The 61983-nt window shown below is 36.8% G+C and overlaps 5 protein-coding genes, 1 long non-coding RNA gene and 1 pseudogene across 6 annotated transcripts in view; 5 read left to right on the top strand and 2 right to left on the bottom strand.

The window, feature by feature from the left end:
* Positions 1-3155: 3155 nt before the first annotated feature.
* On the top strand, positions 3156-6724 carry LOC126611381 (protein NSP-INTERACTING KINASE 1-like). The gene is made up of 11 exons (XM_050279618.1): positions 3156-3564; positions 3669-3801; positions 3921-3992; positions 4099-4242; positions 4331-4402; positions 4556-4615; positions 4739-4836; positions 4969-5115; positions 5203-5544; positions 5629-6008; positions 6217-6724. Exons 1-11 carry the CDS (start codon positions 3423-3425, stop codon positions 6535-6537), a joined length of 1911 nt encoding a protein of 636 aa, XP_050135575.1. The 5' UTR covers positions 3156-3422; the 3' UTR covers positions 6538-6724.
* A 128-nt stretch (positions 6725-6852) lies between these two features.
* On the bottom strand, positions 6853-8703 carry LOC126611382 (F-box/FBD/LRR-repeat protein At1g13570-like; annotated as a pseudogene).
* Positions 8704-14979: 6276 nt separating this feature from the next.
* On the top strand, positions 14980-17347 carry LOC126609565 (zinc finger protein CONSTANS-LIKE 2-like). The gene is made up of 2 exons (XM_050277410.1): positions 14980-15885; positions 16783-17347. The coding sequence occupies exons 1-2, from the start codon at positions 15064-15066 to the stop codon at positions 17140-17142; spliced, it is 1182 nt and encodes a 393-aa protein (XP_050133367.1). The 5' UTR covers positions 14980-15063; the 3' UTR covers positions 17143-17347.
* Positions 17348-27883: 10536 nt separating this feature from the next.
* Positions 27884-28613, top strand: LOC126609610 (uncharacterized). The gene is made up of 2 exons (XR_007618209.1): positions 27884-27928; positions 28316-28613. It is a non-coding gene; the product is annotated as an uncharacterized LOC126609610 (long non-coding RNA).
* Positions 28614-29854: 1241 nt separating this feature from the next.
* On the top strand, positions 29855-30386 carry LOC126611526 (protein GLUTAMINE DUMPER 1-like). The gene has a single exon (XM_050279830.1). It carries the CDS (start codon positions 29919-29921, stop codon positions 30255-30257), a length of 339 nt encoding a protein of 112 aa, XP_050135787.1. The 5' UTR covers positions 29855-29918; the 3' UTR covers positions 30258-30386.
* Positions 30387-57771: 27385 nt separating this feature from the next.
* Positions 57772-58490, top strand: LOC126612196 (protein SOB FIVE-LIKE 3-like). Its single transcript, XM_050280548.1, has one exon. The coding sequence runs from the start codon at positions 57936-57938 to the stop codon at positions 58308-58310; it is 375 nt and encodes a 124-aa protein (XP_050136505.1). The 5' UTR covers positions 57772-57935; the 3' UTR covers positions 58311-58490.
* A 1667-nt stretch (positions 58491-60157) lies between these two features.
* Positions 60158-61983, bottom strand: part of LOC126611037 (6-phosphogluconate dehydrogenase, decarboxylating 2) — a 3028-nt gene continuing 1202 nt past the window's right edge. The window contains exon 2 of the mRNA XM_050279213.1: positions 60158-61931. Coding sequence (XP_050135170.1) covers positions 60457-61923 — 1467 coding nt within the window. The 5' untranslated portion in view covers positions 61924-61931 and the 3' untranslated portion in view covers positions 60158-60456. The remainder of the gene's footprint in view (positions 61932-61983) is intronic.

Here is a 61983-nt window from a genome sequence, read left to right as displayed (position 1 = left end):
TTCTTTCGATCTACTCTTGATATAAGTGTTCACCTTATCGTAAGCAAGTACTAAGAAAGTAAACTACCTTGCTCGGTTAAAAATCTTCTGTAAAAACTTTCCTAAGTGAGTTTATGAAAAGGAATTATCCAGAGACATAAAAAAAATTGAAAACCTGGTGTTATTACTTTCTTTTCCCATAGAAAATGAAAGTTTAGAAACAGTAAACGATGAAAGAAGTGTTTTGTTTTTGGTTAGAGAAACAATGAATACATCATGTTATAATTCATTGTGCTTTACTGCTTTAAATTGATGGTTTTGAGAAAAATGGTGCCGCTGATAATTGTTCTTTGCTTAATCCAAGTATAATTTATAAACAAACCCTTTGCGGAGAGCCTAAGCAAACAACTCCACAGTTTGTCGCAATAAGACAACTTGCCCACTATTTAAAAGGATTCTACTGATCATCTGATAATTTTTTAATTAAAAGAATCTTGCTAAATCAATCATTTTACCTAATACAAATTCGTAAAGAAAATTGGTATTAGTACTTTAAAAATCTCATTCTACACTCCTCACGAGTGTATTTTTCTTTCTAATTATAGACACTTTGGAGTGCCAAATGAAAATTTTGGAGTGCTAATAACAATTCTTATTCATAAATCATAAATTACAAAGATTTAGGTATGGTACCATTCAGTCTCACTTTTATTGGAGAAGTTCATGATTTCCAATTGCATGGAGGATAATTTGATATTACATAGATACGACAAACACGATTCGATTGTTAAAAACCTAATTAAATCACAAACAAAAAGATGTACTAGCTAATTATCTTTGTACATACATCTCGTTCAATCAGCATCACAGACCTAAATGCTTGCTTACAGCATGCCCAAATTTATTCGAACTACGTCTGTGATCCTCATGAATATGTGCTTTCCTCTTTATGGAAGTGCATGCAGCTCCGTTTCATGCAAGCCAACCAGAAAATGGCACTGTAAAACTAACATCCCAATCACCTACTCTGTGCACTGTCATCTTCCCATAGGCATTACTTTCTTCAGCATCATGCAGCACCCACATTGTATCTTTTGCCTCGTTGTCAATCTTCTTGAAAGATAAAGGTGAAAGGGGCATGCAGTGGAGACAAAGGGTGGGTTAAAACTTTATCTTTGGGGCTTATCGGATTCAAAATCTAAGTGTATGGTTCTGAGTAGTGAGAATCTACTATAGGGAATGCCCTTTTTTGGAGGATTGAGGTGATGTGAAGAAAGGGACAACAATGCCTGAGCCCCCCATCCCATATTATTTATTTTCTCTGTTCTCTTCTTCTGTTTGGTCAATTTGCATTTTCTTGTTGGTCACAATATTTGGCTATTTGATGCATGAAGCACTTAACACATCAAAACCTATATTAGAAAAATGACACTACAAATAAAAACTCTAAATAAAAGGTTAGAGAAAATCTCAGGTATAATCGGTTGTATATTGTTGGAGGAAATTTTTGTTTCAATACGAAGGAGTTGTTTGACTTATAGCTTATTTAGTTTAGATTTTGTTATACCATTTTCTCTCGTAACAGAATTACTACATAACTACGAGAGTTGCATGCATGATGCAAGAATGACATCATTCAGAACCACAAAATGTCTAGTTGTACACAATTGGAAACAAGGAAAATCTTTCCTTGAATAGTTATTTTGCTTAGCTTATATGATATTAAACTTAGTTTGTATATTTGTATTAAGTTCTTCTTCAAGAGTTGCATGTGTATTGCAAGCATGGCATCATATATATATATTCTGGTGTAATGGATAATCCATGGGTACAAGAACAACAATTGCTTGCAGCTTGAAGCATGAGAACGAAATAGTATGATTTGGTCTTAAAATAATTTAGAGGGAAGTGTCCTGGAGAAAAGCGATTTTGGATGGCAGCTTTTGCTTTTCAAAGTTTCTCTTTTTGAACAAGTTTTGGGGAATGACTGTCTGCTGAAGCCTGAAGGTGAGAAGAGTGCGAGCATGTGTGAGATTGTTAGCAGATAGTGCTGTGTGGAATCTAAAAAAGTACTTCCAACATTTCCAGCACAAAAGCAACCAGAATTATGATTAAAAAAACTCCTTGGTAAAAATATATAATATTAACAACATATAATATAATATTCTGCATGATGTAAAAAAAATTTAAACAAAAATTCTAGCAAAGATCATCTCATGGTGCTCACTGTGGTAGGTGACCAAATCCGCCATTAGTTTCATGTCCTGCTCGAGATTCTCACATTCTCAAATTTCTTGAAAAAAGAAGACCATGTTTTTGTAACTTTATTGAATGGCCAAGCTCCGGGAATGTAGGACTCCTCATGGTCTAAAGCAAGGCATTTCCCAGTTCCACATACACACTGACCATTTTGTGTCCTAAATTTGAGAAAAAATCAATAAATATAATCAAGGATAAAATATGAAAATAACACCCATCTCTAGGTAAATGATATATATATATATATATATATATATATATATATATATGACTTATTATTGGCTAATAAGAAAGAACTTTGGTTCCATTAGTCGGAAAATGTACCAGATTATTCAGCATTTGATTTTCTATTTTCTAGACTACATGATTAAACGTTCTTAATTATTGAAAATAAAATTTGATTGGTTTATTTCTATTTCGTTAGATAACGATTTTCGCTTAATGGATATATCTTTACTATGCAGATATTATGCCATGTTACTATTCTACTATCATTTTTTTATCTATCGTTCTCATCACAGAAAGAGAGGAGGATAATTAAATAGTTATACAAAATATTTTACCTTTTACAATGGACTGAACGCTCTTACTCATCACTTGAGTTACAAGCTCCTAACTCATTTTTTTTTCTTTTTACGAGGAAACAAACATAATCACATAATGAAAAAATAGTTAAAAAGTAAGGGAAATTAGTTGTTACATTCAAGATCTTGCGAACTTACAAAAGATTAAATCCTTAAAATGAGTACTTGAACTACAAACTTATTGTTCGTCTTTTGTTTGGCGGGTACAATTCAAAGCATTGTTCAATAGCTTAACAAGTATTAACAAATTGGATTTCCAATTATCTCCTTGCCTTTCAAATTGTTCTTTTCCTTCAGGATTAGAGCCATTTATATATAATTTCCCCCACAGCCTCAGGACTCAACGACAGGCATGCTAGTTTCCTTTTTATACCCCCAAAAGAAGTGGCTTTTTCTTGGGTCCTCCTGAGTCCTGACACAGATTTTCGGTGAACGGGATTACCGCATGGAGAGAGAAGAGAGCAACAAGAAAAGTGGTTGCAATTTGAAGATCAAACAACTTAAACAAACCAAACCCACTTGAGATTTCGTCATCCCAAAAGCACTCTCGGTCACCATAAGCAGCTTTCAGCTTCTGGCTTCAGTTTCAGCTTCTGGTTTATGCTTGTGACGTTTGAATCAATGGGAATTGGGATTGGAATGGGAATGAGAGGAGCAAAAGCTGCTCTCTGTTTTATGGCATTTCTGTGGTCTTGGACATGTGGGAATGGGTTGCTTTCTCCTAAAGGAGTAAACTTTGAAGGTAAGTTCAAAAATTTTCTGCAAAAAAATGAATTGCTTTCCTCAGAAGCTCTAAACTTTGAAAGTAACTTGCAGAATCCTCATCTGTTTTTTTTTTCATCTCAGTGCAAGCTTTAATGGGCCTTAAGAATTCTCTGGTGGATCCTCATGGAGTTTTGGATAATTGGGATGATGATTCTGTTGATCCATGTAGTTGGACTATGGTCACTTGCTCTCCTGAAAGCTTAGTTATTGGCCTGTGAGTACTTTTTTTTTACGAAAATTTTAATTTTCTGAGAGCTACAAGATTAATTAGTAGAAAATTATAAGTTTAATGAATGTGTTAAGTAATTGAAATTTGAAATGGTGTTTTTGCAGGGGTACTCCAAGCCAAAGTTTATCAGGCACTCTTTCTCCAAGCATAGGCAACTTAACAAATCTTCAGATTGTGTAAGTTCCCAAAAAGGGCAGATTTCAATGCTTTTTTGTTCTCATTGAATTTAATGAGTTATGGTGTTTTGTTTTTTGAATTTCTAGTTTTCTACTTCTTTTACAGGTTATTACAGAACAACAATATAACCGGACCTATTCCTCGGGAGATTGAGAGGCTCTCAAAGCTTCGTACACTTGATATTTCCAATAACTTCTTCACTGGGGCAATTCCCTCCTCTTTAGGCCACCTGAGAAGTCTCCAATACTTGTAAGCATTTTGTGATCCATGCACATGAATTGAAGTATATTTTGTACTTGTTTTTAAGGCTAATGTAGATTATTTCAACTGGGTTTAGGAGGCTCAACAATAACAGTCTTATTGGAGCATTTCCGGTTTCGTTGGCTAACATGAGCCAGCTTTCCTTTCTGTAAATCTCTCCCCCCCTTTTTATCTTACTGTTATATGTGTGTGTGTGTGTGTGTGTGTGTGTGTGTGTGTGTGTGTGTGTGTGTGTGTGAATCTTTCTAAATTGTGTTTCTGAAGTAAAATTTTTGTTATTCTATGATCTTGTGCAAGCCAGAGACTTGTCCTACAATAACCTGAGTGGCCCTGTACCTAGATTTGCTGCTAAAACATTCAAGTAATCTTCCTCTCCCTCCCTCTCTCTCTCTCTCTCTCTCTCTCTCTCTCTCTCACACACACACATACAACGTAGACTTGATTACTAAATCCTCTCCACCCCCTCTCTTTTTTGTTGTTTCAGCATAGTTGGAAATCCTCTGATATGCGCAACGGGATCTGAAGCTCAGTGCAATGGGACGACACTGATGCCAATGTTGATGAATTTGACTACTACACAAGGTATGGACTTTGAATCAATTCATTGTTCTGAGATTTCTTGCACAAACTAGTTCCAACTTCCACAAAGATCACAAATTCAACTGATCGTGTGATGCTTTGATCCTAACTTCAATTTCATTTTGTCTTCTCAAGCTGCTCTTCCCGGGAGATCTAAAAATCACAAAGTAGCACTCGCATTTGGTCTAAGCCTCGGATGCCTCTGCCTGATTGTTCTTGGATTTGGAGCAGTTATATGGTGGCGGCAAAGGCGCAACCAACAGGCATTCTTCGATGTTAAAGGTACTTTCTGAAAGAAAAAATTTGTGTTCTGAAAAAGTAATTGGATAACCAACTGTCTACTTAATGTCGTATATTTTGAAATCTCAGACCGGCATCATGAGGAAATTTCCCTTGGTAACCTGAAAAGATTCCACTTCAGAGAACTTCAGATTGCAACGCACAATTTCAGCAGCAAGAACATACTAGGAAAAGGCGGCTTTGGACATGTGTACAAAGGAACTCTCCAAGATGGCACTTTCGTAGCAGTTAAGCGGCTTAAAGATGGCAGTGCACTTGGTGGAGAGATTCAATTCCAGACTGAAGTTGAAATGATCAGCCTAGCAGTTCACCGCAACCTTCTCAGGCTATACGGCTTTTGCATCACACCAGCCGAAAGACTTCTAGTTTATCCATACATGTCCAATGGCAGCGTTGCTTCCCGTCTCAAAGGTAAAAATATCAAAATCTCAAACTGTAATTGTCCATTTAGAATTCCTATCATGTGTGTCTAAATTTGAATCAATCTTTTAACAGGGAAACCGGTCTTGGATTGGGGCACTAGGAAGCGGATTGCCTTAGGAGCCGGAAGAGGATTGTTGTACCTTCACGAGCAATGTGATCCGAAAATAATCCACAGGGATGTGAAGGCTGCAAATATACTTCTTGATGACTACTGTGAAGCTGTGGTGGGAGATTTCGGGTTGGCAAAGCTTCTGGATCACCAAGACTCGCATGTCACCACAGCTGTTAGGGGTACTGTGGGTCATATAGCCCCTGAGTACCTCTCCACCGGCCAGTCCTCTGAGAAAACTGATGTTTTCGGATTTGGAATCCTTCTACTTGAACTAATTACAGGCCAGAGAGCACTGGAATTTGGTAAGGCAGCTAACCAGAAAGGAGCTATACTTGATTGGGTGAGTACACAACTCCCATCTAGTTCTTACTATTCCATAACGCCCATTTGGTGGCTGGGACTGGAAATTATTTGATTCCATGCTAGTACTATAGAGTTGTACCGCTCTACATCGGACTTGGAAGACGCAATATGTTGGACTGTTGTCTAATTTAATAAGTCCAGTCCCGGGATTTTGTTTGATTTATCTGACGTTTATTTGATCACAGGTTAAAAAGATTCATCAGGAAAAGACGCTTGAGATGCTTGTGGACAAGGATCTGAAAACCAACTATGACAGGATTGAGCTGGAGGAAATGGTTCAAGTGGCACTCTTGTGCACACAGTACCTTCCCGGCCACAGACCGAAAATGTCAGAAGTGGTAAGGATGCTTGAAGGTGATGGACTTGTGGAAAGATGGGAAGCCTCTCAGAAAGTAGAATCAACAAAGTCCAAAGCCCCCGAGTTCTCATCCTCAGACCGATACTCCGATCTCACTGACGACTCTTCGCTACTAGTACAAGCAATGGAACTCTCTGGTCCACGGTGATTTCCGACTTGAATTTTTTCTGCTTCAAAAGAAAGCATTTCATAGCAAGAAGTTACAGTTGAAGCTATTAGGTTACGTTAAGATTAAACGTTTATGTTGTATATTAGCAGTCTGCCAGAGTTCCGAAAATTTTGATGTTTTCTGTCCAATTGTACAGATTCTTCTTCAATAAATTGACGTTCTTAGATTCATAGGTCTTCGAAATCTTGATTCCTGAAGTTGCAAAAACAATGTAATATGACCAGGTTCGGGAGACCATTTCAGCCGGTACCCGCTCTTTGATTGTTCTCTTTCTTTTTCGGTATGAAGAAAATCTTGTGCAAGAAATTCATTATTCAATAAACAAAAGATTAAAGAGGTTGTTATATGTCCCTCGTACCGTTGAGGTTTTCTTAAAAAAAAAATAATACAAGTGCAAGTTTCAAGTTCTAACCCTGATCTACATCTGTACAAAAAGAAAAAAAAAACACAGAAATGCCTCGAGGAGATGAGATTTATACGCATAAGTTGAAAATTTCGACATCTTTAGAAGCTGGCACGGATTGCTCCAGCACTTCTGTTGGAAGAATTCTGCTTCCATAATGTACAATGGTCATTCTTTTCAGCACGGGCGAATGAGCGAGTAAAAGCTGGATGAATATTGTCTCAGTTTGAACATTTTGTACCGCTCTTATCTTCGCTACTTTAAGTTGTTCGAAGTAGTGGTTTGACAACTTAGTGATGAGGAAGTCAGCAGCAGGTTTGTAATACTCAGTTGTACTAGCAACCTGTTAAGTCCAAAAACGAAAACAAAGCGAAAACCAAGGTCGTCTTGTAATTCAAAGTCCTAGAGCAGATGAAAAATGCTTGAACTAAATTGCTAGTTGTTCAGAGGAACTAAACTTACTGAAAGGTGTAGTTCCTCTAAATTAGGAGCACTTCGAAAAATGCAGACGCAAACCAACACTTCTGTCAAAGAATCCAACTGTACGTCCCTGAGTTCGAGAACTGACAGATGTGGAAGCAGAGTAGGAAGTTTGTCCGGTACGCCATTATTGCCCAGAAACTAGAAAGTAAAAACAAATGCAAGCAACAATCATATCAGAATTTTTTTTGTTAAGCCAACCAAATAGCAATAGAGGCCAATACGAAACTTCGAAAAAAAGAGAGAAAAATTACCGCCAGGATGGCACTGGATAGGCTCAGTTTCTTGATAGCATGTAGACAGCCTATAACCCTGATTAGCTTCCCTCCTTCGGACCCAAAAAGTCGTGGTACGACCCTCGCCCTCAAGCCAATGTCAACACAAGCAAGAGATGGACTGTTTTCAAGATAAATATCGTCAAAGTTGGAATCTACTTTCAGATACTTGAGATTTGTGTTGCCAATTCTAAGAACAATTTGACGATCAATGTTCAACAGTGTCAATCTTTCAAGAACCGGAGAATTTATAACCAAACATTCTAGCGTGCCACCAGTTACATAAACTTCATTGAGATGGAGGTTCACGACGCTCTTGAATCCGATGGCTTCAGAAGATGGCTTGATTCTACAACCGAAAAGCTCCAAGCGATTCAAAAGTGGACACGAGAATAGACAAAAAGGCAAGTTAAAACGTTTTATAGTGTCAAACTCCTGTAGGATGAACTCCTTGAGACCTTTGTCAGCTAAAAAATGAATCCACTGGTCTAAATCAGAATGGTCAGGCCGGCAATAAGCAGCAAGCTTAAACTTTTCTATAGGACCGGTATGATGCAATTGAACTTGACAAAGAATTTCCATGATCGATTCCCATCTTGCAACTTTGTCTGATATCCGGCTTGGAATGCATTTGTCATCAATAACAAACTGTGAAATGCCAGTCCATTTATGCCTCCACCTGCGGGATAAGATACTAGTCCTCACAACTTCTTTCAAAGGCAAGCGAACAAGGATCCCGTCCAATACATCCCAAGGCAGACTGCTAATTCTATCCTCTTTCGTAACACTTGCCATCTCACTAATCTCATCACCAGAAGACTGATCAATTCTTTTCGTATTCCTCTTCAACACTTTCACAACCATAAGTGCAGTTGGAAGTTGGCATTTATCCGAATCCAATCTGTGACATCATTTCATGTAAATCCCGAAAATTGAAACCATCCGTTATGCAATTAAAACTGAAGATTCTCACCAAGGTATCGTGATCTGCAGCCGTGATGAATAAGCAATATAAGGTGTATAAACACAACTGCATACAATTTAGTGCTTGAAAACATCCCCAAGCAATCAAGGAGGGTTGGTTTGGTATTGCTGTGCTTTGAAAAAAAAGCTGCTTCTGCTGTGCTGTGAGAATAAGCGGGCTGTGAAATAATGCATCAGAGTGTTTGATAAACTTTTTTGTAAAAGTGCTTTTGAAAAAAAAAAGCAGTATTATAGTGTTTGGTAAACTTTTATGTAAAACAGATGTGAAAAAAAACCGGTTTTTCAAAGCTGGGTTTTGCAGCTTCTTGTTTTTGGCTTTTTTTCACTCAAAACTGTGAAAAAAAGTTGAAGCTGAATGTTTACCAAACACAAAAACAGCTCCCAGCTTTTTTTATACCAGCTTTTTGTCAGAATCACCTCAGTACCAAACCATGCTGAAATATGTCCAATGACACCACAAAGCAGACAGTTTTTTTATTGAAAAACAATCAAATACATTTTGTAAAATGTACATAAACCTAGCTCATATAGAAACAATAAATTTGTAAAATTTCCAGAGTTAATGCAATTATAGCCAAAACCCAGATACCGTAATTTTGAAAATTAAAAAAAAATAAAGAAAAATTTGAAAATTAAACACATGGGTCTCACTTCTCAAACATATCGTCCTAAAAATGGGAAGAAAAAAAAATCCATTTCTTTGTCATCAATTCTGACCAGACAAAAAAGATAGAAACTTTAAGGGACGATTTACAGTATATCATCGATATTTGAGCGATTCATCGTTATGTCGTCGATCACTTCAGCAATTGAAACTTGATTTCTGATAATTTTAGCCAAATTACCAAACTTTAACTTACCAACTAAGCAAATGAAGATGATCAAATCCAAAAAGCATACTAAGGAAAAACCCAACAGTATAAAAATTCTCAAACTTCCATATCAATCTTGGTATTCAATACAAAAAAACCCAACACACAGGTATTTCTTGTTTGTTCAAACAAACATACAAACAAATATACATAGATAAAGGAGGAAGAAGATTACCGGAGAAACAGAGTGATCGGCTGTGGCGGCAAAAAAGTAAGAGATTTTGAAAGCAGTTTGGGTTACGAAATGATCGACTCTTATGTGAATTCGAACTCCTATGAAACTGAAGATTCTGATCGCTGCACTGCACTGGCATCGGGTCTTTTCTCCTAAAGTAGCCGTTTTACTCCACGCTACCCAATAGTTGACTTTACCGTCCATTTTTACTTTGACAACTGAATCGTGGTAACCAAGAAATCCTTTACGCCTTAATTTTTTTTTTTTTGAAACTTTACCGAAAAGATTCTTCATTTAACGAAAAATTACATTTTTACATTAAAAAAAGTTAATGTCCTTATCGTTAAAATTCAAAGTTTTCAAACCCTTTTCATTAGTTTTTTTTTTAGCTTTTTCGCTTTTTTACTTCGTTTATTCTTGTCTTTTATTTTTTCTTTCGATTTATTTGATTTGAGAGCAAAAAATAGATAAAAGTGTGCAGGTAAAAAGACATAAATTTGATCAGTTTACAAACAAAAACAAGAAAATTTTGCAAAAAATAAAGATTACCAAAAAGAAAAGACAAATATGTAGGCTGAGATGTCAAAAATTTGTATTCAGAGAAGGGACAGTGTCCAAAGGTGGAGCTGCATGTCAAATAGAGAAAGACGAGAGCAGTCCTGAATTGGCTACTTGTTGGCAGCCTCATTTTCTTCTAAAAAAGGGACTAGTATAACACACAAAGATGTTCATCAAGACTCGATATTGTTTTTCTTGTCTTGTGTTTTTTAGCGGGATGGGAGTTCATTAGACTCAACCTTTAAGTTAAAGTGTCTTGTATTCTATGTTTCAACAAATTATAGTTGACACGTAACATAACGCATAACAATTGAGATTATACAACTATCAGTGTCAATTTCACATCATATATGCAATTACTTGGGAAAATATACACCACTGGAACCTTTGACAAATCTTCAATGAACGCTAGGCTATTTTCCCTTAAGGGACACTCAATATTCGATTGAAATTTTGAGGGATTTTAATGAGCTTTGATGGAGTTCAATTGATTTCTAGAGATCTTATATAAAATTTTGAGTGAATTCCCCCAAATTCTCACGAGAAGATATGAAATTTGAGAATGCTTAAAATATATTACGAAATTTCTCCAATCCCCTCAAATTCCTCAACATTTAAAAAAAAATTAAAATCAATTTCTAATTGAATACATCTTAAATGTTATAAACTCTTTTAAAATACTTATTGAATACGTCTAAATTTTTAGAGAATCACTTAAAATCTTAATTAAATACTCCTGAATTTATAAAAAGAATTAAAATCCCTCAAAATTCCAATTGAATACACCTCATTATATGTATTGAAACATGCTTCATTGTTTGTTTACTGCTCCTTTTTATAACTTAGGAAAACTAATGAGAATGGCTTGAAAACTTTGAGTTTTAACGATAAAGACAAAACAAAGGGTAAAGTATATAGTACCATCATTGACATTTTAGTATAAAAATGTAATTTTTCGTTAAAGTGAACAATACTGAGAGCTTTTCATTAAAGCTCTCTTTTAACTCATGGAAACACAACTTACCTAATATGCTAGAAATGAAGTTTCTCTTAAACTGAAATGAGAACCTACATGTTATTATCAAGGCCCATGGTCAGGACTGAAGGTCAAATGATGATTATCTAGACATTTTTCTAATTTTTCAAGGCCCTTGGGCCTAACCTTACAAAAAGGGCAGCTGGGCTTCACGATATCCATTCTTATTTAAGGACCATTAATTAAGTCGATTGGAAACAAGCACATGTGAGTTAAGAGTGTGTCCAACTTGTTGCGTGTGAGTTCGGAGTTCTTCTCACACAAAGTAGAGTAGTTTAGATTGTCGCCTTGTAGAAACAAGAATGGATACAAAAATAACAAGTTTGCAGTTTAGCTAGTTGACAACTTTATCTTGATCTTGTGTTGGGTTCTGCATTTTCCCAAGTGTAATGCTAGGTAGATCAAATTTTTAGACCAAATTTTGTAAATCAAATGATGTGGTTGTTAATGATTGGATTATTACTTAATTATTGCTTAATGCGTTTATTTCTTATTGGTGACACATCATTTAGTTTGTAAATTTTGTTTAAAAATTTGACCTACCAAGCATTACCTTTATCGCAATACGCTATTATATATTAAGAAAACTTTTGAAACAAAAGTACTGATTTTGAGCTTTAATAACATGTAGATGATCAAGACAAGAAGGTGTCGATGAGCAATTTGAATGCAAACACTACTTAAACAATAATCATGGAATGGTTAGAAAAAAGAACCGGCTGGGCAAATCAATATACATGTCCAGCTGAAAGTGATAGATACATACACACACACACACACACACACACACACACACACACACAACTTGTGGTAGAGGTGCATACTAACCTAGTCTCTTAACTGGCAGTATCCTATTGACTGCAGGAAAATTCCCCATATGGATGGTCTGAATCAGCATCTGCGCTGTTATAGATGTATGGTACTGAAGTTCTCAATTGGTTCCACGTCACCACTGAATTCTAGCCGGGGAGCGAGAGTGCTGCTGATGAAGTTATACAACTCAGCATCCAACTCAGTATTACACGTCTTCGATCCAGAACTGCCGACTCTCTCTCTCCCTCTTGATATATACTTAATATCTCCACGACTCAACGATTAATTGTAGTATCACAAATCAATAACGCACTTATAGTAAGTAGTAGATAAATCGTTCCAGAGACTCTCATCTCTTCAGACACTTCTTCATTACTTGTGAAATAATACACAGACTGTAAACCCACGCACTGTATATTTGTGCCTGTAGCGAGTCCCATGCATGCTCTCAATTTAGCAATATATTCGATATGCTGGTCTGTGTTTCCTTTTTTTGCAAGGTGGAGTACTTTAATCATATGTGGTTTCAAGTGTTTATATATTTCACCAATACAAAGTGATCAAGCACTACCTTTCATTAGTTATGAACTAGGGCCTTTTAGATTTTAGGGTTTTAATAAATTTAATTTAATTTCTTATTTTAAAAACTTACCATATATTTAAGTAATTATAGCACATTTCTTTTTTATAAATTACTTACCATCTGAAATTGATTCAAAATTCAAATTCTTATATTAAAAAAAAGTCAACAACAAAACAAAAACAATTTATATTTAAAAAAACTGATAGGTACAAAAGTATTGGTACGTAAGTTTAGGAACGAATGTAAACATAAGTTTTGGTACGAATGTATACATGAGTATTAGTATGAATGTACTGGTACATAAGTTTCAGAACATTCACGTACAATGAAAAGTAAATGGTAATATATAACCTACACGCAAAAAACACAAAAATATTACAACCTAATTTACTAAATGTGCCTAAGACTATAGTTAATTTTTCATCTTAGACAATGTTTTATTAAAAAAGTAATATTTTTCATGAATTAGAATATAAGTTTCTGTTATAATATCATGTAGTCACTTAGTATTAAGGTCAAGTTAGGGGTAAAGTGTAAGTCCCTCCCCTTTTCCTGTATTTTATTTTTCTTGTTTCATGAGGGGATAATGTTTATGTTTCCACTATGTACGTGTAACTTTTTTCTATATTATTAAATTGCCCACATACCGTTGAGGATATAAAAAAAAAAGGTTGAAATTAGGGTTTAATCAATCAACATTTATGTTTGACCTAAGTTCAAATTATCCCATTCAGCTGATAAAAAAACATATATCCAAATGATTAAAGTTCATGAACTTAAAACATTAGTGGGTTTTATATCAAAGAAAATCCTTCTTTTTAACATAACTTGGAATTAATTAATCCTATAAAGCAGTCAATGTTAAAAGGAGAAATCATGCAATTTGAAGCTTGTCAAATGCCAAATAGTAAGGGAAAACTCACCATATTCATTCCTTGTGGCCGGCAAATTGTAGTGAACTTTTTTCTTTCGTAATGTGACAACTACTGGAAATTTGCTTTAAAGTTTGTTTTAGGGCTTTGGTGCTTTTTTGGGGATTCATCTCTACCCTGTGATTGATCTTTTTATGTGATCTGTGATATGGTTGTATATGACAGGCTTAACAACTACAGACCAACCAAGCAAATTCGCATTATATAGATGCTTGTCTACATCATTCTTACTTTACTAATCATATATCAAACTACTATTAATTATCACCTCAAACCGTTGAGGTTTTTTTTTCTTAAGTAACATTATAATTCTCATATAACTTTACTCATGTAACACATCAATATTTAAATTATAAAAAATACATTGATATGTTATTTATTTATGCAACATTAATATTATACGAGAGTACTTGTTATCGATATAGACCATATCGACGAGAAAGACTTAAATAAATAAGAAATGTCAATGCTAATAGTATTTCAAATTTATTATGCGTTAAACATATTTCAAACATTACCATCTTAACATCCATATTTTACGTAAGTGGTTCTTCATATCAACGAAATGTTTTCGTGTCCACAGCATATCCAAATGATCACAATGTAGGTGAACTGTTTGCTACAAGAATACAAGTTTTTCCCTTTCTCCATTTTGCCCCGTTGTGGTCTAATGAATCCCAACCGTATGTGGTGTCATTTCTTTGTTACATTATCCAAGCAAGCGGAAAAACACGAAAAACACGAGTTTTTCCTTCGTCTTGGTAGTCAGATCGAACTACTGTTCGATCCAACAGGGGATAAACCCACCGAGCCTTCTCCACCACATCTTCGATTGCATGGCCACATGTACTCCCTGAATCTTAGATGCTCAGGGTGGGCCAGCGCCAAAGCTCTAGACTCTAGTGGCAAGCCATGGGCCCTACAAAAACCTCTGACTCGACAGGGGGACCCACATCCCACAAAGCATAGCCAACCACAAGATAACGTAACAACTTTTCTAGGCGAGTCCGGATACTCGTCGGATTTTTTTGGCTCAGATCTTAGATATCCGTTAATCGTGTCTATCATTATACATTGTACGATCAGAAATTATTTTAAATACTTTTATTTAAAAATAAACATAAATAATACTTTATAAAAACTAATCGCATGATGTATAATGAATGCACACAATTCACGAATCTTCAAAATCCTCTCAAAAGCATCCAGAGGATCTGGGTCTTTCGAGGCCACTTATATTTTCCACGTGTCGCTTCCTGGATTCCTTCCCGCCCCACTTGCCCTTTGGCGCTCTGCCTACAGTTAGACCCCCCAAACTAACTTCTTGCTCCACACTCACAAGTCACAACTCAATTATTACTCAAAATTTTCGAGTCTGAGAAATCACGAGAGAGATGTTGAAGGAAGATCAGAGCAATGGCACTGCTACCGCCAACAACTGGGCTCGTGTTTGTGATACGTGCCAGGCAGCAGCATGCACGGTGTACTGTCGTGCAGACTCCGCGTACCTCTGCTCGGGCTGCGATGCCACCATTCATGCTGCCAATCGCGTGGCGTCGCGCCATGAGCGCGTGTGGGTCTGTGAGGCCTGCGAGCGTGCTCCGGCCGCTTTCCTGTGCAAAGCGGATGCAGCCTCGCTCTGCACTGCCTGCGACGCGGACATCCATTCCGCCAATCCTCTAGCGAGGCGTCACCAGCGCGTCCCCATCCTGCCCATCTCCGGTTGCTTGTACAGCTCTCAGGCAACCGAACAAGGCGAGATGGGAGTGGCTGTGTCTGCTGGGGCGGAGACAGAAGATGGGTTCCTGAGCCAGGAAGGAGATGATACCATTTATGAGGAAGATGAGGATGAGGCAGCATCTTGGTTGTTGCTCAACCCGGTGAAAAACAACAACAACAATAACAACACAAACACTCAGAATAATGGGTTTTTCTTTGGAGCGGAAGTTGATGAGTATTTGGATCTTGTGGAGTACAACACATGTGCTGATCAGAATAATCAGTTCACTGATCATCATCAGCAGCATGACCAGCAGCAGCAACAACAATATGGGGTCCCATACAAGAACTATGGAGGAGATAGTGTTGTGCCAATTCATCAGCATGGAGAAGTAGGGAAAGCTCACCAGCCGCAGAAGCAAAGTTTTCATCAGTTGGGTTTGGAGTATGAGTCCTCAAAAGCTGCATACAGTTACAATGGTTCGCTAAGTCACAGTGTATGCTTTTTAGCTTTACTCTACTATGTAATCATGGTTACTGTTAATTAACTAACTACTCCATTTAATGTTAATAATTTGGTAAATTTTGGTTATCAGACGTCAAAACCCTGGATAATTTGAAATACAGGTTTTAATTAACATATCTGGTGGTTTATCTTGGAAACCCTAATTGGGCTCCTCCTAATCATCTAATCGAGTCTAATTTATGTGCTCCACTCCACTATCCACTTTTTTCTGTTTAATGTAACACCTTCTGTGCTTGATAGATTGCCATATGTAATTCTATCGGCATAAACTTTTCTTTCTACAATTATTAAATTTCAGATAAATACAATTATAGTGTGTGACTTGCTATGTAACATTGAGTGCCATGAGTTTTAGCAGTTAGATTTGATTTCCACAAGTATTAGATTTTTTATTTTTAATCTCAACCATTCATTTTTCGTATCAATCAAATGTAAAATAAACATGCTACTTACCAAAAAACCTGTCATATTGTGAGCACTTTTTTATGCTCTTTTGTCCCTCTTTTCTCATCTTTTTCTTTGCTTTTATTCTTTCAAAGGGCGGAATCGAACAGCAAGAATGCTTTCAGTCCCTTTTATGGCTTTCCCCTTTTTCACTCAAGTCAGAAAATGGTATCAGGGTCCAAAAATGCTGCACTACGTTGTCATGTTTTGCTTAGAAATTTGCCTTTTCAAGTTTATCCATAGATATAAATGTTACCTAAGAGGATTTATGCTCTCATTTTGCTGTGATAAACTCAATTTGATGTCATTGTGGATCTAAATATAACGAATGATCACCCCATAAAAAAAGTTTGGCTATAAAGAGGTACGTTTCACTTGAACTAGCAATTAAATATGCTGCTGTTTTCCTTTGGTCATGTAATAGGTTTCTGTTTCATCCATGGATGTTGGAGTTGTACCGGATTCAACAATGAGCGATATCTCAATTTCGCACCCGAGAACTCCCAAAGGAACTATTGACCTTTTCAGTGGACCTACCATTCAAATGCCAACCCAACTAAGTCCAATGGACAGGGAGGCCAGGGTCCTAAGGTACAGAGAGAAGAAAAAGACGAGGAAGTTTGAGAAAACAATCCGGTATGCCTCAAGGAAGGCCTACGCCGAGACCAGACCCCGAATCAAGGGCCGGTTTGCAAAGCGAACTGAAATGGAAGTTGAAGTCGACCAGATGTTCGCCACATCGCTGATGGCGGAAAATGGATATGGCATTGTTCCATCATTCTAATTACGACATCAGAAGATGAAAGATGACCCTCTCTCTTAACACTTGTGCTGGTTTTTAGTCTTATTAATTATTAAAAATCTGCTACTGATATATAGTGTATCTTTTTCCAGTTTATTGTCCTCAATCTCCTTGCAAATTCTGTGTTGCAACTACATTTACATATTTTTAACTTGAAATTTAACGTTCTTAGAAATTACAACTTCAATGTTCCGAAGTAATTATACATGAATTTAAAACTCTGCAGTAGTTTCTTGTTTTCTTGAAGCACAAGGAGCTTTCTTTGCTTTTGTTTCGGAGCTTGATTCTTTTAAAGTCTTGCTCTTTCCACACGGGATATCCATTTCAGTAGTGCCAACTTACTTGACTCACTTCTCTACACTCAAGAACTTTGCTAGATGAATATTTGCACTGCACCCAACTTATACTGCAAAAATGTCCACCACCCCGTACCTCAATTAGACTACTCTATTGACTACTCATTTTTTAAGTTTCGGAGGAACTCATATTAACATCTATTGGAGGCTCAAGGATACGTGGAAATGAAACTTAAGATAAAGAGACACATTGGCTCAATGATATGTGAAAGTGAAACCAATTAATTAAAGTTCAGCAGCTGAAAGTGGATTGATACATATGGAGCTATTGAAGATAAAGCTGGATGCGTGTTGGTTGCTCCGAATTTTGTCCAATCAAAGTCAAGAAAATACCACAATCTTTGATGTAATGGGTTGAGCATCTACATCTTTGATTTCTCTTCACTCCTTTAGGCCATCTACAACCGAAGAGTCCAGATGGCTAGAGGGCCAAAAATAGTCCAAAAACCGTCTCCAACCGAGGGCTAGGCCAGAGGGCTCGAGGACATGAATAATTTTTATTATTGAAATTGTGTGGGTTATAACCAACACGAATAGTAATTTGAATATAAATGGCATCGCAGGAATCAATTTGACTAGGCGGAATCGTGTCATTTATAACCGACACAAATATTTTAAAATTTTGAATACAACGGCTAACTGACTGCAACTAGCCGTTGCCTTACATTTTTTTTTGTTATGAATTTAAAACTTATTTTTTTTCTATAAATACTTAAGTCATTCCTACACCATTTCTCACATAATTTTCATCATTGCATACTATCTCACTTCATTATATTTCAAATTTAAGTTGTAGTTTTTAAATTTAAGTTGTTTTTTTTTAATCTAAGTTGTAGTTTTTAAATTTAAGTTGTTGTTTTTAAATTTAAATAATAAATTATGTTTGGCCCTCGGTTGGAGACAGTTTTTTGTGACAGGGCCAAAACGAGCCCCATGACCCTTTGACCCTCGGTTGGAGACGGAGGCAAATATGGTTATGTATTGTTCATTAAAATATTAATATCTTGAATGACCAAATGACTAAAACGAACCCTCTGGCCAACCCTTAGTTAGAGATGATCTTAGGCAGATTCTAACTTCATCATCACCTCCAAACACTCATAGCAACTAAAACGAATTTCCAGATGCATGCATTGTGCACCTTTTTTTAGAAAATGTATCGGTAACATGTTACATTGTGTTAGAAATAATAAAACTGACATATTATCGATTGCACATGGACAATACGTGAAGTCCTTTACATAGTTTGACCATGCTAAAAGCCTAAAACACTCCAAGTTTATATTTACTTGTTTGTGAGTTTTTTATTTGATCTGGATATTTGATCATGACGAGAAAGGTCATAAGGTAGGAAAAAAGGCAAAAAGTGCACAGCAAATTGCATGTTGTTCGAGAAAAGTTCCTTTCTCGTCATAAGGTTGAAAAAAAGGGCAAAAAGTGCACAGCAAATTGCATGTTGTGCGAGAATATTTCAGTGCACTTTTCAAGTTGCATTTTGCAGTAGAAAAAGATACGCACTAAAGAAAAGAAATTTAGGGAATGAATGAATATGCAAAATGCCACGTTGCCAACTTTTATTATGAAAGCTAGATGGTGTTGGATGATTGATTTGGATAGCCCAGAAGGTTTTTCTCTTTTTTCTCATCAATAAAATGTTAGGATTGACGGTACTACATAATATAGAAAAATAGACCGACACTAAAAATTTACGTAGTTTGGCAATTTGTGCTTACATCATGGGACATCGATCAATCTTCCATTATATCAAAGTAATGGGTGTAACAAAAACAATATTACGAAGCTAAAGACAAGGCTTGATAAATATAATAAAGTATAACAGACTCTCTCACACTCTAAATCTCACTCACACAATTTATGGTGGAACACTCTTACTCTCAACCTTAAAGTCGACAACCCTTATGGCTCGTTTATGTAAACGTAATTAAAATAAGAGGAATTGAGGAGGAATCATAATAAGATTCCTATTGAAACAATTTACTTAAATATTATGGAATTAGAGTAAGAAAGAAACATGTTTACTAATTCACCTGGAGTTAGAGTAAGAATGAAACTTGTTTACTAATTCACTTGAATCAGAATAGAAGTGAATATGATTACTAAAATGCTTTTAATCTAAATAACATATTTATGTATTAATTAATTGGATAACTGTCTATTCAAATTAATTGTATCATTACTGATCATTTTTTTACATAATAAAACATTAATTAGTAATTTATCCTAAAAAAATTAATTAATTTTTAAGAGAATTGTTATTAAAACTTAAAAAATCTTATTTTACACTTCTCACAAGTACTTATCTTTCTAATTAAAGGAAGTTTGGAGTGTAAAATAAGATTTTTGGAGTGCCAATATCAATTCATTTTTTTAAATTCATTTCTACTAGTTAATGAAACATTCTTTGTCAACCAAAAGAAGGTGAAAAGACAAATTAGTTTTCTATCACACAAAACAAATGATGGGTAATAATGTAATTTCATAGGTCCAAATTTTACTGTTTTTAGCGAAGCCTCACCTACAGGTGATGTTAAAATTCATTCAATATAAAAAAAACAAAAAAAAAAAAAACTAAAAACAAAAACCTCCCACTCCCCCACGTTCTCTCTCTCTCTCTCTCTCTCTCTCTCTCTCTCCCCTTCTAGTTTTCTAAAAAAACATGTTTATACACACAAAGTGTCTAGGCAAATGCTAGTATGTTTATTAAAGAAACAAAAAATTCAAGAAAAATAATCCAGCAAAAAAGGTCCTTTGCTAGGCAGTGGACAGTGGTGGCCAGTGAGATTATAATAAATATTTGAGGGCATACTGGGTAAGAAACCAGATTCCGGATTCCTCCTTACACCCGGGATTGAAATACCACCTACAATCAAGGAATCCAATTCTTTCGAAATGAGGAATTGAATTCCTTATTTGGGTCCCACCTTTCTTTTTATTCCCCAAGTTTAGTAAACGAAGGTTGTCTCGTAATCGAAATCGAATGCTGCATTTTGATTTTGATTATGGGTTTGTAAACACACCATTAGACTCTCACTCTCTCTCTAGGAGTGGTATGCTTGCTTTTGGATACCATTTGCTAGAGATACCATTTGTTTAAATAATATTTTGTAAACCATATGACGTGGTTGTTGATGATTAGATTATTACTTAAGTATTGATTAATTTGCTTTTTTTTTTTATCGGTCACACATCACATAATTTACAAATTTAAATTAAAAAATTGGTCTATCTAATATTACTTGCTAATTAATTTAGGTCGAAATGTTGTTTGTTCTTCCTCCCGAATAAAAAAGTGAAAAAACCAAAGAGGTAATGAGTGTCTCATTTTTGTTAGCAGGAAAAGAAAGTGAAAAAACCAGGAAGATGGAAGCACGGGTTTAATGGGGAAGGAAATCCCCGATTTGGGGAAGGCCCAATTTTAGATTTTGTGGCATTCACTTGTAACCCAATGTTTTGGTAAAACACACTAGTTAAGTAATGAGAGATAAAATTACCCAAGAAAATATAATAAGTAAACTGTGAACACGGAAAATTCCTGAAACGAAAGAGACAAGAACAACGTGCACAAACAAATATTTGTATTTGATGATTTTGGGTTACAATCTCTCTCTATTTTGATCCTCTGATTCGATCTCCGTAAGGTGTTGATTTGTGAATGTTTCGTTGATCCAAGGGCCGTCGAGGCTTGATTTTGGATGAACTGTTGGAAGTTTCTTCAAGGGCCGTGGGCTTGATATTTGAAGGTGGATTTGAGCGAATCTTCAAGGAGCCGTTGGGGCTTGATTTTGAGGATGAGTGTTTCTTCAAGGGCCGTTGAGGCTTAATCTTGAATAACGGTGATGAGCGGATCTTCAAGGGCTTTTGGGCTTAATCTTGAAGAACGGTTGGATGTATGGATTTGTCGACGTTGTTGATCCAAAGGGCCGTTGGGGCTTGATCTTGGATGAACGGATGATGAACGATGGTGCTTTCTTCAAGGGCCATCGAGGCTTGATCTTGAATTGGTGGAAGTTCTTCAAGGGCTTTTGGGGCTTGATCTTGAATTGGTGGATGGTTGATCCAAGGGCCGTCGAGGCTTGATCTTGGAAGAACGATGAACGAGGAACAAAGAACACTTTCTTCAAGGGCCGTCGGGGCTTGATCTTGAATTGGTGGATGATTGTTGATCCAAAGGGCCGTTAGGGCTTGATCTTGGAAGAACGATGAACGAAGAACGAAGAACACTTTCTTCAAGAGCCGTCGGGGCTTGATCTTGAATTGGTGGATGATTGTTGATCCAAAGGGCCGTTGGGGCTTGATCTTGGAAGAACGATGAACGAAGAACGAAGAACGCTTTCTTGATTCTTCGGGAACCTGGATGCTTGAGAGTTTCGGAGTTTCAGAGTTTCAGAGCTTCAAGAATTTTGCCTAATGATTTTGGTTCCTTCAAATGAATGAAATTGGCTTCTATTTATAGAATTTTCCAAGGCCTAATTTTGAATATAATATTCCAGATGAAATAAGTCGTTTCTGCCAGGTGTTGACATGTGTCCTGTTTGATGACTTTTCCAACTTATTTCGATTTTTTGTTTAGACATACGCTACGTGTAAAATTTATGTAATACATGAGCGTTGAAACTTTGATTTATCGGTCAACATTTATTTACCGAAATTTCGATGTCTACATAAACATCTGACAAAAATATTTTGAGAAAACTTGATTTTGCGTTATCTCAAGTTTTCTCAAAATATTTCATTATGACAAGTTTCTCATAATATTTTGTATTAATCTACCTCTATAGTTTTTGTAATGACCCGTCCCTAAAAATTATGATTTTTATAATTTTTAAATGTGAATTTACGAAAATGCCCTTTGATTTTATTAACCACATTGTCATGTCACGTAAGACTTGTTTTCTTTGCATATCCTCGTAGCATTCGTCGCTACGAATGCGTGGGTGCAAACGGATCGTGATTTGGAGTTATAACGAAGGAGTTATTAACGAGTAAAGTCGAGGGTAAAATTGTAAATTTATTATTTTCTAGAATGCTCCAGATTTTAGAACAAAAATCTGATGGTGCCACGTGTGTGGTTGAGATGAAAGAAAAGAAAAGAGAAATGAAAGATGGATGGCTTTAATGAAAAGAAAAGAAGAGGAAATGAAAGAAATGAAAAGGGGGTTGGATGAATAAGGAGCAGAAGAAATGAGGGGAAGAGAGAAACGAGAAGCACATAATCAACCTTTGACCTTTGCGACCCACAACCCAGTTGTAGTCGAAGGGTTTCTACGGCGAAATCCATTGTTTTTCCGACGATTTGAGTCGAACCACCACTCCCAAACATCATCTAGCCATTCCCTCTTCTTTTTCCACCCCAGATTTAGAAGAAAATTGCTGTAAATGGGTGGAGAACCGTCGGTGGATGTGACGGGTGGTAGATCCCACATCGCCCAGGGGAGTGGATCATCTAAACCTTATATGTATATTCCCATCTCTACCTAGCACGAGGCCTTTTGGGAGCTCACTGGCTTCGAGTTCCATCGGAACTTCAAAGTTAAGTGAGTTGGTGCGAGAGTAATCCCATGATGGGTGACCCATTGGGAAGTTCTTGTGTGAGTTCCCAAAAACAAAATCGTGAGGGCGCGATCGGTGTCCAAAGCGGACAATATCGTGCTACGGTGGAATTGAACCCAGGATGTGGTGGGGGCCAGGGCCGGGATGTGACAATTTGGTATCAGAGCCAATCGCTGGCCGGAAGTATGTCAACAAGGACATCGGGCCCCTAAGGGACATAGATTGTTAGATTCCACATCGCCCAGGGGAGTGTATCTTCTAAGCCTTATATGTATATTCTCATCTCTACCTAGCACGAGGCCTTTTGGGAACTCACTGGCTTCGGGTTCCATCAGAACTCCGAAGTTAAGTGAGTTCGCGCGAAAGCAATCCTATGATGGGTGACCCATTGTGAATTTCTCGTGTGAGTTCCCATAAACAAAACCGTGAGGGCGTGGTTGGGGCCCAAAGCGGACAATATCGTACTACGGCGAAGTCGAGCCCGGGATGTGATGAGGGGCCAGGCTAGGATGTGACAACGGGTCCGTGTGAGAAATCCCAAAATTCTAAAGCTATTACTACCACGATTAGACTCCCATGAGGCCTAGAACATAGCCCAATCAGTTGTAGGGGTGGCGGAGCACCGGAGATGGCAAATCAAGAAGCACCCAAACTTAGGGTTCCGGTGGGTTTTCATGAAATTGGGACTTTTCCCGGCCAAATTGGCCTTAGTCACAGGCGCCGATCGCTTGTGACGCATCGATATTTGTGCTAGAGAGTTGTAGCGCAAACTCTAGGTGAGCGGGCTTTTGTTTTCTATATATACGTATATACGCTTTACGATTTCCAGAAAATGCTCTTAAATGAATTTACGGTTTAAATGCCATGTCAAAGATGCATTATATTTTAGTATTGCATTAGTATAATTTTGCATAATATTGAATGATGATGCGGAGGCCCAGGTAAGCTTCAGGTGAGTACAATATGATGATAGTGGTTGCATTGTGTATGGTTATATGTAGATGCATTTATAGCTCATTATCCTGCACCTCAGTGTTAGTGCTCCGCCCGAGGCCAGGGCCTAGCCTTCACGTGATCTTTCACCTCTTGCACCACACACTCACCTTGGATCCAAGGCAAGTGCCAGTCTGTCATACATACTATATTAGATGGTTATGACTTGTAGGTGACTTACGATACTTCGCACAACCTTCACGTGATCATAACACTTGAGCGTATCTATTTACATCCAGTCTGTCGTACAGACCACATTAGGTGGTTCCGACTTGTGTGCAGGAATTGGTAGATGAGCTATAGGCTCAGCCGTACAGGTCACATTAGATGACTCCGGCTGACATATCATTTTACATTGATTTATTTCACCTGGCTTACTTATATCATTGCTGAGATACTTGCCATGGCATATAATTGATTTTCACTACTCTCGAGCATGATTTTTATATAAGTATGTATTATTATTTTCTGGAAAATTATACGAGTTTTACGGTGATGGTTTATTATTATTTTGGAAAGAGAAATGGTTTCAAAAAGCTTTGTTTTTGCCCACTCACGTTTTCGGTTTTGCGCCCCTCCAGGTTTTAGATGCTGAAAGTTCGTATCGACAAGGATTCATGGCAAATCTCAGTATAGGTGGCTACCTCTTAGGGTATGATTCTTGCCCACACTACTGTACCTTATTTATGCTCTGACATCGCGTGTGAAATGGGTTCACACTCGCTCACCATGCACTCTGGTATTTAGACATTTTTAAGTTTAAATTTATTCACATTTTCCACGTCACTATACTTTATGGCTTCGTCACCTTCCAGGTGTCGGCCAGCACAACTTGATTCGGAGTCCTAATGAACATTCCGGGTCACGATGTGTCAGTTTATTTATTTATTTATTTATTTTATTATTATTATTCTATCTTTAGTACATATTAATAGTACGTTATCTCCCTATATTACGTTGTTTTTAACAATTGATTTCAAGTAGTTGTTTATCTACCTATATCGTAAGTTGTGGTTCATAGTCTACCTATAACACAAATTAATTGTACCCGATTTACCTTTATCATTAATTAATTATATTGTCTATCTACATCACAAGTTTACACAATGTTTTTGTTTAAATTTTGTTAAGCTTATCATATTTATTTAATACAAAATTTTAAAATGTTATTTTATTAGAAAGTAAGTAGCTTGAGGGTTAAGGCATGTAATATTCAAATTCTAAAATTCAAATTTATGGAATTTAAACATACGTTTACTTGTATTACAGGGGCAAGACGGACATAATACAAATCAAATAGAATTAGACTCATTCCGAAAACAACTTGAGCTTTTTGGACCCACTGCAAGAAAAAATGGCCTTAGGATGAAAATGAGGTGTTTGTGTTTGTTTAAACATCAATAGGGTGGAACAGTGTTCATTCCGTAATGAGCACCATGTATTGTGCCAAATGTGAAGAAAAATAGATACAAACACATTATTGGGCACATAACCATGACTTTTGTGCCTTTAATATCAGCAATGAATTTTTTTTATTAATTTGCAATGACTCTATAAATATTATTGTACCCTGTAATTTAATATATTTAAAGTAAAAGTATATTTTTTGTGCTCTCTCTCTCTCTCCGTCATTTTCCCCAAATTTTTCTATTTCCCTCTCTCTTTTGCAGTCGGTGGTATCAACGGCGGACTTGGATTGTCTGCCCTCAAATTTTGGTGCCCTCCCCATGCTCTTTTTTTTGTGGTCACGGTTAAACCACGTCAATATTTTATATTACTATTTTTTTTTGTTTTATTATTTTTATAAAAAATTAATATAAAATATTGACGTGTCTTAACCGTGACCACACAAAACAGGACGGCACGGAGGGCATCGAAATGGAAGTGCAGACAATCCAGTCCATCAACGGCTGTGTGGGATTTGGTGAGGGGATGGGTTACGAGAGAGAGCCTTCGACTTGCGGAGAGGGAGGGAGAAAGAGATCTTGCGGCTTGCAGGATCACGATGATAGAAGAAGAAGCTCAGAGGTCTCATACGCCATTTCAGAGGAACCTTAAAAACCAGAGAAGGAGAAGAGGCTAAGAAATCGAAGCATTCAAATCATGAGCCGAGGAAGATGAAGCGGATACGATCGTCAGATCACGATTTGTTCTCCCTAAGGTTGCCTCTTCCAAGTCGGTATGTGATAATCTCCAATTTCTTCTGTGCGATTTCTCTTATTTGAATCTCGGATGGTTCCTCAGGAAGGGCAGATTTGTGGGTTTTTGGTTTTTAGGGTTTCATGTTTTGGAATTTTTTTTTTGGGTATAAATTTCGGGATTTTGGGGGTTTTTACAGTAGTGGTTTTTGGAAATTCAAATTCTTGCATTCACAAATCCATGTAAAACCCTTCAATTTTGTTTTGTTTTACCTTTTGAGGTATGATTTTATAGAAATTAACGTTTGGAATTAACTTTGGTAATCTTGATTTTGGTTTGGTTCAGCTAGGGTTTAGATGAGTCCACCTGCTATGGTGAAGATGGAAGATGCTAAATTTTGCTTGATGGAGGTAAATTTTGCTCAATTTTACTTATTTGTTATTGTGAAAAGTGTTGTCAGAAGTGTTGGCAGCTGCCAAAAGTTTCATGCCAACAGATGATCGTTTTAAGGTACATGTGTTGCCTTTTGTTTCCATCACTCCACTCTATGTCTGGTTTAAGTTTGATTTTGCATACCTTGCTTGTTTCTTTTGGCTTGTCCATTGCTAATTGACACTTTAACAGGTCGTTAAAGAAGATATGAAGCGAAGGTTAAAGAACACCAATATGAAGCCTCCGAGTCACTCATCATACTTAAGACTACAAGTTATCTGTCAAATTTTTTATGATGCAGATGAGAAGTTGCATGTTTTGGATGAATTGTCTATTTCTGATTTGAAGTCATTCATTCCCGAGCTTTGTTCCCAGGTACACTACACAAATGTACCTATATTTGTTATAGGTTATTGCTGTCAATTTGTGAAACTCAAGTTCTTAACATCATCCTCCAGCTGGGTATATTTTCATCAGAAATCCATGCGGTTTAGGCCTCTTGACCTCATATTCTTTCACTTTGACATGTAATTTGATAAGAGCAGAGTAGTATGTTCTAGTGAGAGAATCGGAGAGTTTCCCAATAGTTAATTTTGACTTTTATTTAAAAATAATTTTTTATATTTGATTTTAGAATGATTCATTTGTTTATTTTTTGTCAAAGCTCTTAGAATAAGTTTAATTAAGGCATTTGCTTCAGCTTACCCTCCCCTTAATATGTGCAGCTATACATTGAATGCCTTTGCCATGGAAATTTGTTAAGAGGACGAAGCAATTACCCTGTCAAATATATTCAAATCGAATTGAGGCATAAAGAGTATGTTATTTGTCTTCCTCCTGGTGTTAACTTGATTAGAGATTCCAATGTGAAGAATAAGTCAGAAACGAACTCTGTGACTGAGGCAACTCAAAATGGAACATCTTCGTTTCGGTTTCCCTTTATGAAGGTGTACTGTCTTTGTTTGTACGTTGATATTCTTCCCTTGGTTGTGGTTTCATATTGCAGCTGTATTGTCAAGTTGAGCAAGAAACAGGGATTGAGTCAATCCGATTGAAAGCATTGATAGATCTTTTCGATGAAATTGTGGAGCCACCTTTCAATCAACTAAGGTGATTTTATTTGAGGCTGATACTTTTACTTACATACTGCCTAGCAAAAGAATCTGGGATCTAATATGTTTTCAAATATATTTGAATATATGTTCATATAATTGTCTGCTATTTCTGGAAATAGGATGAAGGAGCAGCTTGGATATGTTGTTGAGTGTGGCCCACGGGTAACATACCGTGTATATGGTATTCTCTCAATTGATGCCAAAGTATTTGTTAAAATTCTTAGATTTAGGGTTTGGATAAATTCTTAGATTTAGTTCTTTACATTTGAAAGAGTGAGAATTATATTGTTGGGACTTTGGATTCTATTTTTTTGTCATAATTTGTGTGAGGATTGCTTGCCATCCATATAAGAATGTTACTAAAGTGTCAGGCAAAAGTCTTTATGTTTCAATCACAAACAAGTGCATGTATACATGGCAGAATTACACCAATTAATCTGTGGAAGGAATGATATACAACAGCTCATGAGATACAGATAAAGAATCATAATTTGAAAATTTGGAAGCCACTACATACTCATTTCTTGTTGCTCTGTGTAAATTTTGAAGGGTCCGACACTGTGGCACTCAAGCAGCATTTTGGAAAGAAAATTTTGGAACTAGAAGATGAGAAAAGAAATGTGCAGGTTCACTTAAAACCTTAATATTTGATGTTCTTATTCTTGAGAGAACCGATATTCACTTAAAACCCTTATAATTTTAGTTTTATTTTAGTTGGGGATAGAACATGTAAAATTATAGTTGTTTTTATATATAATGGTTGTGAATATCTTTGTAAATTGTAATATTATAGATGCTTGTGGTTGTGGGCTGTTTTAATTTTATGAAAAAAATAATTTTTTGTTTAGCCTCAATCTCAATTTGTAGGTGATTTCGGTTTAAAAATTTTTGTTTTAAATAGTTGACATATTGGGCACAATAACAATAAAGGTGCTAACATGGGTGCAGCAGTCATCTGAAAATTTTGTCATAATTGGGCACAAAAGGACCTTTATTTGTGCCTACACTTTTCAGCACAGCATACCGTATTGTGCTCTTTGACAAATGGTGACGCCCATAAAGGGCACATACAATATTTTAGTTGCTACACTGTTGCTATTGGTCTATAGACACAATTGTTGGTGCTCTTTGGCCTTAAAGGGCACAGATAATTTATTGTGTGCAGTACCCATATTTCTTGTAGTGACCTGGATCAAAATGCCGATTTCTCTTCTTCTTCTTATCCTTCTTTCTTCCTTTCTAGATTTAGCTTTCCATCCGAACTAATTAATGAAATTAAGTCTACTCGGATATTAATTCTTCTGACTTAATTAATAACCAATTTAATTATAGCTAGATTGGAAATTACGTGTTTCAGTAAAACCTTCCAAATAAAACTATAACCTAACACATGGTGACACAACAAAATATGCCCAAGGGTATAGGTGGAATGATAGGTTTGGTTTTTTCAAAACATTAATTATTAAATTTGATGTGTTAGTAAAGTTCACATGTTAAAATCTGAATGGAGAAGATAAGTAGAGAAATGCAAGTGGAAAAGGCAGCTAACATTCATTTTCCAGTTCTGCCATCCACAACAACTAGCTCCGTCAAGATCATTTTCCTTAGCTTTTGTGTTAAGTGTAAGAAACAAATATTGGATTCAAATAATTTTCAACGAGTAATATGAGGGAAATCATCAATTTAAATCATATTTTATAAATCAAACGTAGTTGTTGATGATTATTTTATTATTTAAATGTTGATTAACATGCTTATTTTTTATTAGTGACACATATAATGATTTGAAAATTACTAGAAAAATTAGGCTACCTATCATTACTCATTCCCGAAATATATCTAGAGAGAAAGAGTTGCATGTGAAAAACAAATAACTTCTATAACAATCCATGACCAGGTGGCCAAGCAAAGTCAATAAAAAGAAAAGAAACAAAAAATCACTATCCCTATTCATGTACAACAAATGCCACATCTGTAAATTTGTTCTTGTTAAAAAGGGCATATTTGTAAATATATAGCTTAGATCATAAAGTTTCCTATCTTCTCATCAGCTCAACGTGTAGGACTATATATAAAGCTTATGTAGGCTTATAAAAACAAAACATAGTTCATTCATGTGGACATTTGCATTGAAAAAACCATAGAACCAGCAATGAGGCCTTCAGCTGGAAACCCCACCACTGCAGCTACTGGCCACTACGCCATATTCAGAAACAGGAATTCTCCGACTCCATACCTCTTCGGAGGCCTAGCAGTCATGTTGGGGCTCGTCGCGGTAGCGCTGCTGATTCTTGCTTGCTCCTTTCACAGACCCTCCACCAGTTCAAGAAGCAGAAGTAGTGATCAAGATCAGAAACCAACTAGACCAGTGGACACAGAGGCTGGAGATTATGAACCCAAAATTCTTGTCATAATGGCTGGAGAGAAAACACCAACATGCTTGGCAAACCCCATCTCATGTCCTACTAGTCTCTCTCATGCACCAATATGATCATCAAAACATAGTCGACTTTTGGTTTGGTTTTTGTAGTTTAATTCTATTTTCAGTCTACTACTAGAGGCATGTCGGATTTTGTGCGGATTTATGTAAATTGAAGAGAGCACTGCAGTTGACGTTTTACTGTATTGGTGGAAAACAATGATGCCTATGTACCATGGTGTGGGTTCAGTCCCCACGATCTTCCTTCCCCCTAACAACTAACAATTTAACTCACTAACACTATCATTTATAAATTAAAAAGAGAGCATTATATTTGTTATACAATCCATTTTCTACCATTTTTTCTGTTTTATTGCGAGTGCTATATATGTGTCATGTTTTCTCCTTCTATTTTTAGGATAAATCTGAAAATGCGATTCAATTTATTAGACCTTAAATTTTATGGAAAACTAATGAAAAGGGCTTGAAAACTTTGAGTTTTAATGATAAGGACAAAATAAAGGGTAAAGTGAATAGTACCAGGATTGACTTTTTAGTGTAAAAATGTGGTTTTTCGTTAAAGTGAACAGTACCAGGTGCTTTTCGTTAAAGTTCCCTAAATTTTAGGACAATTTGCATGGCACCAAGGTTTGAAATTAAACTTTTAATTTGATCTGCTGTTTTTCTTCATTTTCTTTTTCTTGGTTTGGCAAATTTGTTGAGTGTGGTATAGTGATGATCTGATGATGTTGTGATATCTTAAAGGCAAGCAAACTAAAACTTTGGCATATCTTGGGAAGCAATTAAACTTGAAAGTTCAGCCTTCCATATACAGGTGGTGGCTAACCAACTCAAATTACCTCCAAATTATACCGGTTTAGCAACTATTCCAAAATTCACGTGGTCAATATGAGAAGAAATTGCACATTAATTAATGTTTACTATTCTTAAGCATATACGTTGGCCAATTATATGTGCTCCTCTTGTGAGAACGGATAACACTGTAATATTATAATTTTGATATATGTGTAGATTGCTAAAGAAGAATATCAAAATTTTTGTAGATTATCATGTGATACTAAAACACAATAACGTGATATAACCATTTAGATTTTAATTTAGAGGAGTTTGGAATATTTTTTCTTGATTAAGGCACCATTTGATATTGGTTTTTTTTTTTTTTCACTAAAAACTACTTTCAAAGTTAAGCAATAAAAAATTGTTTGGTAAAAATAAAATATTCTACTTATTTTAAAAGGAAATGGCATGTAGACAACAACTTTAAAAGCAGCATGTAGCTTGCTTTTAAAAGCTGCTTTGTTAAAAACTACAAAGCGGAGTTGAGCCTTTAATTAAAATTTTAATTCCTGTAATACCCTTATTAGTTTTTGAAAATGACATTGTTTACCCTTCTATATTCATTTTATTTCTTGGAGAACAAAGCAACCGTACCACCTACCACTACAAACACTAACGTTACACCACATTGTTACAACCACCACTATTGTTACAATCACACCACTACCACCACCATCGATGTTACCATCACAACCTTCACCACTACCATTGCCACTACTATTGTTGCCACCACCACTGCTGTCATTGGCGCCACCACCACCACCACTGTCATTGGCACCACCACCACCACCATCACTGTCATTGGCACCACCACCACCACCACCACCACCACCACTATCACCACCATAACCACAGTCGCCACCACAATCGCCACTACCGTTGGTGTCATCGCTGCCGCTGTCTCACCACCATTGTTACCTCTGCATCTCAATCACCACATCCCTTATTGGCACCACTAGCATACCCCTACCTTTGTCGATTCCATCACCACGGTCGCTGCCGCCACCACCACCACGGTCGCTGCCGCCACCACCACCACTATCCTCGCCAAGTTGTCATCGCCACCACTCACTACCATGTCCATTTTTGTTATTATATACAATTAATCACTTTTACATTAAAATTTATTGAACGCTTTCATACTACTTTTCATAATCACAACATTTTTACAAAAATGGTTTATCAAAAGCTTAGTTGCTCTATTTTACAACTGATTATTCTTAAAACACAACTGAAACAATTTTTTTTTCAAAACACAACAATCCCAAACTAATCCTAATGTAACTTTTTTTTCATATCAATAAACTCTCTCGTAGGGTCGCGGTTAAAGAATAAGTTTGATACAAACGCAAAAGACAAAGAGTAACTGATATTAACAGAGACGTGGCTTCTCGGATATATGGCAAATTAGTCCAAGAGGAACAGAATTTCCTTTTTCCACGTCATCAACTCCAGAGGGGAACATAGGAAATGATGAGTTCCGCTGGGTTTTTTATATTTGTAAATTTTATGAAGTTTCTTGTGAAAGTTGATAGAAATTTGACCAAATCTAGCAGATCTCGCTTTCTCTCAACCAGGGATTGCATTAAAGAAAAAACCTATGCTCAATGGGTATATAATATCAATCTTTTGATAGCCCGAAATTTTACCAACATCAGCACTATATACATGTACACTGAGGTGCAGCAATGGGTAGACATATCAAGTACATGTCATTTTTTTTTATCGAAATCGGTTGTCTTAAAAGGTTAGGTGAAGTTCATTTACACTCATTCAGACAACCGACTTTGATCAAAAAATGAAAGTTAGCTGAACCAAAGGTGTTTATGATTTTTCGTTAACAATTGCACTTAAGGTTTGAGCAGTTCAAGGTTACACATGATTGTGAGGGATAAATATGAAAGCATGAAAACTACTAACGTTTTGGTATTGGAGAAACACCTAAATATGGTATAAGCTACCATAATTTCTCTATAGCTCAATCCCTTGGCGTACGGTTAAACCCTAGAGTCTTTCCACCACCGTGGTTGCCCTAATTAATTACTAATTTTACACTATGTTAGTCTATTTACAGCATTAGTTTATAACTTAATCAATTAATATGGTGGAGCTTGTGGAGGTTTAGCAGAACACATGGATCACGTTGTTTTTATCCTAGAGAAGTGGCGTCTCGGAGATGTGTTTTAGTTACTGTTACTAATTAATGGACGACTCAGAAATTTAGATACATGCAATATTAACAGTAAATGGAGAAAAAAGGTTGTGGTTTTCTTATTAATAATCTTGGATATGGCTAATTAGTCAAAAGGGAAGTGCATTTGCACATCTTCTATAGTGGAAACTGAAAAGCATCGGCCATGCGAAATGCTAATTCCCACTAGCTAGGTTTTGTATTTGTTATGTTTTTCATTTTTTTTTCCAAATTCTCAAGGAGCTTTAAGTTAATAACTTGCTATAAGATGTCCACATTCATATACAGTGAAGATGACCACATTTATATATGGTTTTTGCATTGCAAGCGTAGTAAATAAGATGACCACATTCATATACAGTGAAGATGACCACATTCTTATATAGTTTTTGCATTGGAAGCGTGGTAAATCAATACTGGATGATCATGACGTGCACTACCTTATCTACTTAGGCTTTTTAGCTAAAATGGTTATTGAGATTTGCATAACTCATCATTTTGGTTCCTAAGATTTAAAATAGATAGAATTGGTCATTGAGTTTGTCTATAATCAATCATTTTGGTCATTTAGTGAAAAATCTCTATAAAATAAAAATAAAATAACAAAAATACCCTCAATTTTGGTCAAATCATTTTGGCATATTGTTTATTAAATTGAGGGTAATTTTGTTATTTTGATCCTTATTTAACATAATTTTTCACCCAAGGACCAAAATAATCGATGGTGGATAATTTCAGGGACCACTTCTATTGATTTCAAATCTTAGGAACCAAAATGAGGAGTTATGCAAATCTTATGGACCATTTTGGCTAAAAAGCCATTTACTTATTACAATCATACACGTATGAATGATTTTACTTTAAGCATATCATAAAACTATTACTTACTAAATATTCTTTTATTATATTGAAAAGTTTGGAACTATAAACCTAGTATACTCTTATCTATCATCTTATGTCTACCCTCATAACTATTGATTTCTCTATTCATTTTTTTACTCTTGGCAAAGAAAATATGTTGAAAAAAATTATTAACATCCGGTATTTGATTAGGCAAATACTGTGTGTCATTCTTTTACAATATTATACATGTGAATGAGATGAATCAAATAAAAAAGTGTACTATAGATAGCTTAAGTTGAAACAAAATGGGCGATTTTCTCTTCACACCCTCATCTGTATGCAGTTAATAATCATGTGGAAACAAATTTGTTGGGAGGTTGAAAAAGTTTTCAAAAAGACCGCACTCAGAAATTTAGGGGAAGACGTAAACATCTATAGCTGGCATGTCTATCTATACCTCATATTTTTCTATGGCCCCAACAACCTGATTAAGCTGCTTACCACATGTAATAAGCTAGTCCACACAATTTTGTTCATACATATAATTATTATCTTAATAGTTATACGCAATGGCACACTGCAAGAATTTTAAGGAAGTTTCGCCATCAATCTCTTAACTTTTTTTAATCATTATTGTGTATGAAATTTGAATTCATGACCATGTTCAATATTCCAACGAATAGGGTGTATGAGTTATACGTTCCGGCTTTGAAATTATCCATCTTCTAAATTATTATAAGAGTTTCGAGCTCATTTTCCTTCCCTAATAATAGTAAAAATTAAAAAAGAAAAATAGAATTCATGACCTTCTTCAACAAAGTAGAGATTAAATATGACTAGACTGTGAGAATGTAAAGACAAACTTCTTATAAATCCTTGTACGGTTTGATCTTCATTGATATGAGATTTTATCTTTACATTCTGACATAAACCACGACCTTTAATATACTATCGAATTTATGGGTGTAAGGTGGCATGAGGATCTCATTTGACAAACAAAGGAATTATTAAAGTGAGACTGAAGTCTATGCATATATGCTGGGGTTGAACGTGGAGTTAAGGATCTAATTTTCTTTTTCTTGCTCGTTTTGTTCGTTGGACGACAGCACATGGATGTGGCACTAGCCACAGTGTTGAACCGAGGGTGAAATGTTTTGGTGGGCTAGCTATTTCTATTCCAAATATTGGAGGGATCACTAAACAACTGTTACGTCAATTTTTGTAGGAGTTGAAAAAAAAAACAGTACGATATGCTGAGATTTCAACCGGTTGAGTAAAAGAGAGTATCACACATCAAAAAATTAACCATCAATATTTCCCTCTAAAAAGAGAGTAATAACTACATCATAAGTTTCTCAAATCAACAACTACATCAAGAAGTTTTTCAAACTAAATTACCTCTCAATCCAAAAATAACTCATACTGTGGGAGTCGATGCATCACTCACCCACCTCGCTTATTACTTAATAAAGACCAGTACTGTGGTATTTCATTCGTTAACGTACGCCTTAAGTTATTACTAAACTCTTCTTTAGAAATTGAACTATTAAGGTACTAAATAATAACTTTCATACAAGATCAATTTTAGCACTTTCCCAGATAGATTGGGATGGCTAGTTAAGAGCTTGTACGTGGATCACCAAGGACCACATAAAACAAATTAACTGCAGGCAGTTTGGACCACCTCAACCCCCAGTTATTTTGAGTTAAATCCTCGGAAATTCTTTGGATGTGTCCAATATAGCTAATTTACAGTTGAGAGAAGAATCTAGCCGCATGCATCAACGTACTTCATTTTTTTATTTTACAAACGATATGATAATGTATATTAAACTAGACTAGACCTTAGATTTAACGAATGTTTTTGACCAACTATTGGGAGTGAAATACATACGTGCTACGTAATTAATCCTATGCATATATCTGAAAGAGATCATACAAGTCTTGGTAAAAAATTCCCCAACATGTTATTTATATGATGGTGTTATATATCCACACTGTTATTTACCTTTCACATACTATCTAATAATTTTTGTCATTTTTATCTTTCACAAAATATCCTCCCAATTTCCAGTCATCGGATCAAATGACAGAAATTATTAGATAGGGTAGCACTACCCTATCTATATCCTTCATGTAAACAAGAACAGAGTAGCTACAATTGGGGCCATCTCTTATCTTCAAGACTTCTCACGATGACATTGGAATTACTACACAAGCAAGCTACCGCACATCTACACTAGGAGAAACTTTTCTAGGTTTCCCAAACACCAGCTCAAGAAAAACAGTTACAAAGTTTTCAGCTACTTCTGATGTTTAGCAAGTAAATGAGAAGAAAAAAAAACATGATTATCATTTATAAATTTGCAGAAGAAGGTAAGTATTCTGAGCTCCTCGAGCAATAGTTTAACTCCCTTCAAGATTCCTCGGTCGAGTGATTAAATTCCTTTAAGTCTGAAGAAAAAATAATTACTACTTTCTAAAATTATCCCCGTAAAATAATAATGCTGCATATGGGCACGCCTTGGTGGGTCTTGCAAAGGGTGAAGGGAGACAAAACTAATCAACAGATTAACTCTACTTCTTATATTTGTTGACATCATTTCTAGTAATACAGGAGTGTACTGATACTTGCGAATGACTTTGAGTTTTGATATTAATTAATTAACACTTAAAAAAACAATTCTAGAGAGACCACTTGTATCTATGTTCTGTGTTTGAAAATAAGGCTAAACCGACCCCTAATAAAACTAATGCCAATCACACAGATTTTCTTCTTCCAAATGATTGATGAGCCACAAAGAAAAAGAAACACACTTCAAAGCATATACTCTTTGGCCTTTTTAGCAATTTAGGCATAAACCAATTAACTACAGCAAATGTGATGATTTCTATTAGCAAGTGTCATGCACCTTTAACACCCAAATTACTCACACCAAGTCACTACTTTTGGCATCTGAGAAAACACAAGGAATATCTTCCTTCCTCTTACCAAAGGCCGCATAAGGGTATTATAGTAATTGACGACCCCATTACCAAACGCCACATGAATTTAACACTATAAATTGCTGAGCTACACCCCCCCATTTCTCCACCCTAAACAAAAAAACCAATTACAGAATAAGAAGAGAGAAAATGAGTCCTGCAACTGCAAGCGCCACATCAGCAACCACCAAAGCCCACCACCTATGGAGGTCTCCGTTGCCGTACCTCTTCGGCGGCTTAGGCTTAATGCTGCTGCTCATTTCTGTTGCATTGATCATCCTCGCGTGTTCGTACCTCAAACCCTCTTCGAGTGAAGATGAAGAGAAGCAAGCAAAGCCCGCGAGCACAGTTCTTGACGATGAGAGAAGGATTGCAATCGTCTTAATGGCCGGGGACGACAAACCAACGCACTTAGCTACAGAGGTGATCACACCAACAACGCACTACTGTACTTGCTCTTCTGAGACCGATCAGAAAGTTTGAGGGGATCATCCTTTGAAATAATTTTCGTCTTTTAAGATAGAAAATAGGGAATATATATATATATATATTAGGGTTTTTTGACATTAGTCTTTGAAAAACATAAAAATTTAAAATAAAATCTGGTGTTAGATTACATATTTAAAACTTTGAAGTATACTTTTATTAAAATTTATATTCTATTCTAGTTAGTTAATGTGTATTTTATTTATAATTGGAAGAACTAAAAGTAAATCAAAACTTTAATGTGGAGAAATTAGAGAAAAATGAAATCTAATTATGTCTTAGTATGGATGGTACTGAGGGTTCAATCGTCCACGTTCAATATTATCTAGTCAGGTGGAAACCTAATTACATCATCTTGTGCGTTCCAACTGAAACATTGATTATGAATCTATGATACCACTTTTTGAGTAATTTATATTGCGCCAATATTATTTCTCAACTTAATTATCATTCAGAAATTCAAATATTGGTAGATTTTATCTTTCTAAGGGATGGGTGAAATTAAAAAAACACATAGTATAAAAATGGATATATATAGTCACTTATTTGATATGGGATAAGTGTATTAGACTCACAATTCCTATCAATATTTGATCATCTATCCGTCTAATTCATAACTTTTCAGGTACTGAATTACTTTTTTGTGGTAAAATACTTTTATACTCATGTTTCAGTAAACTCAAATAAACTCATAAATCACAAACTAAAAGAATGATTACATAGGAAAAATCATAAACTAAAATACTCTAATATCATGTTTTAATAAATTCAAAGACCCAAAAATCAGAACAAGTTCAAGTTCTGTTTCATGTAAGTAGGCGAACCCTATAAAATTTCAGGGGCACACCCAATTCATTGTACTTGGACGGAAAGTGGAGTAAAATTATGAAGTATAGAAGTTATTGATCAACTTGAGCATTCTTTTATAAATAATGCTAAGGAGATTAAATTTGGAGATTAAATTTTGGAAACGGTAAATCGTCAAATGGTTCCTGAGATTTGCATTACTCATCACTTTGGTCCCTGAGATTTCAAATCGATAAAAGTAGTTTATGAGATTGTCCACCATCCATCATTTTGGTCATTCCGTTAAAAACTCCGTTAAGTGTCTCGGAGCTCTTGGCCGGAAGTTTGAGCAATTTTCAAAACTTCGTAACTCAATCGTTTCGTAACCAAATTTGACCCATAATATATCAAAATGAAGATAGGAAAGTGTAGAATAAGATTATACCTATTTCAAAGCCCAATGGTTGCCGGAGATTGCCGGAAAATAGCCTCAAAGTTGACTGGTCCGAGTGAAAACTTGAAAACTCGCCAGAAACTGTGTAAACTTTAAACGTTCATAACTTCTTCAATACTCAACTAAATCGAGTGATTCAAAAACGAAAATCATACTTCTCGAAGAGACGAAGAAAATGGTATCTTTTTGTCACAGCTAAAGCACCGTGGTTTGGTAGGAAAACGGCTCGAAAGTGGCTAACTCGAGACCAAGATAGCCACTTTCAAGTTGTTTGCCAGCCAAACCACGGCGAGTTAGCCATCAAACAAGGTACCATTCTCTTTGTCTTATCGAGAAGTATGATTTTAATTTTTGAATCACTTTATTTTGTTGAGTATTGCAGAAGTTATGAACGTTTAAAGTTTACCCAGTTTCCGGTGAGTTTTCAAGTTTTCACTCGGACCAGTCAACTTTGAGGCTATTTTCTGGCAATCTCTGACAACCATTGGGCTTTGAAATAGGTATAATCTTATTCTACACTTTCCTATCTTCATTTTGATATATTATGGGTCGAATTTGGTTAAGAAACGATTGAGTTATGAAACTTTGAAAATTGCCCAAACTTTCGGCCAAGAGCTCTGACTTAATGGAGTTTTTAACGGAATGACCAAAATGATGGATGGTGGACAATCTCAGAGACCACTTTTATCGATTTGGAATCTCAAGGACCAAAGTGATGAGTTATGCAAATCTCATGGACAATTTTGGCGATTTACCCTTTTGGAAATTAAAGGACATGGATGTTGATGGTTTATTATTTAAGCGTTGATAGACGTGCTCATTTCTATTGGTGACACATCATTTAGTTTACAATTTTAATCTTTAAATTTAGTCTCATTAGTATTACTCTTCTTTTATTAGAGAAACGAAAGGAACTAAAGACTCAAAAAGAGAGAGCCAATCAGATATCTAATTGGGATGATCCTATTGAAAATCCAACAACGCCATTAGAGTTTTCCCTTCTTGTTGTTTTCAAACAGTATTTCGATAGCCAGGCACCGCCGGCTATGAGCCTATGAGGAGAGCTTCTTGTATACGGGAGCCGGAGTGGAATGAGTGAGAGAGAGTGTGGAACTATCCGAGAAGTGGTGAGGCTCAATAGCAGGAGAAATTTTTTGGAGTACCTGGTACCCCAGCTGAGTTAATGTTCTCACCATATAAACACCTAACACGTAGCCTATATTAGACACCTAGCAATCTTTTTTGACACGTTGCAAACAATCTTTCCATTTAATTCTAAATTTCAGAAAATAAATTTATAAAAAAAAAGTTAACTAAAAAACCAATACGAATTCCCGTCGGAGTCTCCGACCTTCGTCCCACTTAGGGATGGGCAAAATACGCGAGGTTACACACTTATTTAAACTTCACAGTTACTGTTATGGGTAACCGTTTAGATAAATAAAAGGTTATGGGTATAACCATTTATCCGTGAAATTTAAATGGGTTGTTATAAGTATTAGCTGTGATTATAAACGGGTAACCGTTTACCCATTTATTTTATATATGTAAAATTTGGTGAGGAAGGGGAATTGGGGAAGGCTCTCGTGTGGGGAACATTTTTCCTACTCGGTTTAAACTTTGGTGTACGTAACTCCCTACCTACTGTGCTGCCATGTGTCCCATAAGATACCCAAAGTTAACCATCAATAATTAATAATCTAAATTATCTATTAGTAAAATTATTTTTCTTATGCCAACGACAGTTAGCTCAGTTAACCATTGTTTGTACCATATTCACCAATCCCGAAACTATTGAGCACCGGTCAACGTTATACCGTAAAAAATCCACAAGAGTTTCCCTCCAACCAGGAGGCCAATTACAGCTCGACACGTGTCGACATCAGAGGCCAATCATAGCGCGACACGTTTCAACATCAGAGACCAATCACAGCACGACACGTGTCAAAGTCAGAACAAAGCTAGAGAGCTCATTAAAGGAGAGCTTGAACCTATGTACTTGTGTAAAACCTTCACAATTAATGAGAACTCCTCTACTCCGTGGACGTAGCCAATCTGGTTGAACCATGTACATCTTGTGTTTGATTCCCTGTCTCTGTCCATTTACATACTTATCCACACTAGTGACTGGAGCAGTCTAGCGAATGTCACAAACTTGACACTTTCTGTTGTACCAAAGTCCTCACTGATTTTGTGCATTAACATTTGGCGTCGTCTGTGGGAAACGCACTTATTCCTACTCTGTTCAGCTTTGTCAAGCTGGTTTCCACCATTCTTACACTCTCTTTTGACCAGGCATCCCTCTCCAACATGGGGAGCAAAAGGAAGCCATAGCACACAGAACGACACCCCCTTCGCGCCTAGTATGAGGCTGCGAAAGAAGGAACGAAAGAAGCTCGTTCTTCAAGCCAAAGTCGATGAGCTAGACGCTCAGAACGACAAGATAGCAATAAAGAATGAGATCATTCAGGAACAATATGAGAAGCTATTCGAGACGTTCCAGGAAACTAAGCGTACTCAAACACGTGAGCTTGTTACCCCTGTGGACATCAACCATCATCATGGTGCCCCCTAACACGAAGGATCACCTTCCTTCGACATGGGTATCCTTGATGAGGAGTAAGTTAATCATCAAAACATTGATCAACATGAGACTTCTCTCAACCCAGCTGTTTCGACCCAAAGTAGGAGAAGTGAGGGAAGGCACATTCTTGCATACAGAATGGAAAGATCAAACGCCATTTACCGTGACTGTCGAGACTTCCTAAGACAGCGTCGAGAAAATTCTATCCACATAGGCTCAAGGGTCAAAGACCCAAGAGTCATCGAAGGCATCAGTCCTCTACCATAACGTAGGCTAACACCTAATCCAAGAAATGAACCACATGCCTTGGAGGGACAAGAAAGTGAAGGAGACTCGGGGGACTTCCAAACGGCACGTCTTGAAAGCCAGTACGGTGAATCTAAGAAAAAGCCACATGACTTTGACCAAACTTCCATACTTCCAAGGGATGAGGAAAACTTGCGAATGAGAGTTCTAATGATGCCTGACTGTTACAACCACCCCCCAATTATTCGTATGATATGTTGTTTTACCCCAAATTGCCATGTGGCAGCACCCTAACTAACCTCTATTTTCTCTCTTTCGGTCCCCCACCCCGTGACCTCTCTTTCCTTATCTTTCTTTCTCTGCACTTCTATCTCTTTCTCTTGAAACCCTCTCATCTATCTCTTTCTCTTTCCCGTGAACACACACACACACACTCATAGCTATATCACCTGTGAGGAAGGCATCATCACCATCAACCTCGTCTTCCTCTCCCTTTCTCTCTCAGTGCAGCTGGGACTGTGGAACCCAGGAACTCTCATGTAAGTTCCCTTGATTTTTCCGGTTAGGTAAGCTTCGGATTACCTCAAATTCATCTTGGTTGTTGCGTGGTTGAGATAGTAAGCTTTAAATCGTCATTTTTACAAGGTTTTTGAAGGAAATCAACTCGGGTGTGCCAAACCCATCTCCGATGAGCCTGTGGCTGTCGAGGGGAATTCCGGTCACCTTCGACCGTTCTACGGTGAACCAAAGGTAGTAAACTTCTCCTCTCACCTTGTGCTTTTGTTTGGTACCTAGATCGGAGTCTAGGACCCTCGTTTTCAGTCGGTCGGAGCTGTAGAAGCTCCGGTGTTCATTCCCGACGAGATCAGGCCTTTCAGGCCGTGTAGAAGAACCCAAGGCTTTGGGCCTTTACCCAAGCCCAAACCGTTTAAAAACCCAACCCAAAACCCTTTTTAAATTTTATTGTTTTATTTCCTTAAAACCCAAATACAATCGGGCCAGGCTTAAAAGCCCAGCCTAATTGTGAAACCTTTTGAAGCAGGCTTTCAGGCCGTAAGGAAGTTGGGCCTTTGAGCCCGTGTAACTTGAATCCAACCTAGGAAAAGAGACAGGCCTTTGGGCCATGTAAGATCAGGGTCTTTGGCCCGTTTACCTAAAAATCCTAAACCCTTGGGCCTTAAGATCAAACCCAAAAACCTAAGCCCTAAACCCGGTCCAACCCTAAGCTCAGACCCAATTGACTCTGACCGTTGACTCAGTCAACGATCAACGTTGACTTTGACTGGTCAATGATCAACGTTGACTTTTAGGGTTGACTTTTCGGGATTTCGTCTAGGATCTCTCCTAGACTAATTTCGACGTCCTGGACCCGTTTATGAAGTCCGTTTTCCCAAATTCAATCGTTTAAGTAGAGTTTGACTAAATGTAACCTTTATGTGATTAGGGGCAATTATAGTGGCGTTTTTGTCTTCACTAGCATCACGGCTTTTCGACGGCGAAGTACTGTGAGTTGACCCCTTCTAAAATTACATGATTTTATAGTTCAATTGCATAAATGAATAGCATGCCTTACGAGTTTATAATTTGATTTTATGTTAAGCATGTTTATTGAAATTGTTGATTTTCGTCTCGTGTTTTTGGTGAGGAATTAATTGTTGGCCTATATTGAGCTATATTTTAATATATATATATATATATATATATATATATATATAGTATTTTCTATAAAAACCATGAACTGGTAGACTATCTGATGAATGACAATAGGATGCTAGAACATGTTTTCGAAACCCTTATTTATAGTATAAACGATAGATGACTTTATACTATGAAGTGGTTATTTTTTAGAGGCATAACTATTTGTGCGTACCTAGTAGACACTATGCCGCCTGGGGTGAGGATCTGGTGTTGGCAGTTAAGCCGGAAGAAATAATCCATAGCGAAAGGCTGAGGGACACAGAGACAGGCATTGGGCCGGGATGAAGTTATCTCTGACTACGGGCACAGAGACTTAGGTACAGACATTGTGCCAGAAGTATTATTATTCAGTGATCTACTAGCAATACACTGCGCTTACGAGATGATCTACGAGACGATACACACGATTATTTATATGATGTTTTTCCGTGTTATACCTGTTGAGATGTTTTATGGCATGCTAGAGTTTTAGAAAACCTATTACTTATTATGCTAGTAGTTTTCATTATATATAAACCTGGGGGTTAGTATGTTCATAACTGTTTTCGTATTATGTATATATATATATATATGAACTTGGTCTACTTACCCTTGTTTTGCGTCCCCTTTCAGGATTTAGAATTGAGGCATAAGATCCCGACGTCAACGCTGTCGCATTGGCATATTCGAGTCCTCTCGGTGTAGGACCTACATCCTCTTATTTATTCAATTTTAGATTAATTCTTTTAGAGCTCTAGTTAATTGTATGCTCTGAACACGTTCCTAAATTAGTAATTCATGGTATTTTAAATTCATAACCCTTATTTATTTCTTATTCTTAGCTTTTGTATCAATTAATGGCTTTCGTCACCCTCGAGTGTCGGCCAACACGTGTCTATCCTAGTATTCGGAGAATATCAGGGTCAAGGTGTGTCACTGACTCCACTCAGAACCCTCTTATCATGCATCTCCTCGAAGAGGTAAACAGGCTAAAGGCCGAGTGTCATGCCCAAATCCCTGGCTGGGATCAACCAAGGCTCGGCCCTCTGACAAAGAGAATCCATGGCACCCATCTACAAGAAGAAACGAAACAGAAGCTTGGCTTACAATCTTATACTATGAGGGAATATCTGATTAAGCATATATACCTCTTTGAATCTACCATGGCATACCAAAGACACAATGATGAGGACCAATGTCTCATATTCTCATCAACTCTCTCTAGTGGAGCTTTCAATTGGTATTTTCATCTTCGACCTAATACTGTGGATTCCTTCGCTGAGCTAAGGAGACTTTTCGTGGCTCAACACATCTTCCAAGTTGATCGCGTACACTCTGCTGACGAGCTATACACTATTCGTCAAAAATCAAATGAGTGATTGCATGAATATGTCCGTCGCTTCTGCTATGAGTACTCTCGTTGTGCTGAGGCAGATGATAAAATAGCACTCAAGGCCTTCATGATAGGCATGCATGAATGCTTCTTCAAGTACATGATGAATGCTAACACTTGGAATACTTGCTCTGAGGTAATGATGCAAGCTTACAATCATGCATTTGTCAAGGTAAGGACATACCAAGGGAACCCCCATATGGTTAACCCTTATCAACAAGTGGGAAGTGGAAGTCAAGTTCTACCAAGTGAGGAGATTTTGGCCATTTAGACACCCATTGCATCATCTCCTGCCTCATTTAGCTACTCGTTTATACCAAGTGAGGATATTTTGGCCATTCAGACACCCATTGCATCCTCTCCTGCCTCATTTAGCTACTCGCTAAATGACCAAATGTATTCGTCTCTTGGTAAGGGGAAGGATTTTTACTCTCAACAAGCTTATTACAACAAGAGGGATAAAAGTTCATATCAAGACAACCAGGGGTGAACGTACCGTCGACTATTATGACTATAGGGCCAAGCCTCACTCTTTCAAAGTGGAGGACTAGGTATTGAAGGAAATGCTATTATAAAAAAGCATACACATTACAAATGTTTTGACCTTCAACCGCTTAAGATTTTTTGTCACACAAGCCATTCGACAAATATTTAAAGAAAAGAGAATTTAGACAACTTCTTCTGAGTCTTTTGCATTCCTAGCATTGGAACACTTGGTCTACACTGACTACCTCTATACTCCAACTCAGAGCTCCAACATGTGTACTCTGGCACAAAGTAAGTGATACTAAGTGAAACAACCAACATGGTTCACATATCGAAAGTATGGATTCCTTTATGCATAGCAAAACATTCATAAGCATCACTCATATCAATCAACATAAACATCATACATTCCAACACATTCATACATAAGCCAACTGTGCTTCGAAAGGGTTCAACATACTTTGTGTCATTCGACACTTGCTACAATGTGCCTCGACACCTTGCCCTTATTCTCACCAACTAGGTGATGAAGGAACTCACCATCGTGCCACCAACCAGGTGATGAAATGTACAACCCATACTTTAATAATATTTGGAAAATTGTCACTCTTATCACCAACCAGGTGAAAAAAGAGCTTACCTTCGTGCCATCAACCAGGTGATGAAATGTACAACCCGTACTCTAATATTATTTGGCAACTTGCCACTCTTATCACCAACCAGGTGAAGAAAGAACTCATCTTCATGCCACCAACCAAGTGATGAAATGTACAACCCGTACTCTAATATTATTTGGCAACTTGCCATTCTTATTACCAACCAGGTGAAGAAGGAACTCATCTTCGTGCCACTAACCAGGTGATGAAATGTACAACCCGTACTCTAATAATATTTGGCAACTTGCCACTCTTATCACCAACCAGGTGAAGAAGGAACTTACCTTCATGCCACCAACCAGGTGATGAAATGTACAACCTGTACTCTAATATTATTTGGTAACTTGCCATTCTTATCACCAACCAACCAGTTGATGAAATGTACAACCTGTACTCTAATAATATTTGGCAACTTGCCACTCTTATCACCAACCAGGTGAAGAAATAACTTACCTTCATGCCACTAACTAGGTGATGAAATGTTCAATTCGTACTCTAATATTATTTGGCAACTTGCCACTCTTATCACCAACCAGGTGAATAAGGAACTCATCTTCATGCCACCAACCAGGTGATGAAATGTACAACCCGTACTCTAATATTATTTGGCAACTTGCCACTCTTATCTCCAACCAGGTGAAGAATGAACTCATTTTCGTGCCACCAACCAAATGATGAAATGTACAACCCGTACTCTAATATTATTTGGCAACTTGCTATTCTTATCACCAACTAGGTGAAGAAGGAACTCATCTTCGTGCCACCAACCAGGTGATGAAAGGTGATGAATGAACTCACCTTCGTACCACCAACCAAGTGATGAAAGCAACTCACCATTCATTCCACCAACTAGAAGACGAGTGGTACAACTTGTACATGTTAACTCTTAGCATTCACAAATAATCAAAAACCCTCAAGCTTTACAACTTAACTAGGGGAGCACTTATGCTCAACAAGAGTTATAGTCACCAACAAAGACTTATTGCAAACCAACAATGGCTTCAATGCATGGTATACGAAGATCAAGCTCTTCAGCCCTCTTGCATATGCTTCAGACATTTTTCCTCTGTAACAATGCAAATACTACAACTCGTAGAAAGCTTCACACACTGTTGATCAAGACTGTTCAAAGCAAATTCAATTTATATAGTTCATCCAAAACTTTGACTACTACAAGGTGTGGCTTGCATCACAATCTCTTGCTCAATAGTGTGGAAGAAAAATTTGTATATGTTGTCTCTCCCATATTTTCAAATTTCTAGTTTTCCCAAAAAAAAAAAGGAAATTGAGAAATTCAACAACTTCAACAAATGGGGGGCAACTACAATTCTCAAAAGCTTCACACACTCTTGATCAAGATAGTGTGAAACAAAATCAATTTATAGTGCCAACAAAGCTTCATCAAGGGAGTTCAACCCACAATTCTTAAAAGCCTTACACACTCTTGATTAAGATAGTGTGAAGCAAAATCAATTTATGGTGTCAACAAAGCTTCAACCTTCAAAGCTTTACCTACAAAACTTCAACCACAAATCTTCACCTATAAAGCTTCAACCTCAAAACTTCACCACAAAGTTTCACCTACAAAATTTCAACCTCAAAGCTTTACCTACAAAGCTTCAACATCAAACAAAGCTTCATCAATGGAGAGCAACCATAATTCTCAAAAGCTTCACACACTCTTAATCAAGATAGTGTGAAGCAAAATCAATTTATGGTACCAACAAAGCTTCATCAAAGGAGTTCAACCCACAATTCTCAAAAGCCTCACACACTATTGATCAAGATAGTGTGAAGCAAAATCAATTCATGGTACCCAACAAAACTTCAACCTCAAAGCTTCACCTACAAAGTTTCACGTACCAAGTTTCACTACAAAGCTTTAACATCAAAGCTTCACCTACAAAGCTTCAACCCTTAAAACTTCAACATCAAAAATTCTCCTACAAAGCTTCAACAAATGGATTACAAATGCCAAAAACTTTACACACTCTTGATCAAGATAATGTGAAGCAAAATCAATTCATGGTACCCAACAAAGCTTCAATCTTAAAGTTTCACCTACAAAGCTTCACCACAAAACTTCACCAACAAAAGCTTCAACAAATGGAGGGCAACTACAAATGCCAAAAGTTTCACACACTCTTGATCAAGATAGTGTGAAGCAAAATCAATTCATGATACCCAACAAAGCTTCAACCTCAAAGCTTCACCTACAAAGCTTCACCAACAAAAGCTTCAACAAATGGAGGGCAACTACAAATGCCAAAAGCTTCACACACTCTTAATCGAGATAGTATGAAGCAAAATCAATTCATGGTACCTAAAAAAAAAAAGGGAAATCTTTTTTAAAATTCGAAAATTCAAAAATTCAAAAAAAAAAAGGCATAGGCATCCCCTTCTTTAGGTCTAACAACTTTCATAACAAATATATATGAATGAGGAGTTTTGGGCTACCACTTAGAGAATAAAATGATGAAGTTTTGTTATTTTGGAAACTTGGCTACTAGCAAGACACTTCCTTCGTCAACTTCCTCGACCGGAGACTTGGGAGACTCTTACCATATACTGCTACACCTCGGTACTTGGAAGTTTCATGACTACTCAGTGATTTGGATCTTTCAAGTCTCCAATCGAGAAGTTTTCCTCACTCGGGAAATCAAGGGAGCATTATTTCAACCTAAATGCTTCACCCCTATAAAAGAAAGGGCAACAAGGCTGCTTGTTCAAAAACTGAAGAAACATCGCTCTCTGAATCTCGAGAGCCAGATCTTTCTAGATAAAATTTGTCAACACTACCCACATACAACATCAGCTTTTCGGGTACCATGGGTAGCTTTCTCAAAGATCCCTGACCAAGTTATGGTGTGTGAATTTTGCAGTTCCAGCTACCCTACTATTACCCACACGGGTAAATGAACAACACAACTACTGGCTAATTGGCAAATCTCTAGATGTGTCGACCTTCATCTTTCGTGGCAAAGCATACTCACAAGAATGCCTAATTTTTCCTTATATCCAAGAACACACCTTCAACAGATTTACTTGTTAAAAAATTGAAGAGGTAATGCTCTCCGAATTTTGAAAGCTAGATCTTCAACATTTCTTCTTGTTTGAAATTTGAAGAGGCACCACTCTCCGAACTTCAAGAGCCAGATTTCCGTGGATAAAACTTGTCTGCAATCTTCACACGCAACATCAACTTTCCGGATACCACATACCACTTTTTCAAAATGCTTTGATAAAGTTAAAACACGTGAAGCTTGCAGCTCCCACTACATTGTTATGACTGAGAAGGGTAAAGGAATAGCATTACTACTTGATGTTAGGGAAATTCCTATATATGTCGACCTCCATCCTCCACAGCCAAGCAGACCTGCAAAAAATGCTTAACTATTCCTCACATCCGAGAGGGCACTCCTAACGAAGTCTCTCGAAATACTCAGCTTCCTTTCTCCCGATAATACCTATGCAAACAAGCCACACTAGAGCAAGAGTATTTCATATCATCATGGTTAAAAGCACGAGTATCCCATATCATGCTTTTTCCCTGTCTTTTCCTTTGCCCTTGCTCTTACCTGCAGGACAAAGAGAAAGAACGCAATCAGTCGGAACCTAAAATCAAACTTCCGATCTGGAACTGATTGCCCATAATCTTTGCATGGTTGCTTGCCTAACATTGCTCTCGAGTACGCATCATCAACTGTTGTCAAGGTCGCAAATTCTTTCGGCAAATACCTCAGAACAGTTGATACAATATTGGCTCTTTACACTAAAGCTGCCAAGCATGAATGAGTCGCTGATGAGTAGTGATCTGAAGAACCATTTAAATGGAAATGTTGCGCACCACTTCTGTGACACAAAAGATTAAAGCAGAAGGTTCAATGATGACCTGGAACAGATCACTACAACACGATGCCCTTCCTAGAGAACCGCACAATCCAAACGGATAAGTCTAAGTCAAATCCAAGCCCGGCATCGCTGCCCTATCTGAAGAGCTCGAGAAGGTTCAACAACCTTTCGCTGACACCATTGCCAAAGAGCAAAGCCTCGCCATACCACATCCATTACTTTGTCAACAGCAAAAGTATCCCATATCATCAAGGTCGAACAAACTTTTGATTTGATGGACTTGTTTTGACTCTCAAATTCTTGAGTCGACCTTATACTCTGGAGGACACCAGAAAACCCTCCAGCCTAGTTTAAGAATAAGCTAATGGAAAGTTACTTTTTCAAAAGCAAAAGTATCTCATATCATCTCTTCTCCGTGTCCTTTTCTTTGTCCTTGTTGATGTCTACAGAACAAGGAGAATGAGAACAATCAGCCGAAACACGAGATCAAACTTTTGATCTGAGATTGACCGCTTAGAACTTTGATTGCTTACTTTGTTTGTCACCTCTTTCGATAGAACTCCTCGCTCAAAGACTTGGGGGACTCATACTATAGGGTTTGTATCGCGCTTGACCAAGCCCGAAACTACAAATAAGCTTCAAGTGAAATTGATACATTACCTTATGCATCTCCATCGGTTAAAGATACCACTCCTGGATGGAGGAAAAGTACTTCCAGAGAAGATGTCACATCTACCTATGAGACAGATAAGGCAAGTGAAAACGATACCACACTTCGGTACTTAGAAGTTTCATGATTACTCAGTGGCTTGGATCTTGCAAGTCCCCAACCAAGGAGTTTTCCTCAATCGAGAACTTAGGGGAGCACTGTTTGTACCATACTTCACCAATCTCAAAACTACTGAGCACCGATCAACATTATACCGTCAAGGATCCACAAGAGTTTCCCTCCAACCAAGAGGCTAATTACAGCGCGACACATGTCGACATCAGAGGCCAATCATAGCGCGACATGTGTCAACATCAGAGGCCAATCACAGCACGACACGTGTCAAAGTCAGAACAAAGCTAGAGACTCTCTTCTATAAAAGAAGATCATTCTTTCACAATATTTCCTAATGTCATTTGTACTAAATCATTTACTAGAGCTCATTAAAGGAGATTTTGAACCTATGTACTTGGGTAAACCCTTCACAATTAATGAGAACTCCTCTACTCCGTGGACGTAGCCAATCTAGGTAAACCACGTACATCTTGTGTTTGCTTCCCTGTCTCTGTCCATTTACATACTTATCCACACTAGTGACTAGAGCAGTCTAGCAAAGATCACAAACTTGACACTTTCTATTATACCAAAGTCCTCAGTGATTTTATGCATCAACAATCATCAATAATTAATAATCTAAATAATCTAAATTACCCATTTATTTATTTCAAAAGGAGTTACATAACCCAAGAATACTTAGAAAATATTATATTACCTTTACTAGTAACAGTTAAAAATATTGTCTGTAAACTATTACTTTAATTATTGGAATGGTACAAAGACTTAAAAAATTAAAATACATAAATATATGATGAATGTACCTATAACGGTATTTAATTGTCAAAAAAAAGAAGAAAATTATGACAATTTTTTTTTAATTTTCAAGTTGTTAAAAAACATGTAGACGGGTGAAAAAGCGGTAATGGTAAGAAAAAAAAAAGATAAACAGGTTAAAATGGTAAATGGGTAAACGGGTATTAAACGGTTACAGTTAAATAGGTATGTGGTTATGGGTATGGTTAACCGTTTATAAATGGTTATGGGTATGGGTATAACCATTTAGGTAATTACCCAACGGGTGAACGATTATGCGAGTATGAGCATAAACGGTTATGGATAAACAGTTATGGCAGATGAGTGGGGTGCTAGGGATGAGCATAAATAGTTAGTCATCTGCCATAATCGTTGCACATCCCTACCACCACACCCATCTCTTCCTTCCCTTCTCCTTTTTCTATCTCCTTCTACCTTCCTATTTTTCGTTCTAATCCTCCCTTAGGTCGGGGAAGGGCACTATAAATTATCGTCGGCCACCTCTGCACTTTGATCGGAGGTTGCAGACAACAGATTTGAAGGTTGGAGTTCAAGCTGATCATCCTCAAGCTCCATTACGAGGTAAGAATGGAAGAGGAGAAAATTAAGAGTAGGAATGGAAAACAATAAGTATAGGAAGTGAGAGAAATAATGGGGTGTCACTGGTGTAGTTATCGCCATCAATGGAGGGATTGTTGTCTGGCCGTGAGTTCATGGCAGTAGGATGATTGGTGTTGTCAGTTCTTGGCAAAGGGAGGGTGGTTTGTTCGAAATTCTCTCTGACTTTTAGGGTAAGTTAGGAATTGTATTGACAAAATAAGTTAGCTGGCATTTTTTTGTTATGTTTCACGCCTTTATTTGCTGGGAACACCAGCTCAGCTAGGATACCGGGTACCCTAAAAAGTTTCTCCAATATCAGGAGGTGGGGTATAGGGTGATTTTTGTGTCTATAGCTGGAGAGATTTTTCAGTGTGATCGTTACATGAGGTGGTACACCACGTGTTCCTATATAAATGATGGGATATGTGTGTTAAAAAGTTAATAATTTAAAAATTAAAATTTTTCACCACTTACATAAAAACATGTGATGTATCATCCGTATTTCCGTCACAACTAAAAATTTCTCCTATGATAGTTGGAAACATGTGCTCTGGGTTTCAGACCACAGATATTCTCGCCTATGAGACCATCATAGTCTCAGACCATGACTTTCCTTTGCCCTAAAAGTTGTTTTTTGTTGCTAAATTTATGTTTAGTGCGTGTAGACGCGGCGCGCGGCATGTAAAAGCAAATAGCACCTATAAGGATGGCATGGCTAATGGCTTTGACAAGAGGGTCTCTTGGCACTTCGTCTAATGGGGGACATATGTGAGGCTTATTTTTCAACATCCCTTTTAGTAAACAAATCTGCACTAGACATAAGAGATTGTGAATCGTAAGTGCATATTGTAGGAATAATTATGAACCATCAATGCATGTTGTATGAGGTTTTGAAAGACGTGTGAGATTTAATTTTACACTCTTTTTTTTTGTATAAAAAAATATGCTAATTTTCTGCATCTACGAGTGATTGTGAATTGTTTATGAACTTTGGTAGTGGCTAAACGGGGGGCAAAATAGCCTAATATTCTCTAGGAAAAAATTCTTCATTATTCATATGGATATATACTAAGGATATTCCAGGTCAAAACTATAGTTTGTATTCAAAACACTGGCATGGACAACTCCATGGTCATATCAATATCAAACCAGGGTGTACTTTGTACCTTTGGAAACACAACCTTGCCACTTCTTTTGCGGCTAGGCATGTACATTGATCATATTTGCATCACCTTCCATTTATATCGTCAATTATTTTGGTCTCGGAAACAAACCAATGGTAGTCAAATGCACCATTTGGAATGATCTCAAGACATAGCAGAGGGGACCCTTACACAAATGGTATATAAAAATATGATTTCACTTCACATTACTTTTTTTTTGGTTTATTGTTGGAACATAATCATTCTTCAAAGCCTTCCATGCTTTAGAGTTTTATTCTCTGTCTTGCATCCTCTCTCTTATTGATTTTGATGTTAAAATATTCATGTACATGTTTTCAATTTATTTGTTAATGCATGTTTTTTTTTTATTATTATGAAAGTTACTAATGTATGATGCATTAACAAATAAACTACAAACATGTACATGAATGTATTGCATGTGATCCAATTTTCTAGTGGATAGAGTATTAGGTTTTTACTCATGCGTCCCAGGTTAGAAACTTCTCCTCCCTTAAATTATTGTAATAGTTTTGAACTTCCACCCTCCCCTTAATAATAATACATTTTTTTTCCGAAAAAAAAAATGTACATGAATATATTCATATCATTTCCATTTTTTAATTCTTTGAGTTTTTTTTAATTATATATGTGAGTATATATTCACTTAGTATTAGTCTACTGGTTAGAGTTAGTATATTATAAATAGCATGATTGTTATTCAATTGAGAACAAGTTAGTCACGATGTAACCTCTTGGAGTTTTGTAACCATTTCGGCATTCTTGTTTGTTAAATAAAATTCTTATTATTTTGTAGTCTTGTTTGTCGTGCACTCTGATATTCAACTTGGCATCGAAGCAAGTTTAATCCTTTGTGGTTTAATCTACTTTTGTTTTGTTTGTATCAGTTTGTCTATCTTCGTTGTTTGTTTTGTCCAATTTCGTTTCGTAAAACTTTCTTCGTTTTCTGGTTTGGGTTACCCTATGTTTGTTGTTCATAAAAAATTTAAAAATAAATATGCTAGTCTGAAGTCGGAGCCGTGCCCAGCCGCTAGAGCCACTACACCTCTGTCTCGCACCGCCATCACGCTAGAGCCTTGATATCGTCGTTTGCCTGATTTGGACTCGCTAGCCCAACCCGCAGCCTAGAGAACTCAAATCTGACGAACACAAATTCTGTTTGCTACTTACTGCCCGATCGAACTTGCGTGACTCCTCTGCTTGAATTGTTATTGTCTTCAAGTTAGAGACTGCAACCCAGTGGTGCATGCCGTTGTATCTGATGAGAGAGTTGTGAATGATTTAACGGAGGAAGTTCTGAAGTTGGTGATCTGCGATTAAAGAAGATTGGTACATTGACAAGTGATGTGTTTTAAGCGTATTCAGAATGATGGGGCCATTTTTTTTTTTTGTCAAACGATAGATTTATTAGATTAGATGTTAGATTAGGGAGTCAGTGGGGTTCGAATCCGCACCGTGGTGCAAGAACAACACTCGTCTCCACCATTGTGGTAAAGGCCATTTACCTTGATGAGAATGTGTTTGAATTGTTGGGAAAAAAAAAAGATAAAATTAGTGGTGCTTGTTAGGCCATTTGAGGCCCACACGGTTAAGTTTTGTAGGAGTTTGCTTGCCAAGCACTCGACCACTTGAGTGATAGTTTTTGTTACTCTTGGTTTGTTGTTGTAATTGGAATATGGAAATCTCGTTAGTTTAGTGACAAGGAACACTCGTATGCTTTCTCTCCATACTCTCAACGCCAGTATGAATTAATTCGCCAATCAAGTCAAGTCCAGTTCGCAGTCCGCCTAACGGAGCCAATCAACATCTGCTTGTTTGCAAACTCGTGTCATATACCGCCATGAGTTTGACGCCGGGGAGGGGGGGAGGGCGTGTTGGGAAATATTAGTATTTAAGTTTACTTTAATGTTTAGTTTTCTGGGCTTAGCTCATTAGCGTTAGGGTTTCGGTTTCTTACCTTTTAGGGTTAGGGTTATTTATTATAAATAGCATACTTGTTATTCAATTGAGAACAAGTTAGTCATAATGTAGTCTCTTGGAGTTTTGTAGCCGTTTCGGCATTCTTATTTGCTTAATAAAAATCTTATTATTTTGTAATCTTGTTTGTTGCACTCTGATAGTCAACTATAAGTGAGAGATCTTAGGTTCAACGCATGTGGAAGACAAATTCGATACCAATTTATAGTTAGTTTATTGTGTAGCTTAGTCTTAATCATTCACCACTTAGTACAAATATGTCATTACATTAATATACATACATATAGACATGCCCACGTCAAACTTCAACGATTCGAATCATCTATTTTTTAAGTTGCACCTCTTAGATCATCCTTGCAAAATATTAGCCAAAATCATAAATATTTAAGACATCTAATTAAGTTCAAAGAAATTGACGAATACTTTTGTTCTATAAGAAACAATGAAATTTCATTGTGATAATTAAATAGATAAATGGTTCGGATTGAATTGAATTTTTGTTAGTATGATCCATGAATAGAGACTTATAAAATAGACGATTTGGATCGTTAAAGTTTGATTTAAAGTAGGTCCCACAACTAATCCCCATTTTTTTCTTTCAAAAAAATGGAGATTCCTTCCCTTAAAGTGCTTGTACATGCGCACACACACGCACATATGGTTACAGTTTTTTTTTTCTTAAGAAGAAGATGATATATTTACAGTTTGACCAAACAAAATATACAGCTTCAATTCCCTTAATAAGCTAAAATGTTTTTTAAATAAAAAAAAAAGGAGCAATTATTAAATAAAGAAAGTTGTTATTGACACTCTAAGATATCATCATGCACTCTTCTATGTATAATTTTTCTCTTATGTTTTCTTAAAGCAAAAGTGCATGCTTACATTTTAGAGTGCTAAGAATACTTCCACCGATTGGTGAACTGTCAAGGCAAAAGGCCTATTCAAGCTCCAGCAGGTCAGGCAAGTTCAAAGAGCTGCCTGGAGGTATGTGACGCAAGGCTGGCATTATGCTACCATGATAGTTCTTGTATGGATAAAAAATTACTGGAGCAATTACTATTCAACGTGAATAATTACTACCTTTGTTTTTTCTTGCCCTTTGCCATGGGTACCTGTACAAATAACAACTACCTTCGAGAAATAACGAACGACGATTTAAAGAAAACCAAATAAACCCACAAAAAGAAATGAATATTTAGCCCAAACATCTTAAACTAAATGATGTAGTTGTTGATAATTGAATTATTACTTAAATATGCATTATCGTGCTTATTACATCATCATTTAGCTTGCAAATTTAGTTTAAATTTTTAATTAGTCTAGCATTATCCTTTGACAAAACAAGAGCCCAAATTTGCTGCTCACCTAAATCATTCCTGACGTTTACATCATAAGATTTTGGCATTTATGACATCTCAGATTTTGTTACTAATGCAAAATCTTGAATTTGTTGCTTGTGTTTGACATTTGCCCTACAATCACTGAGAAAACGTGTAAAGTTTGATAATTACATAGATCCTATTTGTCAATACTTTTGGGGGCTTGTGTAGAGAAAGGTTTTCAGGTAGTGCGCAGCTTCAAATGGATTCAAAAAACTTTGGTGGATATGATAAATGGGATTATACAAGCCAACGTTGTCATTGAAGGTAATCTCTTGGATATTTAACGTATAAAATAACAACCGAGGTTGGTCGAGTTCATTTTTGCTCTCCAAGTTTGTAATAGGGCAGCACATCGAATGGAGAGTCTTCATACCTGAGATAGCTTTGAACCGGAGTGGTTGTTCAATACTCTTGCTTCTGATGTAAATGTTTTTCTCCGAATTTAATAATATTTCACTTTCAATGAAAAAAAATGTGAATTAAAGTGTTAATGTGTTTTAAACACAAAAATGTTAGTGGGAAACAACCCAAAATCCAAATTGTGTCCAATGATTCGTGTTCAGAGAAAATTTATTATCACTGATTGTATAGATTCATGCATCTATCATCACTTTTGTCACTTTGCTTGAAACTTATAGTTACTATTTTCAACTTTGTAACCTTTCCTTTGTGTACAATCCACCGTGAGAGAGAGAAATCAAATTTAGAACCTCCGCGCAAAGTTAAATGCTCCTTAACTAACTAAGCTGCAAGCCCTTTGCAGTAGTTAGACTTTCTTTTTTTGTTCATGAGTCATGCATGATTGAGACTTTTAATATTCAAACTGAGATTTACAAGCATAAATCTTGTCCAGCTCTTCTAAGAAAGACAACATCAAACAAAGCAAGGACAGAACTTAAGCATAAAAAAGTTGGAAATTTCTCAAAATCTTGATCTAAAATCCTAATCCCCAGTTGGGTTCTCTGCATTTTATCCCACATTCATAGAAAGCTGAGTCACAGATTTAAAGGTTCAGTTCTAAAAGAGAGTCATGAACATGCCTGAGGCTCATATATTCTTCTAGTTTGAGGAATATGCGCTGGAATGTAATGTTTTCCCTACACAAGATAGAATTTATGTAGATACTCAAAAGTGTTTTAGATTTTACATTAATTCTCGTTGCTTGTAAAAAAATGAGATCATCTGTATTTTGCACTAAAAGTCGGCAGTTTTATTTAATTAGAAACAATTATAAAGTGAAAAATAAAGATAATATTTTTTTACAGACCAATAGACCAACCTCATTTTATAATATTTTTCCTCCTTAAATGGAAGCTTCATGCCACAGATTTTTGAGTCCTCAAAATCTACCATTTGTTCAACTTTAATCCAATTTAAAATCCAGGAAAGTTGTCTTCTTTCTTGTTTATTTAGAGTATTACTAGTTATAGTTTTCTTCAGTATGATACATTTTGTTCTAGCATTCTCATAGGCAGCTCTTTATTCTCTCTCTCTCTCTCTCTCTCTCTCTCTCTCTCTCGTTCGTTTTGCAATGGAGCCCCTCAGAAATTTTTATGGCACAGAAGGATGCAGCAGCAGTGAATCAGGATGGACAACATACATTGCCTCTCCCATGCAAGAAGATGAGCCCGAATGCAGCAATATTGAAGACGTCGGTTACGAAAACCATCATCACATCGCATATCTCACCAGAAAAAAAGTTGGCAAAGATGACAATGAGAGTGATGATTCAATGGCTTCTGATGCTTCTTCTGGCCCAAGTCATCATCATGATCTCGTGCCTTCGCGCAGTAAAGACAGTAAAGGCACCGCTCGTTCCAAACGCGATAACAACAAGCAATCTAGGCACAAGAGCACAAGCAAACCAGAGAAGAAAACTGGCGAAAAGAGTACCAAAAGGAAGTAATGAGAAATCAGCGCTAATGAACTTTGATCGTGTCGTCAAGTCCTGGCTCAAGGGGTACTGCAGATTATAGTTGTTAATTAAAACTATAAGCTTGCAAATGAAGAAGAAGATGTATATTTTTTCTTTATATGTAGAATACACAAATGGAAGGATATATATTTCTCTTTTCTTCCACGAAAATTCTTCGTTCCACCGTTCTTATTTAGATTTTTAATTTGTATCTCATTAGACATTTTTTTTCTGCATTTCTTTTAGGACATTCATCAGCTCGGACAAACATCCGTTGAAAGTGTAAAGGTTAAATTGTGTCACAACATATTCTTTCAATCTCGGAGTAATTAAGTTTCTGGCGGAAAAAGGCGGTATTTTGTAATGCAAGCATGAAATTATGGTGTGTTTGTCTCTCAAGTTTTCTCGACAATTATGCATTTTGTGTATGGAGTGTTTGTGCCGCTGTCTCATGTGGCTATGAAGCAAACAGTGTGAGCAATTTGCTGGAAAGAAGAAAGATCAGAAAGCATACATGTGGCTATCTGCAAAAAAAAGAAAATATTGATTCACTAGTTTTAAAAGCTTAGAAATTATTATGCAGAATGTGTGTTGTTAACAATTCGTGCTGGAAAGAAAAAGATCAACATAGAAAGACAAATGCCAACTATGAATGCTGAGGTTTTCTTTTTGTGACAGAAAAAAAATTGGTAGAGTTTTACAAAAAAAAATTTTAAAAATAAAAATTGGTCGAGTAGTTTCTGCAACAGGTGTGCAAATGCAACAGCAAAGCAAGTACCAAATATGGGCTGTACTTCCAACTCCAAAGAATATTCTGCCACTTATAAAAGCAAAATCTGTAATTTGTCATCAAATTTGCACGTTTTATCAATAATATATGCATTAATTCCCAAATATCGCGAGATGTGAGTAACTGTCAACTAGTTATATTGTATAGATCGACCGGCTACTCACATTCTGCAATCATCCATCAATATTTGTCCCGCATTGGAGAAATCTGCATGTTATCAGCAGTAGTTAGAACACATGCAAACATTTGTTTAGGAAAGTGAGAATTGAATTTAATAGAGAAACCATAGAACATGTCTTTTTGCCTTGCCTTTTGTCCTATTATTCTTTAAGTCAACATGAAGATCAGATAAGAAAATCACCTCTCACCAAGAGATTCTTGTTTTACTTTAGTATTTGGGGAGTCCTATACAAACAATATAAAATATAAATGTCTTGTAAGTGGATCATCCACTCGTTAAATTTCTCTAAATTCTTCGGTTCACATTCAGTCGATCCTTAAGTTACAAAATGTTGATTATACAACGATTTACTTTATTATTTTCAGTACTTGAATTCTTCAACTTACATTCAGTCAATCGTTAAATTATACAATGTAAACCATATATCAATATATTTTAGAATTTTCGATAATGAAATTCTTCAGCTCACATTCAGTCGGCTGTTAAGTTATACAATGTAATTCATACATCGATGTACTTTAAAAGTTTTGGTACTTGAGAATATGGTTTGGTACAACTAAAGTGAATATGAATACAAGTTTTGACAGGTGGAATACAATTTTTTTAGCTGAGAGTCAACAGAGGTAGAGCATGGGAGGAAAAATAGTTCATGATTGACAACCAATTTAGGCTTTTCCTGGACCCAATTTTCACAGCTGTGATGCCTCACCAGATTTGGTTTATTTAAAGGGAATTTAGCACATGGAAACCACATTATTCAGATTTATGGGACACATTTGACACCCCAAAAGCAAAGTAAATATTTGAGGAATATTTGGCACATACAAAGACAAAAAAGTCAATAATTGCAAGAAAAAAGCACAAAAATATCTAATTAGAGCTGCTGAAATTGAGATAAATATAAAAATTTTGAGTTCCCCTGAATTGAATAGAATTACATCTTTCAAAGTTAGAAAGGGGTTGTGGGCGTGGACAGATCTGCCAAAAGCACGAGCATAACAAAGCACCCTTCAAAGTCTTAAAAAATAAACTGATAAAACTTATTTGGGATAAATTTTTTCACTGAAAAAGAGTTGGCAGAAGCTCCGCCCAGCGTAAAATCGTCAGCAGAAATTATTCAGATGGAGTGTTCTCTGCTTGAGTTGAATGTGCCACAGAAATTGGACTTAAATCTTTGACTGTTTGGCGATTTTGAACCATTCAGTATGGAAAGCACCTTCCATGTCAGTTCTTTCGTATGTGTGAGCACCGAAGTAGTCACGCTGAGCTTGGACCAAGTTAGCGGGCAGGCTTTCCCTTCTGTAGGAGTCGAAATAAGCAAGACTAGCTGACATACCAGGGGTGCTGATGCCTGAGTTGATTGCAAGGCATACCACCCTTCTCCAGGCAGACTGCCTCTCAACGATCTCTTTCGAGAACTCTGGGTCCACAAGAAGGTTTGCAAGATCAGCATTCCTGTCATATGCCTTCTTAATTCTGTCTAGGAACACCGCACGAATGATGCAACCTCCCTTCCAGATCCTGGCCAATTCGCCCAACTTCAAGTCCCATCCCTGCTCAATACTCTTTGCACGGATCAAATTCATCCCTTGTGCATAACTGCATATCTTTGATGCATAAAGTGCTTGCCTCACATCATCGATCAACTTTGCCTTATCCACCTCTGGGGTGTTCAAGCTATCCTCAAAGCCGGCTGATTTGAACACTTTAGCTGCTTTAACCCTCTCGTCCTTTAACCCACTGAGGAACCTTGCATCCAATGAAGATTCAATTGTTGGAGCAGCAACTGATAGTTCAGCAGCTTGCTGTACGGTCCATTTACCAGTACCCTTCATGCCAGTCTTGTCCAAAACCTTGTCGACCAAATATCCATCTCCCTTGTCATCCTTGATTCCAAATATATCAGCAGTGATTTCAATCAGGAAACTGAGAAGTTCACCTTTGTTCCACTCTGAGAAAACTTTTTGGAGTTCCTCATTTGACAACTTTCCTACTGATTTCAGTACATCATAAGCCTCCGCTATCAGCTGCATATCGCCGTATTCAATCCCATTGTGAATCATCTTGACAAAGTTACCAGACCCACCTTTGCCAATGTAAGTCACACAAGGACCACTGTCCGGAACTTGAGCTGACACCTTAAGAAGAATGTCTTCAATGTACTTATAGGCCTCAAAGGAACCTCCAGGCATCATAGAAGGCCCGTATCGAGCACCCTCCTCACCACCTGAAACTCCCATTCCAAGGTAAAGAAGACCTAGTTCAGCCATGGCTTTCTCCCTCCTCTCAGTATTCTCATACCACTCATTACCACCATCAATGATGCAGTCACCTTTCTCCAGGTAGACGGAGAGGGTCTTTATGGTCTGGTCAACGGGCGCCCCAGCCTTGACAAGCATGATCACGACACGGGGTTTCTGGATTGACTTAACAAAAGATTCGGGATCATGGAATCCATAAAGGGGAAGGTTTCCTTCCTTTTTAGCTCGCTCAACGGTCTCATCAACTTTGGAGGTAGTTCTATTGTATACCGAAATGGGGAAGCCTTTCTCTGCAATGTTGAGAGCCAAATTTTGGCCCATGACAGCCAAACCGGCAAGGCCTATTCTTGTAGGTTTTGGTGTTGCAGCCATCTTTTTGCCTGTTTGACATTTGGATTTGTTAGCGAGAGCGTCAATTTTATATCCATATAA

The sequence above is a fragment of the Malus sylvestris genome, chromosome 17 (assembly GCF_916048215.2).
Source record: "Malus sylvestris chromosome 17, drMalSylv7.2, whole genome shotgun sequence".
Lineage (NCBI taxonomy): Eukaryota > Viridiplantae > Streptophyta > Magnoliopsida > Rosales > Rosaceae > Malus > Malus sylvestris.
Note: the sequence above shows the minus strand (reverse complement) of the source record. Positions and strands in the feature narration are given on the sequence as shown.

Bases quoted from the DNA above. Each gene is read 5' to 3' on its own strand.
- LOC126611526 (XM_050279830.1), top strand. From the start codon at position 29,919: ATGAGGCCTTCAGCTGGAAACCCCACCACTGCAGCTACTGGCCACTAC.
- LOC126612196 (XM_050280548.1), top strand. From the start codon at position 57,936: ATGGAGCCCCTCAGAAATTTTTATGGCACAGAAGGATGCAGCAGCAGT.
- LOC126609565 (XM_050277410.1), top strand. From the start codon at position 15,064: ATGTTGAAGGAAGATCAGAGCAATGGCACTGCTACCGCCAACAACTGG. The intron at 15,886-16,782 runs GTATGCTTTTTA...GTCATGTAATAG, and splicing joins ATGGTTCGCTAAGTCACAGT to GTTTCTGTTTCATCCATGGA.
- LOC126611381 (XM_050279618.1), top strand. From the start codon at position 3,423: ATGCTTGTGACGTTTGAATCAATGGGAATTGGGATTGGAATGGGAATG. The intron at 4,616-4,738 runs GTAATCTTCCTC...TTGTTGTTTCAG, and splicing joins TTTGCTGCTAAAACATTCAA to CATAGTTGGAAATCCTCTGA. The intron at 4,837-4,968 runs GTATGGACTTTG...TGTCTTCTCAAG, and splicing joins GAATTTGACTACTACACAAG to CTGCTCTTCCCGGGAGATCT.